Source organism: Pongo abelii, chromosome 2 (genome assembly GCF_028885655.2).
Source record: "Pongo abelii isolate AG06213 chromosome 2, NHGRI_mPonAbe1-v2.0_pri, whole genome shotgun sequence".
Lineage (NCBI taxonomy): Eukaryota > Metazoa > Chordata > Mammalia > Primates > Hominidae > Pongo > Pongo abelii.
In genome coordinates, this window is record NC_085928.1 from 63,193,123 (window position 1) to 63,265,211 (window position 72,089).

A 72,089-nucleotide genomic window follows, 5' to 3' on the forward strand; every position below is an offset into this window, starting at 1 on the left:
TACATAAATGAACAAATGAATAAATGAATGACAATATATAATTATTGAAAATGTTGATCTAGTTCTGCCTAGTTTGTCTTTTTACAATAAAAATTGAACAGCATTTCTCAAATATGCATTTTTAAGATGTATTTTTAAAGTTATTTGTATGGTTATTTCAACTAAATTATTGAGTGTCTTAGTTACAGCTATATTTTTTATTTTTTTTGAGACAGAGTCTATCACACAGGCTGGAGTGCAATGACATGGTCTCGGCTCAATGAAACCTCCACTTCCTGGGTTCAGGCAATTCTCCTGCTTCAGACTCCTGAGTAGGTGGGGGACTACAGGCGTGCTCCACTATGCGGGCATAATTTTTGTCTTTTTAGTAGAGACGGGGTTTCACCACGTTGGCCAGGCTGGTCTCCAACTCCTGACCTCACGTGATCTGCCTGCCTCGACCTCCCAAAGTGTTGGGATTACAGGCGTGAGCCACTGTGCTCAGCCCAAATGTATTTTAATCATAAACTTAACGTAGATTGAATTTTTTTTTTTACTTAATATAACAAATATGTGGCTGGGTGCAGTGGCTCACCCCTGTAATCCCAGCACTTTGGGAGGCCAAGGTGGGCAGATCACCTGAGTTCAGGAGATTGAGTCCATCCCGGCCAACGTGGTGAAACCCCATCTCTATTAAAAAAAAAAAAAAAAATTAGCCAGGTATGGTGGTGCGTGCCTGTAGTCTCAGCTACTAGGGAGGCTGAGGCAGGAGAATCACTTAATCACAGGAGGCAGAGGTTGTGGTTAGCCAAGATCGCACCACTGCACTCCAGCCTGGGCAACAGAGGAACACTCTGTCTCAAAAACAAAACAAAACAAAACAAAAAAAATGTATTGGATCCTTAGGTGCCAGACATGTGGAGGATAAAAGAAAAAGGCAGTCAGTTACTGAAACATTTAAAATGTGCTGATGGTTAATACCATGAATGCAGCTTTAGCCCCAAATTAAATGTCAATTAAGCAAAATTTTTAGGCTGGATGCGGTGGCTCATGCCTGTAATCTCAACATTTTGGAAGGCTGCAGTGAGGGGACTGCTTGAGGCCAGGAGTCTGAGAACAGCCTGGGCAACATAGTGAGACCCTGTCTCTTAAAAATCAAACAAACAAACAAACAAAAAATCAAAAAACAAATTTAGCTGAGCTTAGTGGTGTACACCTGTAGTACCAGCTACTTGGGAGACTGAGGAGGGAGGATTGCTTAAGCCTGGGAGTTGGAGGTTGCAGTGAATTATGATTGCTGCACACAAGAGGAGATACCATCTCTAACAACCCCAAAATGATAATATTAATAAATAAATAAAACTTCTATTAAATACTAAAGTGGCTTTATGTACCCATAAAGCAGGTCTTGGAATAAAGCATTAAACCAAGTCTGTTCCAACGAAAAATGTCATGTCAGGATTTGTACAATTCATCTTTCCTAGAAATCTTCTAGGGTTGATCTGAGAAAACATCAGGAGTCCTTCTGCCAAATGAAAGCCAATTAGGTCAATATTTTGAACATGTCTAACCATAATAGACAATGGTAGCACAGAACAGCATATTCGTGTTAATAATGTCAACAGTAACCTTCATAAACATATGGAAGATGTTAGGTACCATTGAGAAAGAAATCTGCAAATGGAATAGCCCAAAGAATATCACGTAGGGCCAATGAATATATACTTTATTTAAAAACTTAGTCTTATCTATGTTGGCAGAATGTTGTCCCTCAAATATGTCCACATTCTAATCCCTGGAACCTGTAAATATATCATGCTACATGGCAAGGGGGAATTAAGATTACTGATGGAGTCAAGGTTGCTAATCTGCTGACTTTAAAATAAGGAAAATATCAGATAATATTTAAGTGGGTCCAATGTAATCCAAGAGTCCTTAAATGTGGAAGAAGGAAGGGCAAGAGAGTCAGAGTCAGAGAGAGATCTGAAGATGATAGTCTGCTGATGTTGAAGATGAGAAAGGGGCAAGTAGCTAAAGAATGCCATCAGCTTCTGGTTGCTAGAAAAGGCAGGAAACAGATTCTCCCCAGAACTTCCAAAAGGAGTGCAGCCCTGATGAAACATTGACTTTATCTCAATGAGACCCATTTCATACTTCTGGCTTTCATAACCATAAAGTGATACATTTGTGATTTTTAAGCCACTAAATTTGTAAAAATCTGGTAGAGCAGCAATAGGAAACTAATACAGCATCCTTCTGTCCCCAACTGAGGGACAACATCCAAGAGAGTTGGGAGAAACAATGTATGAACAATCTCTCTTATAAATCAATATCCTGTCCCACCTAAAGTCAAAATTGTTCTTAAGACTCTCCACACCTCTAAATGAAGCAGATGTTGACATAATAACTGTTGTAATCCATGAAGTCTGTTTTGACATGATAATTCAACTTGTTATTCTGAAGCACAAAGTTAATCCTCTTAATACAAGGTACTTTGCCTGTGTGATTAGTTGTCACTGTATTAGTCTGTTTTCATGCTGCTGATGAAGATATACCTGAGACTGGGAAGAAAAAGAGGTTTAATGGACTTACAGTCCCACATGGCTGGGGAGGCCTCACAATCATGGTGGAAGGCAAGGAGGAGCAAGTCACATCTTACATGAATGGCTTCAGGCAAAGACAGAGAACTTGTGCAGGGAAACTCCCCTTTTTAAAACCATCAGATCTCATGAGACTTATTCACTATCAGGAGAACAGCACTGGAAAGACTCACCCCCATGATTCAATTAGCTCCCACCAGCTCCCTCCCACAACACATGGGAATTATGGGAGCTACAATTCAAGATGAGATTTGGGTGAGGACACAGCCAAACTATATCAGCCACCACCCAAAATAGATTCTCCTTATTTTGGTAAAGACCCTGTCTTAATACTTCTTTATAACTCTTTATGCAATGTATAGAATAGGTAATCACTAAATATGATTATTCATTGCATTATCACAAGGAACTCTTAAAAGTTAGTCTCAGGTAAAGAGCCATCCCACCACAGGTATAAATACATATTATTGACAAAATTCCAACACACTGAATGCGTAGGTCTTTGTTTATGAATAATTTCCTAAACATTTTATAATATAAAAGTAATATTCAAGTTCTAACTTTTTACTGCATTCTTTTAAAATTGTGGTTAGTAGCCAAAATTGTAATTCTCACAAATAAATTAGAAACTTCAAGTAAGGATAAACAATTTTCATATTAAACTTTTGAAAATATGATACAATATTCTTCCAGAGTCTGAACATTATATACATTCAGATATTACTCATCATTACTATTGTGTCTATCAATAAATTCATGGTTATACATTTTAGATAGTCTTATATTTCCAGATATAAAAATAAAAATTATTTTTAAAATTGTTTCAGTTTTTCATCTGATCTTAGGCATGTTTGAGCTTCTGAACTACTTCTTGTATATAGGAGAAACAAATTTAAGTGAAGATTTTTTTTAATGGGGATATATTTTAAAATATAATACATTAACTATAGCCCAATTATTGACAATATTTCTAAACAAAATTTGCACTCAGAAATTCAATCATTTATATAATTTTGTTAGTGACTCCAAGTTGTATAGCTATCTATGGTGTCTTGTAATTTAATTCTTGATGTAGACTTTTTAATTTCTTTGGACTTTTAACTTCTTTGGAACAGATTCATGTATAGCTCATTCATATATTCCTCAGAGTGAGGAATCTCTCTAGCACTACACATTTCATCTAGTAGGTGCTCTATAAGGATTTGTTAGATGACTAAATTAAAAAATGCATAGAAGACCACGTAAATGTAGCTTGAAATGGTGATTATAAAAAGGCCACCTTATTTGTATAGAAAACGCAATGCCATTGTTTTAGTAAATTATTCATACTTAGTAATAAACATCCAGCCAGCACCTCTCTTAATTTCTTTTCATTTAAAACATAAAGTGGGATAGCTATTACAGTTTTATTTTATTTTATTGACGAACCAAATCCATTACTCCCATACTTACGTTTATTTCTATTTTGTATGGGAGTAGCTCTGCACTCTAGAGTCCTTATTGAATTGAAGAGCAAATATATACATATGCTGTGTTGTGCCAGCGGGCACAAATTCTGTTTTGATTTAGTCATGTGCAACTCCTATTAACAGTGTGAGGAATTCAGGGCAAAGTTTAGTTTATTTTTCAAGAAGGATCATGTTGTTACATATTGCAAATAACACATGAAGTCTTTTAGACTATAAAACCAATGATGTGCAGCCATACACATTTAGGGTACTCATTTAGCTTTCCATTGACTAAGTCTCTGAATAGTCTCACCCATTCTTTATGGCACATAGTTTTAAAAGCAAGATTTGACAGAGGGAAATGTGCTGAGTTCCTAGAGCTATTAAAGTATAAACATAAAAATTATGAAAAAATTCCAAATTTTAAGGCTTACATACTGAAACATGAAAATAATGTTCCATGCGTTATTTGGTATGAAATATACAAAAATTATACATGTGTTTAATTTGTTGATTGTTGTCATTTAGTCAGCTAGAATAAGTGCTGCCTACTTGCTCTGAATTTGGATAAGTTGAGAGAAGGGAATGAAGACAGGAAGGGAAGATATAACAGAATTTCCTTCTAGTTAACCCTCTCCTGAAACCAGAACTTCCTCCGTGAGTAAGTGTGGAAAGTAACAGTCTTAGACAGGTCAACACTCTTCACTGTCCGAGCAAATACAACCTACCCGGATACCATCTCAAGAAAACTGACAAACAGCTTACGTTGCTGGTTATAGGATCTGAACACTCAAAGAGTCTGTCTTCACATATTCTGGCTGAACACCTTACTAACTATATAACTTGGGGAAGCCATTTTATTTCTGTATTGATTGCTTACCTCTTATTATGGGCTGAATGTTTGTGTCCCCCCCAAAATTTAAATGTTGAAACATAATTCATATTGTGCTAGTATTAAAAGGTGGAGCTTTTGGAGGTGTTTAGATAATGAAGGCTCCACTCTTATTAATAGAATTACTGCCCTTACAAAAGAGGTATGAGGAAGCTTATTGATACGGTTTGGCTGTGTCCCCACCCAAATCTCATCTTGAATTGTAGTTCCCATAATTCCCACATTGTGAGAGGGAGTTGGTAGGAGGTAATTGAATAATAGGGGTGGGTCTTTCCCCTGCTGTTCTCATGATAGTGAATAAGTCTCACAAGATCTGATGGTTTTATAAAGGGAATTTCCCCTGCACACGTGCTCTTGCCACCATGTAAGACGTGACTTTGCTCCTCCTTGCTTTTGGTCATGATTGTTAGGCCTCCCCAGCCACGTGGAACTGTGAGTTCTCTTTTCTTTATAAATTACCCAGTCTCAGTTATGTCTTTATTAGTAGCATGAAAATGAACTAATACCCTTATTCATCCTCTAGCCATGTGAGGACACACAGAAGGTGATATCTATGAAAAACAGTCCCTCACCAGACGTGGGACCAGCTGGAACCTTTATTTTGGACTTCCCAACCTCCAGAACTGTGAACAATAAATCTGTTCATAAATTACCCACTCTAAGGTATTTTGCTCTAACAACCTGAATAGATGAAGTCACTTATAAGAAATGAGATATTTTTAGACTTGAAAAATGATGATTCTCTCTGTCCTAAGCATCTACATATCTCTAAAAAAATTTTCAATGTTATATAGGTTAATGTTTTATTCTTAATTTTGTTTATGATAATCATGTAGCATCATGATAGTCACTGCAGCATTATTAAATATAAAGCAGAATACAGTGTAGTTAGTGAAATAGCAAAACAGCTTCAAGTATGCTCAAATTTGAATCTATGTGAAACATGAAACAAATGAGTTGATGTTTATGCTAAATCCTTACATACATACAGAATTATTTATTGACTTTGATTTAGGTTCTCTAGATCTCTACTGTTCATGGAGATAATGTTAGCTGCTTTTCATACACAAAGAGACTTGAAGTTAAATGTGTCAAATCAACAAAAATGTACCAAATGTATACATATGTCATTTGGCGTTAAAACATTGAAACATGGATAATATGAAAATATGATTGCATATTAAGTTTCTATTAAATATATTTATATTCTAGTAGGAAAATTATTGAAGGGCCTGACAAGACATTCTCTCTGAATCCAAGGAGTTTAAAATTGAAGCTGAGGAGAAAAGACAAACAGAAACAAATCTGCACTGAATCCTTCCAGTACCAATGTTAGACACATATTTCTATAACAAGTCAATTCCTATACAAATAATAGATTTAAGAACAAGAAAACTATTATCTTATTATTTATTTGTTTATTTTACTTTAAGTTCTGGGATACATGTACAGAACGTGCACGTTTGTTACATAGGTATACATGTGTCATGGTGGTTTGCTGCACCCATCAACCCGTCATCTAGGTTTTAAGCCCCACATGCATTAGGTATTTGTCCTAATGCTATCCCTCCCCTTTCCCCCCACCCCCTGACAGGCGCTGGCATGTGATGTTCCCCTCCCTGTGTCCATGTGTTCTCACTACTCAACTCCCACTTACGAGTGAGAATATGCAGTGTTTGGTTTTCTGTTCCTGTGTTAGTTTGCTGAGAATAAAACCACTTTTTTATTAAGGAGAAAGAAATGGGCTAATTTGGGGAGGTGGTGGCTGATATGGTGAAGTTAACCAAGATCAGCAGCAGAAAACCTAAATCTTCAATTTGTGTTTTCTCTACTACAGAGGAGAGAATTTCAACATGAAGAGATTACTTGAGAAAGCATACAAAGGTAAGAGAGCTGGGAACAACAATACAGACAATACAAAAATGATTATTATGTGCTATGGTGTGAATGTACCCCCCAAAAATTGATATGTTGAAACTTAATCACTAATGTGATAGTTTTTAGAGGTGAGAACTTTAGGATGTGATTAAGTCATGAGGGTGGAGCCCTCATGAATGAGATTAGCTCCTTTATAAAACAGGTGTGAGGGAGCTCCCTACCGCCCTTTTACCCTTCTGTCCTTCTTGCCATGTGAGGATACAGCATCTCTTTCTTCTTGAGGATGCAACAGCAAGGTACCATCATGGAAGCAGAAAGCAGCTCTCACCAGAAACAAAACCTCTGGGTTCCTTGATCTTGGACTCCCCAGCCTCCACAAATGTGAGACATAAATTTCTACTGTTTATAAATTACCCAGTCTGTGGTATTTTGTTGTAGCTGCACAGAGGGGCTAAGACATTACGTGTCAAGCACTACTTTGAATGTTTAATGTATTAACTCATTTAATCCTTGCAACAGCTATTAGGTTGGTGCAAAAGTAACTGTAGTTTTTGCCAATTACTTTCGTACCAACCTAATATATGAAAGGTGGGCTAATGTTATCTCTATCACATATGTGATGAAAGAAACACGGAGAGCTTCAGTGAATTGGCCTAGGTCTTAAAACTTAAAAGTCACAGAATTGGTTACAGACCTGGGCAGTCTGTGTCCAGAATCAGCACTCTCCAATGTGATGCTGTCTTTCTTCAAAAGCTGAACAAGGAGAAGAATGCACCCATTCAAATTATAACCCGAGGTACTCAAAGATGAAAAAATGGCAAATATTTCAGCTTCAGAGGAGGAAACTATGTTATGAAATACTCCAGAAAACAACATATATTTAAGTGTATCGTGCCCTTTAGATAAGGAGCGATATAATAATACAAAATGTGTACAGGTGAAATGTGGCCACCAACTAATCAGAATGGACTCCAGCTAGACTGGTGCAATCAGCTGAATATCAGCCTTCTTCAAACTATGGGAGAACAAGCTATTAGAGTACTGAGTTTAAATAGTAAATATTTCTATTTTGTCTTTATTGCAATGAACAAGCCCTGTCTTTAGCTCCTGCTGTGCACTTTTGGAGGGTCTTCCATATGGTTGCTGCTAAGTATTTTGGCATTTTCCCAACTGTTACAATTGGGTCAGTGGGGGGGACTGTATAGGAGTAATAAAACAAGGGTGACTGCAGCAGGGAGGAGTACGATTACTACACACATAACAGCCTATTGCCTCTCATGCGTTCAAGCACAGCTCTACGCCATTCATTACAACAGACAGCCAGGGCAAACTGCCATACAGCTCACTCCAGAAAAGGCCAGGTCTTGAGTGCAGAGACTAAATCTTCTCACTTACATGTCTTCCTAATGTTTCCTTACTTCATCTTCCCATATCGAGAATAACTTGAGGAGAAGCAAAACAATTATATCTTGCATATTACTACATCATTCTTAAGAAAGTTTTCTTGAACAGACTCTCAGCTAACTTTTAGCAGCAGCAGCAGGATTATCAGTGGCTATGAGGGCTTGGATATCTCAAGAGGGGAAAAAATGGGAAAGGCTGGCCTGATTATCATAAATACTCAATAATCCTTGAGACATGATTCATAAATCCAGAAGTGGCTAATGATATTGACATTATTGTTATAGTGTCAATATCAGTAGCCACTTCTGGATTTCTTCCATATCAGAGATCATATTTATGAAAAAAAAAGCTACCATTATTTTTATCCTGTGGAAGGCAGTGCTGCTTTAAAGAGTAGAGACTGTATACAGGTACGCACGCATAGATTGTATTTTCCATTTTATACATGCAAGGATTCTTTAAATAATTCATTACATTTTTTCTTTAACATGATATGCAGTTTTTCACATAAAGCCCAAATAAAGGGCTGTGAGGAATTCTAATAGGATCACCGTATAGCCATGACACTTTATGATTCATGATTTACAAGAAATCAAGAAATAGAGCTGGAGACATTTAGACCAGCCTACAAATTTGTGTGTGTGTGTGTGTGTGTGTGTGTGTGTGTTTTAATGTTTCCAGGCAAGAACCTTAAACAAAAAGTGTAGCATTAAGAAACTTCCCTTCGTCCCCGAGACCCCCCAACTCTAGACACTGGATCCCAAGAGACCCACGCTGGGGCGTCGGAGTCTGGGGCCGGGGGCGGCAGGTGAGCGGCTAGGGTCCTGCAGGGGTCTGCGCGGGTGGGGGGGAGGTCGCCGAGCCAGTCAGTGCCGAAAGGACCGTGAACTCCAGGGGCCAACAATCACCGGGTACGGAACTCAACGTTTCCGCCAGTTCCTGGATTACTCGAGTAAAAACAAACAAACAACAACAACAAAAATACTAACAGCAATGGGACGGTAATAAATCAACTCGGAGTGGGTACGGGAGGTTCCGGGACAACCCACACTTAGTCTAGGAGCCCGGAGATCCCTCATCCAGCCTTCCCCGGGGCAACGGGTGAAGCGCTAAGCAAGGCTGATCACTGTTCTCAATCATCACCGAACCCGCGCACAGAAGCCGTGGCCCCACGCTCTCCTATCCCCGCCAGCCCCAGACTCGCCCCGCGGCCAAGTCCGCGCGCAGGAGGAGCTGGCAGCCGCGGACGTGAGGAAGGCGGCCGCGGCTTCAAAGTCCGTAGTGCGCAGGCGCGACACACAACGCGCAAGCGCCGCCTAGAAGTGACTTCTCCAAAAAGTGTCTTAGTTCCCGGTCACCTGAGCTCCGGGTGACGCGACTGTGGGAGCTGCGGCTACACGCCTTCCGCGGGTCCTGCCTGGAGACCCCGACCTCCTCCTGCTCTCTCTCCGCTCCGCCACCCCGAACCCGCCAAGGTCCTGTCCTTTTCCTCCAGTCCTTTGCCAGCGTTGGGCCGGACCGGGCCGAGCCGGGCCGCCCGGGCGCGGTCTTTAACCATGGCGTCCCTCTTCAAGAAGAAAACCGTGGATGGTGAGTTCCAGGCCGGGCTGAAGGGGCCCAGCTCTGCGTTTTCCCGGCGTCTTTCGAGGCCTGCTGGCCGCGATTCTGCCTGCTGTCCCTGGAGGCGGGGCTGGATCAAGTGGTCCCACAGGTGACCGCCCTCGCTGCACCACTCCTCTGCCTCTCTCTTGCTTGTGACTCACCTCACCTTAGGCTCACCTAGGCAGTCTGGTTGCTTCCCTATCCTCACAATTCCCCCACCCTCGGGTTTTCCTCAGCAGGATCCTGAGCGTTTCGAGGAGGCTAGCGGGGTGCTGCTGGCCCTTGAGTGTCAATAGACTTGGAAATCTGATGGATTTCTTGTTGGTTTCCTCTGCTTCGACTGTTGCTCTTCAGTTGGGCGCTGTACTACTTGTAGGCATCCATACAGGAAACTGGCAGTCTCGGAATGGGGAGGGGAGGGGATAACAGGCTCCAGTTAGGAAATGAAGTTGGGTCTGGGTCAGTTGCTTAAGAACACCCCATCAGTAAAGAGATGTGAAACAAATGCTTTTTTGATTAACCCCAGTAGAAAAATAAACCCAAGGGAAGTGCCCAGATTTAGTTTTCATAATGGATTTTTCTCCCTTATGATTATTTTTTGCCAACTAAAGTAAGAAATGGGGTATATATTGTCTTCATAGAAGTTTAACATGTAAAGATACTTACGTTGTTTCCCGCATTTAGCTTAATATCATCTTAAGAGGGGAAAAAAGTGAATGTAAAGAATGTACAAGTTTTATGGTGCTCATATGCGATGCCTATAATGTATTTATATAACACTTGATGTTTTCATTGACTGCTACCAGGAATTAAATTCATTCAAGTTATTTAAAAATTGTGTTCCCCATTATATGTTTAGTCTAGGTTGTTGCTGGTTCAATCAAAGAATCACTTCTTTGTAAGGGTCTAATTCTGCCACAAAAGGAGCAGTGGTAGCTAGACAGTGATTGGTACAAATAGGATGCTCAGTCCAGACCTGGAAGTAACTCCTTCATTCCTTTGTGTTGACTATTCCAATGCCAGCAAAATTATTTTGGGGAGGATAACAAAGAAGTCATCTCTGCCCTGCTGCTGTACTCTTCATTTCAACACATAATCTACTTTACCTCTAATTTATCAGATGACATAATACATTTTTCCTTACTCTGGGTGACTGAACATTTTTTTGATTTATTGACTTTTTATTAAGTACCATTTGCAATACCTGGAATAACTACCAACTTGGTATATAAGGTGGTACAATGATGTGAAATGGATTTTATGTGTGCTTTTCATGAGAATGCTGCTTAATCTTTAATATGGCACTTTATTTTTTCAGTGTTTTAGCTGCCACTGTTGTGAGCTTCACTTATTTTACAGTACTCCAGGGAGTGGCGGTGGGGGAACGATTTATTTTCTTTTTGCTTGAGTTTTATATAGTTACAGGTTTTTGTGTTGTGTAGTTTTATGTAGTGAGAATTTACTAAATGGAGGAAAAATGGTTTCATCTCCCTTCCTGTGATGTTACAATTAGAGTTAAATTTTTTAACAATAAAAGCCAAACATACTAGTTTTAATCGCCTAATACCTGTCAAATATTTTCAAAGACGTAAATCGGAGTTCTGTGCTTCCTGGTGCTTTTGGAAATCTAGTGACTATTGTGCTTGAAGTGTAGAGGAGAGAAAAAAAAAGACAATGGGGATGTGCAGTGAGTGTTTAACTGTATACTCATTTGCAGTTAATTCTTCCAAGAAATAATGTTTTTGCTGAATAGATTTATTTGTAAAAGAAAGTCTTAGGGACTCTTGCTAGAAACTATGCCACTAAATTAAACATATGTGCAATTTCCAAGTGTAAATCTGGCCAGCAGGTACATTTACTATAAACTACCAAGATGCATACTTGATGTTTTCTTACATTATTGTGTCAGTTCCAATCATTTACTGACATCTTAATAAATAGATCTGTATTTTCGTTATTTTGATATAGAGCTTTACTTTTTTTATTCCCTGTTTTATTGAAAGGAAGGTTTTTTTTGTTTTGTCTAAAAGGTGACAGCATTCTTCTTGGTAATGAGGCTGTATATTATGAATATGAAATTTAATGTATTTTTATTTCTCTCAGATCGTTGGATTGATCATGAGCTCTTTTATTGTATGCTGACTTTTAAATCTGTTCCAGCAGTAAGGAAATTCTGATATATAAGGGAAATATGTACCTGCCTATAGATCTGGGGAATAATTGAATCTTTTTTTCTGTTTGGATTGGCTGGAAGAGTTATATACTGTATCATTAAAGACTACTGCACATGTAAATTTAAAAGGAAGACAACATTACAGCACTTATTACTATTCAGAGTTATGTTTAATTCATTTTTGACACAAAGATGAACAAGTCTCTGCAGTGTACACTTTGCTAAAGAAATTAATGAGAGGTATACCTCAAGAGAAGGGAAGGATTCTTTGGAATTTGAAATTACGATTAAGTACTACTTGGTTTTTCTTTTACCTGTGTAAGGATATGCATATATATAGTGTATTATGTTTACCTACAGTGTTTATTTTCCCCCTTTGTAGATTAATAGTGACCTATTTAGGGAAGCTAATTATGAACCTGTAAATCAGGATCCCACTAGGACTTGTCACAAATGCACAACTAAACATGCTTAAAAGTGAAGTTCTTTAAACACTATATAATTTTTGTCTGTTAACCTCAGTAAAGACAAATTTGACTAAGCCAACACTGTGCTAAGCATTGTGCATGCAGTATCTTATTTCTCATAAAACCTATAAGTACTCATATAACATCCTTATAAAATGAGAAAAGCAAAGGACTAAGTCATGTGTTCAAGATCATACAGCTATTAAGTGTCGGAACTAGGACCTCATCCCTTTGAGTGTTATTATTACTTTTTTCTTATTAGAGATTGATACATGACACAGTTTAATTTTGCTCTTATCAAGCACATGGAATTCTCAGCTTTTGGTAGATACCATGCAACGTTTACATTCTTTCTGGAACCAGACTTTTCTTTCGGAATTAGTGGTAGAACTTTACTTTCTAATGGTGGTGGAACTGGAAATAACCCACTCCTGACTCTCCCTGGACACAGCATTTCTTCGAAAGTATGGCCAGTTTCTTTTTGCTTTTCATCTAAACCTTTAGAAGGAGTAGTGATGTCTTATCTCCACTTCTTTACTTAACAGACTGCCTCCCCCACCTTACAGCAGTTTGCCTTGCGTGGCATGTAATGAGATGTTGCTTAGATCATCGGTAACTTCTAGATTGTCAAATCTAATGGCCATTATTAGTGATCATCTCTTGGGCCTGTGTTTTGCATTTGATCCTGATAATTAATTTATTCTCTGAAATTCCCTCTCTTAACTTCCAAGACATAGCACTCTCTTAATTTTCCTCAAATTCCTCTGACCACTCCTTTCTTTCTCCTTTCCATATTTATTTTATTTTTTTTTCTTTTTCTTAAACCTACCCATTCTCTCCCTGCATGATCTTATTTCCTCCTATTTTAATTATAACTTAAGTACTTATGGATCCCAAATTTGTGTCTCTAGATGTATTTTTGAGTTTCAGGCCAGATGTCCAACAATTTGCTGAATATCTGTACCTAGGTGTCTCACAGTACCTCAAACTCAAGATCCCAAACAGAACTCATCATCATATCCTTTGAGGTATCCTCTTCCAGTGTTGACAGTGCTTGATGTTGCCTTCTACCATCAACTAATTACCAAGTCGTGCTTCTTTCGCTTCTTAAATATTGGACACATAGGATCTTCCTCTCTGTGTCTGCAACTCTTTGCTCTATTCAGATCCTACTTACCTTGCACTTTATGATATCACCTTTTTGCTTTTCTTTCCTGTAGCTTCATAGCCCTTAAATCCTTCATCCACAAAGTTGGGTATGTGATTGAAACTTGAACCCAAATCTGACTATGTTACTCCTCAGTGTAAACCTCTTTATGAAATCTCTGGCACCAACAGGATCCACTGTGAGTGTTTTAATAATGCGCGTATGGCTCTCCTTGAACTGGCCCTTCCCTTTCTTTCTAGCCACGTCTCTGGACATTTTAGCGTCCAGCAGCACTGTTCTTCTATTCATTGTTATCTCCCATACTCTTTCTCACCCTGACATATTTTTGCTTTTGATGCCCTTATGCCTAGAATTCCCTTTTTCTCTTCCTCTAGCTAAGCTGAACTATCCTAGGTTTATTTCTTCTCAAAGTCTCTATGAAGTACCTCACTCCTTGTGTTCCCCTTTTGTGGCATTTCTTTCTGACTTGGATTCACTAGAACCATAGTAGACCCTCCTGCACTTTCAAAGTTGGATAATGCTTATTCTGAGTCTCTTCTACATTCCATATTTGTAAGGGGCTTCAGAGTCTTCAGCAGAAATGAAAATATATCTGCAAGAGTTTCTAATTTAGAGATTAAATATCTAAAATAATATCATTTACTAACCAAAGGGCTTAGAAGAGTCTGGATCCACACTTTGCCACCCACTGTGAACTTTAGTGCAAGTTAGAGGTAATTTGAAGAACACTACAGAGAGAAGAGGAACAAAGCTTCTTGGCTTTTGCCTCATTGGGATGATATTTGTATATGCTAGTTGTCTAGAGTTCAGAAACTGTGAGGTTTTGACTAAGTTGGGATAAATCCCCTGCCAATGTATTAGTTGTGAAGCCACATTTCTAATGTTAAAAGGAAATAAAACGGAATACCCTTCAGAAACATTTTTTCTGTATTCTAGAATAAAATACACCATTCTCATGGTGGTACCTGCAGAATTCAGATCTTTCCCAGGATGCTGTGTGTCCCTTTAGTGCTCCTTATTCTGGATATTTAAAAAACTCAAATTTTACTTTTCTACTTAACCCCTACATTCTTGACATACCAAAGAAAAATAATTGAACATGGGATTGAGGAACACAGTATACTCTTCTGAGCATTTTCTTAGAAAAACATTCTCCCTACTTTTAGAACAGATATTTCTGTAGGAAAAATGTGTTCCCTCTGTATTTCTGCATCCCCAGCATGACACCAAAGACAGACATTTCCTTTCTGGCTACCATTTCCTATCTTCAGGTCCATTGGCCTGTGAGGCTTTTCTTCCAGGACACATTGCCTCTCATTCTCTCATTTATCTAAGATGAAAAATGTGCTTTGACAGTTTTCTGAACTGCAGTTTTATTGATGATGTTACTAAAGCCTTTGCCGTTGAGGACCAAAGGAGACTCAAAAGTCTACTGACATGTGCTCATCTCAAAACCTTCTTTTAGCTCTTGAAAACCACTGGCATTTTTATGTTTATAAATTGGTTCACATGAATTCCTCAGGGCTTGAGTGACTTTTGAGAGTTACTAGTAGAAGAAAAAAATTATTTTTGCTACCGCATATGCTACTGTAGGGCTTGGCTTGACTCCCCAATTTCTCTTCAGTATTTTGCCTCTTCCAAGTCCTGCTGTTTTTCAGTTTAAACCTGGTTCTTAAGTTGGTTGGCTGTCTTAACGATGTGTAGGTAGAATAAAGCTGTTGGCATGATCCCCCTTTGTTCTTTTTGTTTTCTATAGTTGCCTTTTGTTTTCTTTTTACCATGTATGAGAACTGATTAGTTAAGCTGATAATATTTGTCCCTGAGTGTCAGATGTACCATTCCGAAAACCTGAGAAGCAAATTTGGTTTGCATATCAAATTCTAATTACTTTGTACCCACTCTCACTGTCATTTGCCTTCTGCATTTGAGTAAATCTTGTTCCTAGAACTAGAACTTTCTGGATAGTGACCTTTAATATTTCTTTTTAATGCCTTAGCTTTTGAGTTTGTCATATTTTTGCAGTTTTTTTCTCTTCATCAAGTCAAGATGAAACATCCTTACGTAGCCAGGACTTCTTTTCACTTTACTGTTCATTGGCAAGCTCCATCATGCCTAGTTAGCTGAATTGATGCTCACTCTGGGCTTTTCTTATATCCATAGCACAATCAGGGTTTGTCCAGTGCTGTTACCACTGTCACAGTGCTCACTATTCCCACTGACACTAGCTGTTACAGAGCTTGCAGGTAAAGTCTAAAGTAGAAGCTACCTCTTCCCTGGAGATCTTGATACCTTAAAACCAGTGAATGGAGATTATAAAGTAGGATGTGGGAACATTTTGTTTCTATCTCAATTGATATGATGATTAGGTTTAGAATAACTGATAGGCAATAAAATCAATAGATAAAAATGTATTTTCTCAAAAGAAATACATTTAATAGTAGGAAATTTGGCTTATTAGATTAAAAAGTCTGTTATGACCTTATAATGAAAAACACAGCATACAGTATAGTGGCTACTTGTCTAGTAGATCAGCTTGAATCCTGCTGACTGGTGGTGATTTGCATACTGTCCCAGCATTCTTGAGGCATTCATCCTGAACTGCCTTGCAAACTTGAGATAGCTCCCCACCTTCCCCCAAAAGAAAGGCACTTTAAATAGTATTACTCACAAATTAATGAATGTCCATATTTATACTTGATAATTACTTTTTGCTTTTATCCTCAAATGTACAAATTATATCTGAACTAATGGTAGGTAGGACAGGCATGATTCAAGTTGGGGCTTGGCCTCAAACCCCAAGTAGAGAATTCTGGTGAGCTAGACTGGACCACATGGGAGACCTTTTTTGTTTTGTTTTTATTTTTTATTTTTTGACCTTTTATTTTTTGTAAGCAGATAAACCATATTGACTCAGAACCAAAAAAGGCAGAAACACCTTGTGTCTCTTAAGTCCAAGATTTAAGTCTATGATCTTATCACTCTACTGTAGACCTGTGTATTTCCTTCAGTAAGAAGAACCTGCAAGACTTGAGATAGGCTTTTAATGCCCAGAGTGGAACCAGCCTGGGTGGCCTTTTCTAAGTGTTGTGCTGGGCATGGGCGAAGAGAGGGTGGTGGATGAATCAAGCTTCCAGACCCTTTTTATCTCACTGAATGGTAAGAGAGAGAATATACCATATCATATCCAGGTACCTTTGGCATTTTTACAGTGTGTAGTTTTCTATTACCACCTATTATGATGTTTTCGCAACAAACCACAAAGTAGATGAAGTCCTAGAGAATGAAAAATTCAGTGTACACCTTTATCTGCCTGAAGAAAGAAGCAGAGGATAGACAGGAGTCAAGCACTCCATCTCTCTTAGGTGGCAACAGTACCCTGTACATGTTTCTGTCATGATCTTGCCTCACATTGAAAAATGGGGAAAGTAGAAAGTTATAAGGAAAATAGGCAATTATTTCAATGTTCCACATTTCCATTGCAGAAAGCTACTTATCATATTTCAGATTTTACTGTTGTTAAATTATCTTTTTTGACAACTGATTTTGTTTTACATTTTAAAGACGTGTTAAATATGCCTGTAAGAGGAGTCCTTTCACATTTCAATGTATATGTTTGTACTCCCATAGATCGCTAGCAAGTGTGATATATTGGGATGCTGTTTGCATGAAGAAAGGTGGGACTACAAACAAGCAAATAAATAAATATATGTATTCCCGTCTCTTAAAGAGATTGTAATCTTGGGATGGAATCATACCTACTAAGAAATAAATCTAGTGGATAATAAATTTGGCTGTAAAAACATTAAAATTGCCTCAGACCGTTCTCATATTATTCCTTCTGAATTATCTAGAAGACCAAATTATTAAATGTGGATTTAATATAGAGATTGTTTTAAAAAGAGAAGAGTAATTTGTTAGTTTTATAGTATATTTCTATTGTCTCGTATGAAAATATGTTTTACTGTCTTTTCCTACTTACCATAATATGTTTTAAAGTGTTGTGATTATGTTTTAGTATGTAACATTAGCCACTCTGAGTTTATAGCTTAGAACTGTTTAAATATTAATAGGCCTATTAACAACTGTGAGGCTGTGGAATATGCAGTAGTTAATTTTCTTTATTTTTCCTTTTATGATATACAGTGACTGTTATGATACATATAGTTACGTTAAATTGAGAAGAGTGAAATCAAACTATTTTAATTAAATTACATGTTTTGTTGAATTCTCATGTAATAACAATTGTTTTTCAGTAAAGATGGCTATATCTAGCCTTGACTCTGATTCTCAGACACCTATTGGGTGTTCAGCAATTCAGTTCACTTCTGACAATAATTATCTAGAGTTAGGGCAGACCCTATAGGTGAAAGACAGTCCCACGAGACTGCCCTACTTCAGATGCCACTTGAAAGACCTAGGTTGCCACCAGTACTTCTGACTGACCAGGTTTTCCTACAACTTCATCTTCAACTTTGATAATTCACTAGGACAACTCTTAGAACTCATCAGAGTGCTTTATTTACTGTTACTGGTTTATTTTAAAGTGTACAATTAGTAATAGCCAAATGGAAGTGATCCATACATAGGTCAAGGGTCAAGGGTGGAGGACAGAGCTCCCATGCCCTCTCTGGGTATGCCATCTTCCTAGCATATCAGTGTGTTCACCAATTGAGAGGTTCTCTGAATCTCTTAGTTAAGGTTTTTTTATAACCTAATCTCAAGTACCCACCTTTCCTGACGTGTGGGGGTGGGGTTAAAAGTTCCCACGCTTTAGTCAAGTGTTTGGTCTTTCTGATGACCAATCTCATTCCGAGGCTATCAGCTGCCCTCCCACACCTACCCCATATACTCAGATATGGTACAAAGAAGCTTGTTGTGAATAATAAAATACATTCCTGTCATTCAGGAAATTCCAAGGGTTTTAGGCCCTCTGTGCCAGGCACCCAGGACGAAGACCACATTTATATTTTTAATTATATCACCCTCATAATGAAAAAAAATGCATGTAGGTAGAATTTTAGATCTTAACTTTCAGCAGTTGCTGTGCACCTGTGTCAATTCTCTGGCCACAATTTAACTTCTGAGTATAGTGGCTTGTCTTTCTGAGCAGTACTGTTGTAGCTTGTGTAAGACCATCATCACCACTGGGCGTGGTGGCTCACACCTGTAATCCCAGCACTTTGGGAGGCTGAGGCGGGTGGATCACCTGAGGTCAGAAGTTCGAGATCAGCCTGGCCAACATGGTGAAACCCCGTCTCTACTAAAAATACAAAAATTAGCCGGGCATGGTGGCGCATGCCTGTACTCTCAGCTACTTGGGAAGCTGAGGCAGGAGAATCGCTTGAACCTGGGAGGCGAACCAAGATCGCGCCGTTGTACTCCAGTCTGGGTGACAAGAGTGAAACTCCGTCTCAAAACAAAACAAAACATCACTATCTGATACTGAGAATTCATCTTATACTAGTTGAGTTTAGGGAGTCCTTAGTCCTTAGTACAGAAAGGGGTTGTACTCCAGAAGTTCATTTATTCTTTGAGTTTAAAATTTAGAGCACATTTTCTATGGAAACAGTGGGGTAAATGGTAAATGTTTTTTATATCAGTCCATTGGCTTTGACAAAATAGGGAATTAAGTCCAAAAGAAGATCGGGTGTGTTTGAGTGTTGCGGATGAAGAGGTTCATGATTCCTTTGAAAGACAGGGAAATGAGAGCATTTTTGTTATTTGGGGTCAGTCTATAGATGTCTGAGGAAAGATGTGTATTATGGGCTGAATTGTCCCCCCTGCCTCCCACAATTCATTTGACAAAGATCTGACCACTCATGTGACTCTATTTGGGGATAGGGCCCTTAAGTATGTAACCGAGGTTAAATAAAGCCAGATGGGGCCCTGATTCAATGATTGCTATCCTTAGAAGAAGAGCAAGATCCACAAGGAAAAGGCTATCTGAGAACACAGCAAGAAGTTGGCCATCTGCAAGCCAAGGAGACAGGCCTCAGGAAAAATTAAACCTGCTGGCACCTAGACTCCTTTCAGCCATCAGAACTGTGAGAAAATACGTTTCCATTGTTTAAGCCATTTACTTTGCGATATTTCGTTGTGGCAGCCCTGGCAAACTAATACAGCATGTTCCAATCCATGCTCTAGGGGACACTAGTATCTAGGAAATATTAATAGGTATTTCTTAAAAACAGTTCTTAATACATTTGGTCAATAATCTATGATATATTCTCCATTTAAGGATTGACAGTGCATACCCATGTATTAAACATTCCCAGAAGCATTGAAGCAAAGAAACGTGTTAAATTTTTTTTTCAGTTTCAACATTTCGCAAATATCTGTGGATCATCCATGCCCTCTCTTTTAAATGAAATGTATGTTTCCCATCAAGTCTCACTCATTTTAGAAGAAGAAAGTAGGTAACAGGAGAGAAAGCCCCCTCTTTCTTTATCTCTGTTAGAGATGTGCTATGGTTTCATATTCCTGTATTTAAACAACAGGTAGAATACTTCATTAGTAAATCCTAAGTATTAGATGCCCACCAGTATAAAACTGAGAAACAGAATAAGCAAAGGAGATACAATAGATGTCTCGTAGGTAGGATATAGGAGCTTTGACATCTTATTTTAGCTTTTATTCAGAAAGTAATTGTGGTTGATTAGTTTTATCAGTAATATGACTATATTAACTATTAACTGTAACTATTATAACTATAGAATAACTATAATTATCCTAAAAAAGATAATGATTTTTGGCTTTGTTGTTTTAATTGAAGTTAAATTCATATAACATTAACCATTTTAAAGTGAACAGTTCAGTGGCATTTAGTACATTCATTCACAATGGTATGTTACCACTACCTGTATCGAGTTCTAAAATATTTTCATCACCTCAAAATAAAATCCTGTACCCATTAAGCAGTTCACAATGGTGTGTTACCACCACCTGTATCTAGTTCTAAAACATTTTCATCACCTCAGAATAAAATCCTGTAACCATTAAGCAGTGACTTAGCCATTGTCTCTTCTCCCCAACCCCTGCCATATACCAATTTGTTCTGTCTGTATGGATTTACCTCTGATATTTCATATAAATTTAATTATAAATTGTGACCTTTTCTATCTGGCATCTTCTCTTACCATATGTTTTTGAGGTTCGCACATGTTGTAGTAGGTATCAGTACTTCATTTCTTTTGATAGCTACATAATACTCCATTGTATTTATATACCACAATTTGTTTATCTGTGCACCTCTTTGTGATCATTTGGATTATTTCCACCTTTTGGCTAATGTTAGTAATGCTGTGAACATTCATGTAGAAGTATTTGTTTGAATACTTATTTCACTTCTTTCGATCTAATAGTAGAATTACTAGGTCATACAGTAATTTGATGTTTCACTTTTTGAGGAATCACCAAACTGTTAAGCATAGTAACCAAACCATTTTACATTCCTACGAGCAATATGCAAGGGTTCCAATTTTCACATCTTCATTAATACTTGTTATTTTCCTTTCATAAAAAATTATCCTTTCTAATACATGTGAAGTAGTAGTATTTTCTTTGGGACTAATGATGTGGAGCACCCTTTTTATGTGTTCATCGGCCATTTGTATATCTTCTTTGGAGAAATGTCTGTTCAAGCCTTTAGCCCATTTAAAAGTTGGGTTGTTTGTATCTCGTTTCTTGAGTTATAAGAATTTTTTGTATATTCTGCATACCAAACTCTTATCAGATATATTGTTTGCATATATTTTCTCTTATTCTATAGGTTGTCTTTTCACCTGATAATGTTCTTTAATGCATACAATTTTTAATTTTCACCAAGTCCAATTTATCTTTTTTTCTTTTGTTCTTTATGCTTTTAATGTCATATTTAAGAATGTAATGCCAAATCCCAGGTCATAAAGATTTACTTCTATGTGTTTTAAGGTTTAGCTCTTAGATTTAGGTTATTGGTCTTTTTTGAGTTAATTTTTGTATACAGTGTGACGTAAAGGTCCAACTTTATTCTTTTTCATGTGGATGTCTAGATTTCCCAGTACTATTTGATGAAGAGACTGTTCTTTCTCTTGTTGTTGTTGTTTTTAAATCTCTTTATTAAAAAGTTAGCCTAGTGAAGTAGTTAAGATCACTGGTTCAAGAGACAGAATGGTTGGATCCAACCAAATCTAGTGTTACTACTTGCTATCTACGTGGCTTTGGGCAAGTCACTTAACCTTCCTAACATTCAGTTTTCTTATATATAAAATAATAGAAACTCCATAGCATTATATGAACATTAAATTGTATAATGTATGTAACTTAACAAAATTTCTGACAATAAGAGATCGGGGTTGCCAAGAATTAACATTGATATCTGATCTTTTGAAGAAACCACTGTTTAGTAACAACTAACCCAGATTACAGTGCATCAGGCCTAGAGTAATACTTTAATTCTTCAAAAGGTAGGTCTAAAGAATCCAAACGAATTCAGATAAGTTAGAAAGATACTATAATTGAGAGGATACTTGCAGTTATCAGAGCATTTGTATGTTATTTACTCCTTACTATCCTTTTTTATGAAAAAGAAAGCTGAGGTTTCAAGTATTAACTAACTCTTCCAAGGTATAATCATGATGATCAAGTGGCTGAGGTGAGATTCAAATCCAGATCTGCCTCACTGGAAAGTCTGGAGTTTCACTCTGTTAATATTTACTGCAGAAAACCAAACAGATTTAATAAACATATAACCTGTCTTCCTTCCTGAATTTCATATAGTATTAGAGTAAGGAAACATGAAAAGGGTGTGTGTGTGTGACATATATATGTGCTATATAAAACACTGTATACTAATCAGTTCTGTAAGGAAATATTTTATTGTGATGTAATACTTTTGGTTAAATCTCAGACTGTAGCATATTTGCATTCACCTGCTATCAATTCTTTATATTTTATTAATATTTATAATTCAGGTTTTAATATTTAACTAATTTTTTAGCATATTAAAGTTAAAAAAAAATTTTGACATCTAGTAAATCTAAGGGTTTGTTTTTTTTTTTTTTTTTTTTTTTTTTTTGGGAGATGGAGTTTCACTTTTGTTGCCCAGGCTGGAGTGCTGGAGTGCAATGGCGTGATCTCAGCTCAATGCAACCACCACCTCCCAAGTTCAAGCGATTCTTCTACCTCAGCCTCCCGAGTAGCTGGGATTACAGGCATGTGCCACCACACCTGGCTAATTTTGTATTTTTAGTACAGATGGGGTTTCTCCATGTTGGTGAGGCTGGTCTCGAACTCCTGACCTCAGGTGATCCACCCAAAGTGCTGGGATTACAGGTGTGAGCTACCGCGCCCAGCCAATATAAGATTTTTTTAAATCATGATCTGTGAATCCAGTATTTTAAATGGTATTGAAAATTTTACAACCCATAAATTTAGGTTTCTTTTGTGATTCTCCTAGATGTAATAAAGGAACAGAATCGAGAGTTACGAGGTACACAGAGGGCTATAATCAGAGATCGAGCAGCTTTAGAGAAACAAGAAAAACAGCTGGTAAGTAGAACATTAAATTTCAGTTTAACTTTTCAAACAAATTTGGAAATTACTGTAGGAATAATTAGCTAACTAGGAAGAAGGCACATGGCAGGTGGTAAGTGATTTACTTAACTAAGAAATGGCAGTTAATGATTTTTGTATCTTCTGCTTACCTTTGTTTATTGTGTCATTCTGCTGACTTTTATTGAGATTCTGTGTATTCTGTTGATTATAGAATCAAATTATTCTTCAGTGTGTGAGAGTCATGAGTATCTGGGAAGAAAGATTGCTAAAGACAGAACCACCTTCTTAGTTAAAAGGAAGACAAAATAGTTATGGAAAACAAAGGAAGGTTATTTTAAAAATTACATTAACTCATAGGAATCTTGCTTGATATTTTAAAGATCACTGTGTCTTTGACAATGAATGCACTTTTATAATAGACTGGTCTGGTTCGTTTTTAAATATTCTTTATGCTATGTTTTTATGTGTATGTTGCCTCAAATCTTTAAAAAATATCTTTATTGAGGGATAATTGACATGCAGTAAACTGTACATATTTCAGGTGTACAATTTGATAGGTTTTGACATATGTATAAACTCATGAAACCATTATTACAGTCAAGGTAATGAACATACCCATCTTCCCTAAAAGTTTCCTTATGCCCCTGGAAATCCCTCCTACCCATCCCTGCCTGTCTCCCTTTTTCCTGGTGAAGCAAATACTGATCTGTCACTGTGGAATAGTTTTCATTTCTAGAATTTTATATAAATGGAATAATATAATATCAACTCCTTTTTTATGGCATCTTTCATTCAGCATAATTATTTTGAGGTTAATTAGTGCTGTTTCATGCATTAGTGTTAATTACTTTTTATTGATGAGTATTATTCAATTGTTTGAATATTTCACAATTTGTGTATCTATTTACCAGCCAGTGGACGTTTGAGTTGTTTCCAGGTATTGGTTATTTGAATAAAGTTGCTTTAAACATTCAATCAAAGTTTTTGTGAACATGGTTTTCATTCTTCTTGGGTATATTCCTGAGAGCGAGATTGCTGGGTCATAGGGAAATGTATGTTTAACTGCTAAAAAATTAAAATTAAAGTGCTGAAAAATTTGCAGAGTGCCTGTGGTGTTTTCTCTTCCCATTAGCAATGTATGAAAGTTACAGTTGTTTCACATACTTGGAGTTGACAGTCTTTAATTTTAGCCATTTTAGTGGGTGTATAGTACGTTGTCATTTTAAATTGCATTTTCCTAAGTGTCTTTTGAGGAATGAAAGGGTTTTTTGGGTTATTTTGATCAAGTACAGTTTTTTATTCTTTTATTCTTTTTTTCAATGTTGGAGTTTCTTACAAATGTCAATTAGGTCAAATTGGTGATAGTGTTTTCTAAGTCTTCTGTATCATTACAGATCTTCAGTCTACTTGTCACAATTAAAGTGTATACATAAGAGTGGAGTTGTTAATATTTCTCATCCTTTTTTCTGTGATTAGTACTTTTAGTGTACTACTTACCTTTAGTGTACTAGCCACGAATGCCTAACCCAAAGTCAGTAATATTTTCTCCTATGTTTTCTTCTAGAAATATTACAGTTTTAGTTCTTACATTTAAAACTGTGAACTATATTGAATTAAGTTTCAGTATGGTGTCAGGTAAGGGTAGAGGTTCACTTTTTGCATATGGAAAGTCAGTTGTTTCAACAGTTATTGCTGACACTTTCCCTTGTCGTCTTTGTGGAAAATCAGTTGTCCAAACGTAGGCATCTTTCTGGGCTCTATTCCATTGATTTACATGATGACTGCTTTTAAGCTAATACCACATTATTTTTGTTAATAAAGGTTTAAAGTAAGTCTAAAAGTTAGACACTTTTTACTTCCACTTTGTACTTCTTTTTTCATAATTGTTTTGGCTATTTTAGGTGCTTTGCATTTCTATATGAATTGTAGAATACAAATCAATTTCTACAAAAAAGATCAGATTTTGATTGGGATTACATTGAATAGTTACATATTAACATTGTGTCATAAGACATATTAACATAATGTTAGTTGACATTAACAGAAGATATATTAACATTATGTCTTCTGACCTATGAAGGTCTTATATATCTCTCCATTATTTAGATCTCCATTTATTTAGATCTTCAATTTTCCTCAGCAGTGTTTTGTACTTGTTCAAATGGTTGTGTGGTTTTCTTTTTTAGTCTGTCAATACAGTGAATTACTTTGATTATGAAAAGTTGAATCAACCTTTTGTTCCAGGGACACACCCCACTTGGTAATGATGTATTTTTTTAAATGTATTTTCAGTTTGCTGAAATTTTAAGAATATCTGCATCTGTGTTCATAAAATATACTGATTTGTAGTTTTCTTTTTGTGTGGTGGTTTTTTTGTGTTTTTTGTTTGTTTGTTTGTTTGTTTGTTTTTAGATGGAGTTTCACTTTTATTGCCCAGGTAGCAGTGCAGTGTTTTTATTTGATTTTGATATCGGGGTAATAATGCTGGCCTAGTAATGCTGGCCCCATAGCATGAGTTGGCAAGGGTCCCACACTCTTTTCTTTACTGGAAGGGTTTGTGTAGTTCTTCCTTAAATGTGTGATAGGATTCATCAGTAAAGTCATCTGTGAGTGAAGATTTTCTTTGTGGGTAGATTATTAAACTACAAATTCTTTTTTAAAATTGATATAATAGATTAGGTTATCTGTCTTATTGAATGAGCTTTGGTGGCTTTAGTCTGTCAAGTAACTTGTCCATTTCTACTAAATTTTAAAATATACTGATATATTGTTTATAATATTCCCTTACTATCCTTTAACATCTTTAGGATAAGAAGTGATGCCCTTCTTTGCATTCTCAGTATTTGTAACTGTGTTCTCTCTCTCTCTGTCTCTTTCTCAGTTGTTTTCGTCATCAGCCTGGCTAGTGGTTTATCAATTTGATTGATCTCTTATTTAAAAAAAGAAAATAGCTTTTGATTTTTGGTTTCATTGATTTTCTGTATGGATTTTTTTTTGTTTTTGTTTTTGTTTTTGTTTTTTGGTTTTTGGTTTTTGGTTTTTTTTGAGATGGAGTCTTGCTCTGTCACCAGGCTGGAGTGCAGTGGTGTGATCTCAGCTCACTGCAACTTCTGCCTCCCCGGTTCAAGCAATTCTTCTGCCTCAGCCTCCCAAGTAGCTGGGACTACAGGTGTGTGCCACCACGCCCAGCTAATTTTTGTATTTTTAATAGAGAGGGGTTTCACCATGTTGGCCAGGATGGTCTTGATCTCTTGACCTCATTATCCACCCTCCTCGGCCTCCCAAAGTGTTGGGATTACAGGCATGAGCCACAGATTTTTCTTTCCTAGTTTATATATATATATTTTTTGTTCATCTTATTTCCTTACTTTGTGTTTCATTTCTACTTCTTTTTTCTATGTTATGTTGAAGCTTATGAAGTATTCATTTTTTTTCAAATACAAACTTCAATGCTGTAAACTCTTCTAAGAGCAGTTTTAACTGCAACTCACAAATTTTTGTGTTGCATTTTCACTTAAGTTCAAAATATTATTTTCTCTGTGCTTTTTTTCTTTAACCCGTGACTTATTTAGAACTCTTATTTTTAAATTTCTGCTTATTTCTGATTTTCTTTTCATATTTTTCTTATGAATTTTGAGTTTCATTGTAGTTAGAGAGCATACTTTGTGTGATTCCAGTCCTTTCAAATTTATTGAGCCCTGTTTTCTGATGTAGAATGTGGAATACTTTGGTGATTGTTTAGTGACACTTGTAAATAATGTATATTCTGCTTTCAATGTTGGAGTTTCCTACAAATGTCAGTTAGGTCAAATTGGTCATACTGTTTTTTAAGCCTTCTGTATCACTGCAGATTTTCTGTCTACTTGTAACAATTAGACTTTATGCTTAAGAGTGGAGTTGTTGATATTTCTCATGCTAATTATGCATTTGTCTATTTCTCCTTTCAGTTCTGTCCATTGTGTTTTATATATTTTGAAGCACTTTTATTAGGTACATACACATTTAAGATTGTCCTGGTATCTTTATGTATTGATTCCCTATATCATTATGAAATACCCCTTTTTATTTCTGGTAGTATTCCTTGTTCTCAAGTTTATTTCATCTCTATTAATATAGCCACTCTAGATTGGCAGGTTTTGATAAGTACGTATATAGCATATATTTTTCTGTCCTTTTACTTGACTTTGTTTTTGTATAAGTTGGTGTCTTGAGATAGCATATAGTTGGATTTGCTTTCTTATCTAATCCGACAGTCTGTCTTACAATTGAGGTATAAAATGGACTATTTTATTTAATGTAATTATCTATATTATTAGTTTTAGATCTATCACCTTGCCCTTTATTGCTCTGTCCCACCAACTCTTTGCTTGTATGTTTGTTCCTTTTCTCTTACCTTCTTTTGCATAGTCTTTTTTTTTTTTTTTTTTTTTTTTTTATTTTCTTCTGGGCTCTACATGTGCACTGTTTTGTAGACTTGCTTTGTATTCGTGGATGGAGATACTAGTTCTGTCCTTTCCATGTAAACATGTAGACTAAATTGACTTCTTAGATTATTCTTTTGCTCTATGACTTTATAATAGTTTCTTCCCCTCTTCATGATTGGGGACAAAGGGTCTGTTATGTGTATTAGATTTGTTCTTCTGAAATAAATTATTGAGGACTACCCCTTAATGATTTTATTTTCTTTTGTTTGTTTCTTCTCTTAGGAATTAGAAATTAAGAAAATGGCCAAGATTGGTAATAAGGAAGCTTGCAAAGTTTTAGCCAAACAACTTGTGCATCTACGTAAACAGAAGACGAGAACTTTTGCTGTAAGTTCAAAAGTTACTTCTATGTCTACACAAACAAAAGTGATGAATTCCCAAATGAAGATGGCTGGAGCAATGTCCACCACAGCAAAAGTAAGTGGGAGCTTTTATATTCATAGATTTATAATTTTATCAATGATATTTAAATATCAATATTGAAAGCAGATTTAAAAGCACCTCCTGGTGTATATGTGGTACAAAATGTGTGTAATTTTTAGTAAAATGAGTTATAATACTAGATAATCCAGGTAATTACTTCTAGATTCTTTATTGATATGTTTTAATAAAAAATTTCTTGTTTGAGGACAATCCATTTTCTTTTTTCTTTTTTTTTTTTTTTTTTTGAGATGGAGTCTTGCTCTGTCACACAGGCTGGAGTGCAGTGGCAAGATTTTGGCTCCCTGCAACCTCCGCCTCCTGGGTTCAAGTGATTCTCCTTCCTCAGCCTCCTGAGTAGCTGGGATTACAGGCATGCACCTCCACACCTAGCTAATTTTTGTATTTTTAGTAGAGACAAGGTTTCACATGCTGGCCAGGCTGGTCTCGAACTCCTGACCTCAGATGATTCGCCTGCCTCAGCCTCCCAAAGTGCTGGGATTACAGACATGAGCCACCGTGCCCAGCCAACAATCCCATTTTCTAAAGATCACATGTAGCTTCTAATTTTAAGAAATTGACATTTAAAAGTATTTGCTTTTTTCCCCTCGAGTTGTCAGAAGATTTTTGACCTTCTTATCTCATTATATGTTCTGACTACTTTTGAGTGATAATTTCATCTTGATTCATTTTTATGAATGTGTGAGAAGGTCACATGAATAATAAGAAAGATTTATCAGAATGTTTTTCTAGAACTTATGTTTAACTTACTGCATACACACACAAACACATTTTTCTATATCTGTAATCAGTGTTTTTACTGTAGTTTAAAGGACTCTGAGTCTTTCAGTCATTTAATAAATAAAGCACTCCTTGATACTGTTAGTCATCAAAAGAGGCTAAGACAGAAGCTGTGCTTTCACAAATTTTATAGTTCAACCAGGGACTTAAGATATGTCTCTAGGAACCTACCCACTATGTATCAGTCATGCTAATTTAAGCTTTATGAACTGCACAGACCTTTGAGTAGGGTGATCTAAAAGACATTGCATAAGACAGAGGTTTTAAGAATATCATTAGATGTTAGATGTACAGAAGAGGGATTATGAATATGAACTGAAAAAGAAAAAAAATAAGCCTCAGAGGAAAGTACAAGCTTTATGTTAGGGAAATGGTATACACAGGCAATTTATGTTATTCATAGTAGTTATGTCCCATGAAGTCGGGAACACTGAAATAGTGCATATTGAACCATTGCTCCCAGGGGAAATACTGAGTTATATTTCTGTGAGCCTTTGCCCGCAACGTTTTTTCATCACCTAATCTGTACCTAACCAACCTTGTGTTTCTGTTTAAAGATGCCATATTTAATGTATAGTTGATTTGCTCATATTGAGCTCATGGCTAATGGGACTATACCTCATTCTGGAACAAAGCTTATCTAACATATATTTTCTCCATAAAGCACATCATGTCCTTCTTTCACTTAGGAACACTGGGCAGCATGTTAATACAATGTTTGGGGATCATTTTTTATCAGTGAAATGACCAACAAAAAGCACAAAAGTGAGAAAAATGTGACACTAAATAAACTATGGAAAGGACACTTAATTTGCATTAAGAAGACAGAACATCCCCTTCTTTGACCTCAGCTGGAAATGCACATGTTGGGTGACTCAGATGTTTTGCTGCTTTGTAAATGTCCACAGATGAGCATTAAAACATTTGAGGTTACAAATAAATTTTAATGAGTAGGTAAATTCTCAAATATGGAATCCACAAATAAGGAGTATTAACTGTAATTGCGTTTTAGACAGCACGGCACAAGAAAGTCGAATGCTGTGCAAACATACAGTTAAAAGGAATAAATTCAAACTTTGATAGCAGAATAGGGTGATTATACTTAACAAAAATATATTGTACTTGGATGGTGGACACCCTAAACACTCTGACTTGATCACTATGCATTATATACATGTAAAAATTTTATATGTAACCAATACATTTGTGCAAATAAAGAGTAGCTAATGCATCCGTTTTGTGAAGTACAAAAAGTACAGTAACACATTATAATCTTTAAAAAGAGAAAGTTTCAAGCCTCAAGCTGGGCATGGTGGCTCATGCCTGTAATCTCAGCACTTTGGGAGGTCAAGGTGGGCAGATCACTTGAGGTCAGGAGTTCAAGACCAGTCTGGCCAACATGGCAAAACTCCACCTCTACTAAAAATACAAACATTAGCTGAGCGTGGTGGTGGGCACCTGTAATCCCAGCTACTTGGGAGGTTGAGGCAGGAGAATTGCAGAAACCTGAGAGGCAGAGGTTGCAATGAGCTGAGATCATGCCGCTGCACTCCAGCCTGGGTGACAGAGAGAGACTCTGTCTCAAAAAAAAAGAGAGAGAGAACGTTTCAGTATACATTTTGTTTCTCAGTTACCTTATTCTCTTTGAGTGTCTGATTTTTGAGACAGCCTCGCTTTTTTGCCCAGGCTGGAGTGCAATGGCGTGATCTTGGCTCACTGCAACCCCTGCCTCCCAGGTTCAAGTGATTCTCCTGCCACAGCCTCCCGAGTAGCTGGTTTTGCAGGCATGAGCTACTATGCCTGGCTATTTTTTGTGTATTTAGTAGAGATGGGTTTTCACCATGTTGGCTAGGCTAGTCTCAAACTCCTGGCCTCAAGTGGCAGGAGAAAACATAGCACACTTAAGGAATAAAAGATGTGTGTCTAGAGGGCAATAGCGCAAAGTTTAATCCATGTTAGTTCTCATAGGCAAGTTATGGAATTTCGCTTTTAGCACTTAAGAGCACTGGAAAGCCACTAGAGAGTTCGGTGTGTTGGGGGTGGGGAGGGATGGGGAATGCGGTGTCCTACTTGGAAAGAATGCTTTGGCTACAGCATTGCATGCCGTTGAGAAAGGACTGTTTGCTTCATATCTTTGAAATCAACATGTTTTCTATTATATGGTTTCTTTTAATATACTGAATTAGCTATATAATGCATACATATATGTTTATCATGTATGTATTATGCATCATATATATAAAAATGCAGTCATGTCTGGCTTAATAGGGATACATTCTGAAAAATTCATTGTAGGCAATTTCATCATTGTGCAAACGTTATGGAGTATACTCACATAAACCTAGGTGATAGAGCCTACTGTGCATCTAGGCTATATGGTATAGCCTGTTGGTCCTAGGCTACACTGTACTGAATTTCGTAGGCAGTTGTAACATGATGGTTTAAGTATCTGTGTATCTAAACATAGCTAAACATAAGAAAGGTATAGTAAAAATGCAGTATTATAATCTTATGGGGCCACTGTCTTATATGCTGTGGGTAATTAACCAAAATGTAAGCACATGAAACATGATTGTAAATAAATTTTGGTGGTACTAGAGAACATGAATATCTTAATGAAATGAGTTATGAATGTATAATGTAAGAGACTTGTTTTCACATAGTTTTTCAAAACTCACATTTTTATATTTTTTTTAAACCATGGTTTTAAATGTGTTAATAGATTAAGTATATATGCTAGTATATCTTCTAATCTTTTTTAATTTAGACATTAAAAATTTTAATGAAAGTTTTTATAAAAATTAAATTTAAAAAATTATTGACATTACCTGCTTGCCACATAAACAGGTAAATTTTATTTTCCTATTTGAATAGCAAAGGATTTTATGCTGATAATGTTTTTTATTACATAATTTCTTGCCTGCTGTTCAGATGAGGTTTTTCATACTGGTCTTTATTATATAGATGTTAAGCAGATGGTTTCCAAATGACTATTTCATTTTTTTCTAGAATATTTAACACTCTATGATTATGGCAGGATGGATATCTTTTTAAAGCCTATCTATATTTGATGTGTTCCCTTTTGACTTATTTCATAGTAAAATTTTCATAATTATGGAAGTAACATGAATCTTGTAAATACATTTAAAGACAATGCAGGCAGTTAACAAGAAGATGGATCCACAAAAGACATTACAAACAATGCAGAATTTCCAGAAGGAAAACATGAAAATGGAAATGACTGAAGAAATGAGTGAGTTTAATAAGTTATAATAAAATTTATAGTTTTCTCATCTTTGAATTAACCATTTATTTACTATAAGTCTCATATTCTCATTCATGAAGGCAGAAATGATGAAACCAAAAATGATAGACTCAAAATTCTATTTGTGTTTAACTAAGGGAAAGGTATAAAATATGTTACGCCACATCTCTATTACACATTGCCTTCAGCAGTTTTACTTTATTGATTAGTATACCAAAACCAACTTGTGAGGTAAATAATTCTTCATGATATAAGTCAGGCAGTTTCAGAGTTATGTCAACTCTTTGATACTATAGAAGATTTGCCTGTATTAGAGGTAGAGGTAATGGAGCTCTTTTTTTGTTTGTTTTTATTCTCATTTTTTTTCCCTCTCACAAGAGTCTTCTAGTATTTAGTTTTTGTCTTTTTGAATATAAACTAATTACATGTTATGGTGGAAATACAGAGAATACAGAGACAGAGCATATAAAAATTATCACAACACTCAGATGTAGTTACCGTTAATGTTGTACGTTTATTTTCTGTTTTTTCTCATAATCTTGATCTACAAAAGTGAGATCACCTTACATGTACAATTATGAATATCTTGCTTTTTAAAAACATAATAGTATAACATAAGCATATACTTGTGACCTTGACATTAAATCTTCTCTGAAGTCTTTTTAAAAAATAACTTTAATATCATTTAACATCAGTATACCCTAGTTTATCAAACCATTCTTGTGTTGGTCAATAAGATTGTTGTAAAATTTTTAATGTGTTTGATAATCCTTTGAAAAATATGTTTAAGTATTATCTTTGACTGAATTTCTTAAATCTCCTTAGAATATTAACTTTTATAAGGCTCTTGGTTTGTACTACCAATTCTTTCCAGAAAGACTACACCAATTTTTATTTCACCAATAATGAATGATTGACCCTTCATAGCACCCTGGTCAACATTAGATTATTGCTTATATTATGTCAAAACTGGCATCATTGTTTTGAAAGTATGTTTTCTGAATGTTTTACAACTATAAAAAATGAAAAATAGAAAAATAAATGTTTACAGCTATGTAGGGATATACCGGTTTAGCTTTGCTTATCTGCTGGTATTTTAGTTAACAGCATTTAATAATATTTAGTGTATAAAATAGTATCTAATTAAGTTACCAGGGTTAATAAACTCATTATTGTTCTAGTATTCTATTTCTGTATACTTATTTTTATTTTCAGTTGTAATAATACTGCATGTTTATCTTTGGCAGCTCCAAAAGTTCTGTAGTTTTTACTTCAGGCCTTTATTTTGAAAACTATGAGTTTTTTCAGGTTGTTGAAACATCATCAATAATTTTTTAATGACTGAGAGAATTGTTATTTATATAATGATCATAGTATTTAACATGTGGTTTCCAATGCCAGTGATGGCAGTTCTCACCAGACAAATTAACTTTTCCATTAAGCTATAATGAAAAGAATCAATAAACCTTACTTAATCAGATATCTCTAATACCTACTGCAGTTGTTCTCATTTGTATTTTAATACATTACAAGTTAGTCTGCAGTATAATTTAATACATAGCAAGTTAGTCTGTAGTATAATAGTAGTTATTGATGGTTACTCATTTTTTAATAACCTGGTAAAATACACTAACAATATTTTCATCCAAAAATAAATTCAAGGTGTAAATCAGCATATCTTTTTCAAGTTGGAATTTATATTCTGCCAAAGCTTGTTCACAGTTAAGACACAAGATCGTTGGGAAATCTTATACTATACCTCTGATGAGCGTTATTACACTTTTTCTGAAAGCATTCTTTGTTAGTCTGATTACACCTCTCTAATCTTTTTATTCTATCTTCTTCATTTTTTTTTTCTACAACTACTACTTTACTTATACTTACAAACTCCGCATGACCTGGACTTCGCATCTCCCGTATTACTTTGCTAAGTTACATCTGAGTAACATACTGCTAAATTATTTTTTTCCAGGGGCTTACCTTTGAGCATATTGATTAAATTCCTTCAGGGGTTTTCTGCTTACTACAAAATAAAATCCCCAAATTTTAAATAAAAAACAAGAAGGAAGTATTTAGGTTATGAAGCATCTTCAGTTAATAATACCCTAGATGACTGTCTACCTTATGTGACTATTTTCTTGGGAGTCATGGCTCATAACCCATAGATTATAGGTTTGTTACTATAGCAGTCCTAAACCAGGACACCCTGGTAAAAACATTCCATAGACAAGGACTCTCTTGCTAGTAAATATTAAGCGTGTTTGCCAGGAGCCCCAGTTACCAACATGATTACAAGGAAATCACACTAGGTTACCTGTCTTTCTTCTTCTGGGGACATTCCCCAGATACCAGGAGAGGAACAATTTTAGGCTAGCTGCTTTAATTTTTCTTTTTCTCCCAGACATTTTCCATTTATGTACCTTAAATAACAACCAAACAGAAGAACTTATTCTTTCTTGCTTGTGTCCCTGTTGCCTCACGGTGACTTTGCCCAGGCCATTCCATTTATGTATCTCTGTGTGGTTAAACCCTATGTATCCTTGCCGGATTACTTCACATGTTACTTCCTTCCAGTTGGATGTAATCTCCTTCTCTGAAACTTTATAATCATTTATCTTCTCTCTTACCACAATCTGTTTCTTAATTTTTTGCTTTTATACTCAAGTGTCAACTACCCGAGGTCTTTGTTTTTCTCCGTCTCTACACCCATCGTGTTTATATTGCATTTCAGGCACTAGGTGCCCAGTTTCAAAGATAAAAAAGACATAATCTCAATCCATCAAAAATTGCTTCCCCACAACTCAACGTGATGCATTCTATACAGAGTGCTTTCAATAAATATTTTGGGGAGGGAAGAGAGGTAGAAAAGGTTGTAGCAGTAATAATCCTGTTAAATCGGACATCATTCTTTGGGCAAATTTAATAAAATATTGAACCTTAGATTTCTGTAGAATATTCTGCCTATATCTTGAATGTAAATTTAAGAGGTATAAAATATGATTATAGATATAAAAAGAGTAAATTGTTCTCCAGATATTAACAGGATATTTATTCTTGCATATTCTTCCTCTACCAGCTTAATGAATACAATTTGTGAAATAATACTTAAAAATCTTAAACATGTAGCTGTGAATATCACATGATTTTTGTCTATTAGAATTAATTTTTTAAAAAACAGAGTAGACTTGTTCACTATAGGATAATTTGTGTTGAAATGAACATTATTCCAGATTTAATGGCTCAAATATGTATTTATCAGTGTACTTCACTGACATTTTGAAGGATTTTTTTAGTTTGTTCACTGAATTTGCCTTCTGTAATATACAAAATAGTTGGGCTAGACTGTAAATATGTAAGTGTAACCTGAAGTTTGTTTGAAAGTAACTGCTTTGCTCCTTCTCCCATATCCCCTAGTCAACGATACACTTGATGACATCTTTGAGGGTTCTGATGATGAAGAAGAAAGCCAGGATATTGTGAATCAAGTTCTTGATGAAATTGGAATTGAAATTTCTGGGAAGGTATGAACATCATCTTTTCTTAGTTGGAAATAGTTTCTACCTACCACCTTTGTCACTTGATTGTTTTGTTTTTACTAGGAGGTGCATGTTTTTTATTTCTGTTTCAAAAGTAAATTAAACAGACCTCTTTACAGCACATCCTGTATGTCCTAGTCCAAATGTTTCCTAATGCACGTTTGTCTTTTTCTTTGTTTAATATAGATGGCCAAAGCTCCATCAGCTGCTCGAAGCTTACCATCTGCCTCTACTTCAAAGGCTACAATCTCAGATGAAGAGATTGAACGGCAACTCAAGGCTTTAGGAGTAGATTAGTCAAAAAAAGTCATGATATTTTGCTTACTTATAATTATGTAGTATAAACCCCAAGCACAGTGCAGATTTCTTTTATAAAACACATGTATTTTGTAAAAAAAAAATGACCATGAGTGAACAGTTGTTTCCTAACCCATGGCTATTTTGAATCTTTTGCCAAAGAATGACAATGATGCAAAAATGGGAACAGTTTGGATTTTAATTAGAACTATTTAGGAGTGATGATGTGTAAAAAGTTGACTTCTCTTTTGCATGGCACAGAGAAATTATATTCCTTACTTCATGTCAGTTTATGTTCTAAATCTTTTTCACTGAATATAAAAATCTTGTTAAATGCCATTAGGCACCAACTTAAAGAGATTTGTAAAAATATTAAAAGTATACTGTTAATTCTGTATCTGTTGCTTGTCTTTTGTAAGTGATTATGTGTTATGACCATAGGCAGTTACAGCTACCAAATTATTTTTAAATGGTCAAAAAGAAGAGTGCTATTTAAACATCTGTCTTAAACAAAAACTGTCGTAGCTTTTCTTTTTTCTTTTTCCATTAGGAGAACATTCTAGTTGGCAAGTTTCAAAATGGGCTTGGCACCTGCCTTAAATAGCACAGACCTATTGTGCACATCTTTAAATTATTTCAGCTGGCAGAAAAGAATGACATTTAAAGCGGAAATCAAGGCCTCAATACAAAGATTGCCCTGGCTCTTCTGTCTCCGTGGCCTAACTGAAACATGTGCTCTTACTGTAGGCGCTCCTCCGTTAAAGAAAACAGGACTTTTAACATGTCAAAACAGACCAGGTTTTCCTGGTCTCCAGAGACCTGTGATGACTTGTCCCTTTGATGCCATTACTGTGAATTGAATATAATTAGTAAAAATAGACAATGAATAAATAACACTTTATAGTGAGAAAACAATATATTTTGGCCATCTAAAAATGAGGATTATAATTATATGAATTATAATGTAAACTGTTTAATTTTGTTTAATGTGTATATTGAATCTTCTAAATTGAAGCTATTATTCTCAATTAAGTACTACAACTATGACAATGCTTGACCTACATTTTTAAAATACAAATTCACATTTTTTTGATAAATAAACTACAGTTTTACCAGAAATTACTGTCTAAATGTGTATTAGCAGTATTTTTTAAGGTGAAATTGCCATGGTATCTAATGAATGTGTAGACAGAGAGATAAAAATGAAGGAGTGCCAGACTAGTTAGAATAGAATTTAGGATTAGGTTAGTTTTGAAAAATGATGTTGTAATATATGGGTTCTAACACATCCTACCATGAAAACTGGAGGATATATGTGTAACCTGGTTAATTTGGGATGGTGGACATTTTGGGCTAATACTGACAAAATACATCTTAGGACTAGTATACATGTGACACGGATTGCTAGGAGGAACGAGAAACTAAACTGTATAGTTTATACTCCGTAAACCATTTTATAATGTTCAAAGATTAGGTTTCGTTATTGATAGTATTAAATACATAGTTTCTCTTAACAGTGATGGGTCAAAACATTTTACTGGATTATGGAATGTTTACCAGAACATGTTTTGATTCTTGGATGTACATAATAATGCCATCTAACTTATTTACATTCTTGTTTACATGTGGGAGCTTTTGTTTTTAAAAATTATTTTGTTAAAAAATCTCAATAAAGATTTATTATTGTTGTCCTTTTCTTACCTTTTTTGGTCTTTTTGGTTTCTGCTAAAATTAAAAACTTTATGCATATTTGGTAATCTTTCAAAAGAATGATCTTTATTATTTTCCTAGAAGTACAATTAGATAAACTCTGCTACTTACATTAAAAAAAAAAAAAACTTATCTTTTTAAGAAATAATTGGTACAAGACTAATGTTTGTGAATGTAATAAGCCTAAGAATTGGTGGTTTCACATTAATTTTTTCCCAGTATTCCCAGGGATTAAACATTTTTATTTTTGAATGTATAAGTCCCAGTGACTTATTTCATTTCAGTCAAACACGGATACCACAAAAGAATTTGGACATAAAAGACAGAGAGATCATTCTGATTTGGCTACATTTATAAAGTGTTCTGGTGGTAGTTTTCACAATCACTGTCATTGTAAATTTGTAATGTTACTCTATCCTTTGCTAAAAAGAAAACAGTTAGTTTTGAGCCCTTAAAGAATAAGAAATAAGGGTTCTTATAGATTGAGCTTAATGAAAACACTGGGTTTTTTTAACCTGCTTTTTCTGACTTCTTTAGGCACAAAAATAAATATTTAACAATTGTAATCAAACGAGGTTGCCGTAATCAAACAAGAGGTTGCCATAGAAAGAATAGAAGAGTATCTCTATTACTGAAAAGGATGTAGCCCAAAGCCACATTTTGTTACCAAATGAAAAAGTTATTTATGGGGGAAATTTCAGAGTACCAGAGAAGTAGAATGTGATACGAGAATGTCAATACTAATGATAGCACCTGTTCTTATAAAATGACCATCTGTCAGATGATTATGTTGCACAGACTGTACTGTGTGCTCTGAGGGGAGTATCTGGTTATTGCAAGAGCTAATGGAAAGGGGCTCAAGATTGTGACCCTATGGACCAGAGAGAGGAAGCTGTCAGCCTATGGGCTTTATGTTGTTTGACTTGCACAGTGATGTATGTTTTACTTTTTGCATTTGAATGCCTTTAGAGAAAACCTGGTACTCTCTTTTCGGCCAAAATGTGCATTTCCTACCATCCTAGTTGCCATACTTCTCACCTGATCTCTGTGGGCCTAATTGAAATATGTACTCTTATTTTAGGCACTTCTATGTTAAAACAGACCAGGTTTTCCTGGTCTCAAAAGAGACCTGTGATGACCTGTCCCTTTGATGCCATTACTGTGCATGAAAAGGTTTTGGCAACTTCAGAAACACAGATCAACCTTCCAATTTCCTCTCTGTAGAAACTGAGGATTCAAAACCATTCTGAGCTTAGTTGTTTTAGTAGTCAGTTGGATTGATGTTGCCTTAGAGGAAGCCTGAAGATTGTGAAGCCTGATTTCAGGTGTCCTACTGTTGGAACACCACATTCCCCCAACAACTTGAAAATACACACACCCCCCAGCCATCCCCAAACACTGAAAATATTTTTCTGACTAGACAAATCCTTTACACCTTTAGAGATGGAAAGGTAAATTGTACGGATGAGTTTATCAGCCACCTTTAATAGGTAAAGTTGAATGTACCAAACTAGTAGAAATGACAAACATCTTTCTTCCATTTTAATGGACAACTCTACTGAATTCCTGAAGACTTAAAGAGCTCACAAATATGTAAGAGGGAAAGACTATGGCTACAGTCAGCCTTTGTCATTTATTCCCCAAAGTATGAACATATCAGTCTACACAGTGAATTATATGTCATTTGTTTAATTGAGGTTTAGGATTCTAAATGGCATTAACCATTTTACTTTGAAGATTAATCAAAATATATTAAAGTATCATTTTAATGTAGTTAGAAAGTAGTCTCGATATAAATGAGTTTTGTATAATACAAAACATTAATACAAACGAGTTACTGGTATTTACTGGCCGGGTAGTCCTCAGGAAACTTACAATCATGGTGGAAGGTGCCTCTTTGCAGGGCGGCAGGAGAGAGCATGAGAGCCCAGCTAAGGGGAAAGCCCCTTATAAGACCATCAGATCTCATGAGAACTAACTATTGTAAGAACAGCATGCGGGAAACAGCCCCCTTAATCTTCATCTAGTCCCTCCCACCACACGTGGGGATTATGGGAACTACAGTTCAAGATGAGGTTTGGGTGGGGACACAGCCAAACCATATCAGTTGGCAAATAACTGCTATTTCACTGGGCAGCACTTTGGGAGGCTGAGGAGGGAGGATCGCTTAGGTCTAGGAGTTCAAGTTCAGTCTGGGCAACATAGGGAGACCCTGTCTCTACAAAAATTTTGAACATAGCCAGGCATGGTGGCGTGGCACCTGTAGTCCCAGCTACTCAGGAGACTGAAGTGGAGTGGAGAGCCCAGGAGACTGAGGCTGCAGTGAACAATAATCATGCAACTGTACTCCAGCCTGGGTGACAGAGCAAGATTCTGTCTCAATAATAATAATAATAATAATAATAATTTGCTATTTCAATGGTAAGTATTAAAATAATTTCTTTTAGGGAAAAAACATGGTTCCCAATACTGGTAGTGTCTAAACTTGAAAAGAATGACCTTATGGATGGATGTTTGATAATACTGCTTATGATCTAAACATATATTGATGATGTAAGCATATATACATGCTTATTTTTGTTACATAAAGTAAGAGTAAACATTACCGGAGGAATCATATTTAAAATGCAAAACATCACTAATCTAGATTTATATTGCATGACATTTTGTTTCTATTTGCAAGTTTCAAAGTGCCTATATACATTTTTGCATATATATGTATACATTTATGTATACATGATCTGGCTTTTAGCAAACTAAAGAATCCCTTCCCCAGTTAATATGTTTAAAGTAGGCCAAGAAATACTGAGTTATCCAGAGAAGGAACTTGAATGCCTGTGTGGCTGAATAATTTGGAATTTACTCTTAAAATAAGAATGTTGTATTTAATATCTTTTGGATGCTAAATGTGTGCTTAAGCATGCATGATTAGGCCACTGAAAGCTGTTTTGTTAGTTAAATGTCTATCTTTGTTAGTAATATATCAAATTTTACCCATCCAATCGATGGTGATTATGTATGAACATACATATATGATCTATGTAGATTATGACCTGTAAAAATGCTAGGTCTTTAATAATATCATAAAAAGAGACTGGACAGTATAATTTATTTAGTAAGCATTCTAATTCAACAATGAAATTTGGTCTAATTGTTACCACTTTTATTATATAAAATAAGTTAGATAAACATAGCCAGCAGATTTACATTCCAAATGCAAAAAAGTCACTATTCTAAGTTAATATCACATTACAGTTTGCTTGTACTAGCATGTTTCAAGGAAATGCATTCTTATAACTTAAATAAATATGTTATTTTTGATACAATTCTCAGAATTAAAATTAAAATCTCAATATGTCAAACTTTTTACAAATAGTAAATAAGATTCTAATCAATTATACCAAAGTGATCATGTCTTGTTATAGAAACCTGGATGATTTTCTAGATTGTGAGATTTCAAAAACATTATAATTTAAAATTAGGTGATACCGTTCACATTTGTAGCCATTGTTAACCTTACACTCCTTCATTTAACAAAGATTGCGTGCCTAATATGAGCAAGAACTTTCCCAAGCCCTGGAGAGAGAACACCAAACAAGCCAGATCTCTTCCTGTGCTGTTGCAGCTTACAGACTAATGGTTTGAGGCTCAAGAATCCATGAAGCATTATTTTCTACAGCTACACATCAAAAAGCTAATATTTAGGAAGAATAAAAAGATCAAAAATTAATGTTTCTACAAATCTCTTTTGAAACAGTTCTATCAGCTATGCCCTAACTTTTAGCTTCAAAGTATCAATTCTGATTGAGGTTTATTCCTAAAGGGAGTAATAAAACTATGAGACAGCTCCAGCTCTAAGTTCAAAACTTTTAGTTCAGACAAACTAGTAGAGCTGGTAGAAAGCAGAACATTGGTTAATTAATTTTTGAATTGGATATTTCTGGTGATGTGCTTTACATATGTGTCATTACTGACTTAAATGTTACAAAAGCTAATAAACATGTTTGGAAAAGGAACTTATAAACCCATACTCATGTCTGTATGTGTGTGAGAAAGAGAGAGGGAGAGACAGAGAGATCATTTTATCACTGTTAATATATTTGGCTTAAAATGGATAATGTGGCTTCTGAGAATAATTATTTTAAGTAAATAACATCAATATAATTTAAATTGTTGGTTTCTTTTTTTAAAAAAAAAAAGTGGAAAAGTAAAGCTTCTGTAAAAGCTATTGATATAAAATGATTTTAAGTCAACCAAGTAATTTCTGTTTTTGTTGAGGAAGAGAAAGGAATGAAACGGAAAAAAAAAGGCTATTATACAATAGAAAAATCTTATCTGCACTCAAGATGTTCCTTAGAAATAGAAAATAAACTCTGATTCAGACTTGTTTTCACCCGTTTTTCTCTCTGCCTCCGGTTGCAAAACCAAACTCTTACTACTTCTTTCTCTAGATTCAGTTCTTCAGCCATCCGCATGATCTCTTGAGAAGAAGGTTTATTCTGTTCTCCAAAGTGTCTCTCCAGAGCATCTTTAGCAGCAATGCTGGGGTTGGGTGGACATAGGGGGTGAAATTATGTTGTTTTTAGTGAAGTTTTTTTTGGCAGATCAAAATTAAGGTAGGTTGAATTTCCTAAATATTAACATGAAAAGGAAACTTAAAAACTCTGAACACACTTGCAAGACACTTTAACAAGGACAAATGTATAATGTGTTAAATATGTAGATGTTTTGTCTTATGTAAGGTAGAGTTACACGAGTCACAGAAAGAATTAGGTAGGGGACCCAGGCTTTCTATGCTTATCCCACTTTGTGCCACCAGAGGGCACTGAGTTCTTGAAAAGAAAATGAACATTTTCCTAGACATTTCTAAATATCTCCCCAAAATCATTTAGGGCTGTTTACGATAAAGGAAATCTCTAGTAAACAACTGACCAACCAAAACAAAACCTGTCTTTTAGTATTTCCTAAGCATGTCTCACAGAAACTACAAAAAGATCAATGAACAATCTTTCTGGGTTAAAATGCAAGAGGTCATGTTGAACTTTAAGAGACCAGAACACTGATTACTAGTGTCACATTTTTAAATACTATAGACACCATGGAAACTACATTGCCAGAGCAATAAGCTATAGCTAAAAGGTGAGAAGATATGGCCACTCTCTTAGAAGTGATTGTTTTCTTTCTGTTTGTATTCAAAATTTTGGGACAAAAGTGTTCTTGAATCAAACAACACATAATTTTCCATCAAATGTTAAAAATTATTAGCTCTCCATTTCTCACAATTAAGTTATTACATTATTATTTATTATTATTATTATTATTATTATTATTATTATTATTATTATTGAGACGGAGTCTCGCTCTGTCGCGCAGGCTGGAGTGCAGGGGCGCAATCTCGGATCACTGCAACCCCCACCTCCCGGGTTCAAGCCATTCTCCTGCCTCAGCCTCCAGAGTAGCTAGGATTATAGGCACCCACCACCATGCCCGGCTAAATTTTATATTTTCAGTAAAGACAGAGTTTCACCATGTTGGCCAGACTGGTCTTGAACTCCTGACCTCAGGCCCGCCTTGGCCTCCCAATTCACTTACATTTATATGTTATGTTACACCTGCATTACACTCAAATGCTCATTCCATTTATAAAACACAAGTTTTGTCCCCTAGTAACTTTTAATATAAAGAATACCTTATAGTTGTTCTTCGTTTTCTTTTCCTTTCATTTGCTCCCACTTTTTCATTGTACAAAGCTATAATGTGGAAAAGAGAGATAATTACAAACACAAAGCAGACTTTTTATAAAAAACTATCTGATTTGGATTTCAAATTTTCTTCATAAAACAATGCAAAATAAAAATGCCAGACATTTTTGTCTGAAATTTTTGCAGTCTAAGTCATTTTCTATTACAGACCATAGGGAAAAATCTCAACACAGAAATAAATGTTAACTTTGCAAAGACACTTTCTAAAAATAATATCTTCACTTTACTTTTGTTGGAGTGCCTGCTGTAAATACTCTCAAACCTCACTCTTTATCAAGCCCTGACATTTGTATGAGTAGATAATTTTATCTCATTAAGTTGCATATCTAGCAATTGCTTATATTATTTACTTGGAAGACTGGTGTGTGCAAATGTTTGTGTACACTAATATTAGGATACAAATGTGATTCATATATAATTTCTCTACTATAAAAGAAAGGAAAAAAATGGATGTGTAGAAAAATATTTTACCCCTTCATGCTGATACCAACCTACCTTGTAAGCTTTCCTTACGTAGGTTATTCTCTCCTCAATAAATTTATTTCCACATTTACATTGCCCTTCCTTTTTTGTTGTTGGTTTTAGTGTGACATAATAAAATGTTTATTTTTCATCTCAAAGAGAAAAGGAGGGAAAAAAACCCTCAAACCTCCTGCTTTAGCATTAATCCTACCTATTGAAGCCATTATTTTTAGGTTAAAACACAGCACAGCCTTCAGAGACACAGTTTAGTACCTCCTACTTGCTCAGCTTCCTCCAGCCATTTGGATAATATTGCTTTCAGTTTGCATGCATTTTTAAAGCTGAGCTGCAGATTTTCAAATCGGCAGATTGTTGTTTGACTGAATTCAGAGCCATGCACAGCTGCCAGGGCCTCCCCAACATTTGTCTGGGTGTATCCTGTGAAGGGACAATAAAGATCATCAGCTCCAACTTTCCAGGAAATGTTAATTTTGGTTCATTGACACACAAATCTGTGTTATCTTTGTCAACTATTACATACTGTTTTTTAACTACATATTCTTGGCAAATCAGAATTTTTTAGTAAGATTCATTATACTTTGAAGTACTTGTCCGATACCTCAAAACATATTTCTTCTAGTTAATAAATTACTTTTATCTAGTCACCGAAAGAATTCAGATAGAAACATCTGCCATTCATAATATTTAGCCAGTGTTTAGGTGTATCCTAAATACTTTATAAGGCACTTGAAAATTGTGGCTTTTTTTAATCATTATTGTTAAGTATCAAATAATATATGCTCAAAAAATTTTAATATATTAACCATAATGCATAAAATATATGGTTATATATCATAAAATTTTTATTTCAACTCTAAAAGATTCAATGATATTGTTGAAGGGTACTAAATAAAACTAAGAATTATGCTACTTTCCCTAAAACCATATTTATTAAGAGGCTATGATTACACATTTCACGTATACCTCTGAGCCCATTTTATAGTTTTTGGTAATGCCTGTGTCTTCAGACTAATGATCCTTATTGTTTGTTGCAAACATTTTTAGAGTACAGCTGAAATAACATATAATTTGAAACATTCACAGTAATATAAATAGAAAACTGAAAATGAATTTCACAAAGATTCCTACTACTGTGCTTATTACATGTAATAGCTGCGTATTATTTCAGGACCTAAGGCTATATACCTATATGTATAAAACGGTTGCATATGATGCCCATCAATAAATATTCTTATTACATTATCTATGGTTCATTCTGCAAGTGCAGAGGCTTGAACTATTATTTCAATCCATTAAAAAATACACAATTTTATGCAATTTAACCAAAGTCAATTGTTATAGTAGTTTTATTTTAAAAACACTTCAGTAGAAAGTGAGCAAAGCCTCTGAACAGATAGTTCACACAAAAGGAAATATAAATGATTGTCAAGCATATTAAATAATACACTTTACACTCATAATAAAAGAAATTTTAAATGAAATAACAGTGAGATGTCACTTTGACCTGTCTGATTTGCAAAGATCTAAAAGATTAACAGCATATTTTTCCTTCAACCACCATTTATTTATTTTTTGTTCTAGTTAGACTCTTCTAGATCCTGGGGATATCATTAAGGAGAAAATAAAAAGAAATAGATTTTGAAAACTTATGCCATTTTGGAGTTTATATAGCCTGAGGATGGTGAAAAAGATTCTCACGGTGGTAGTAAAATTTGGTACAACGTCTCTAGAGACCAGTTTGATAACATCTATCAAAATTACCAGTACACATACTTTTGATCAAGCAATTGTGCTTCTAACATTTTTCCTGCACATGTATTTATATGAGTGCAAAATAACATTTATAGGGTTAATCATCATGGTATTTTTTTTTATCAGCCAAAGATCAGAAACCACCTGAATTTCATCAGTAGAGGACTGGTCAAATAAATTGCGGTATATTCATAAAGTGGAACTTGACAGCCCCACAAAGGAAAAGGAGCTCAAGAAAAATTACTACTGAAAACTTCAAATAATACATATGTTTGGCACAATATATATATTTCCATATATATTTACTTATATATCCATGAGATATCATTGGAGAGATACACAAGGAACTAACAACAATGATATACAGAAAGAGCAAGCAGAAGGGATACATGTCACTTATACTCTTTTGCACTTGGGAATCATATGAATGTGTGGCCTATTCAAAAGTTCAAATAAAATATAGATAAAAACGGGCACTTCAAAACTAATGTTGAGGTAAGGTTTGAAAGAGTATTATTTACTCTTTATTTAAATTTACAAATTTAAAAATTATGTATTTAGGCTCTTAAGAAATTATAAGAAAACAAATGTTTTTGGAGGATTTCGATAACAACTAACTACGTCCACAGAAGAGATGAAGAATGAGAATCATCTTGTACTTTTTAGCAACATATAAGAGATTTAACAGCAATAAAGATTTGCAGACCAAGTTCTTTTTCCTGTTGCCTTTAACAAGCACATACCTAACTTAATTCTTCTCACTTTAAATTCATTGGCAAACTTTTCAAGTTCTCTGATTTCTGGAGAATCCATGTCTATTGGCTCTTCCACCAGTTTACTTTTCCGCCTGAGTTCCTGCTTGAAATCAGCAGCTGTGGGGTCCTCTGCCAGGAGGGGCTGGTGTATAGGAGGAAATCCATGACTCAAGGTGTGGTCAGGAAATTTATAAAGACAAGGGGTTAAACTACCTGTGAGTAAACACAGAAATAAAATGAAAAAGACCATTTGTCATTCTCCTTATTTCTATATAAGAAAGGGTTTTGCCTGATTTAGCCCCTTATTCTGCTCTAGCCTGTCTCAGTACTTAAAAGGTTACCTCACGTTCAGTCTTCCGAAGAAGGAGTCAAAATAGCCTAGTAGAATTGAGATTATTTGTCTTCTACCTTCTCCAGAGCAGCAAAACCAAAGATAGGGTTAAAGGGAAGAAGCAGGGGACTGCGAATAACTAAAATAGAAACAAACAACTTCTCTCAGAAGTATACATTTTCTATCATGTTTTTCTCTTAAATGACACCTATTCCTGGGAATCTGAGGTTGAACTCTAACCAGAATCTATGCATTGAACTCTGTTTTCTTAATTCATTGAATAAATAATGGGTGATGTTTGTTGTAATCACGGCACTAAACGCTTCGGCTAAGTGCTATGCTGAGAAGTTTTCTTGTGACTGGGAAATTGATTTCACAATATAAAAATGCCCCACTAGTTAATCAGTAAAAACTTGATTTTATTAAGAAATAATCACATCTTTTTTAATTAAATGAAGGCAGGCAGAAAGAGAATGATGAGAAGATAAAATACATTAATATGGCTAAATAGGCTTGAGGAGTGATTAAATAATAACAAAAGGTAACCTTAAAAGTTCTATTAAAATGTCACTAACAAGATTTCTTGAAAAGTATACAATACAGTAGAACAATTTCTTGATTATTATTTAAGGAAAAGCAAAGATAAGAAGCAAGAAAGGTTGCAACTTTATATATGATAAGTAATTACCGATAAATGATAAAGCATTGACTCTATTGAGTGGATATGTTAAATCACAAAAAATGTAAAAAGGTCTGAAATTATTACACAATTGCTTCCAGATTTCCTTTTTCATTGGAAGGGTCTATCTCAGTTGGGAAGTATAGGTGAGAGGACAGTATATAAGCCAAATTCCACCACATTTTGTTTCTTGTTTTCTTTATCAATACATTACAATTTTTATCGACAAAGATTCTACTTCAATTTATATTAAATGACATGTCTAGTGTGCCTTCCATATCCATGGGTTCTGCATTCATGGATTGATGCAACGGTGAATTAAATACACTTAAAAAATAAAGTAAAAAATAACAACACAAGAATAAAAATGATACAAATAAAAAACCCAATACAGTATAAAAATTATTTACATAGCATTTACATTGATTTAGAAATTATAAGTAATCTGGAGATGATTTAAGGTAGAGGATGTGCCTAGGTTATATGCAAATACTACACCATTTTATACCAGGGACTTGAGCATCCGAAGATTTTGGTATCCTTGGGGGTCCTGGAACCAATGTGCCACATAGAAGCATGATTGTATAAGCAAGACATTTTTATATAAAAATATTGAGTAATTAATCATTTTCTTATAAATATAAATATTTTAAAATACATTACTATGGAATACATGAAATAATTATTCCTAGAAACTTACTGGAAAAAAATGCATCAAGAGTTCATGCTACCTATAATTTCTCCACACATACATTTTCAAATCAAAGACATGAGTAATAATATATTTTCCAGAATACATAAATCTTACATTAATATATCAATATATAACGAGCAAACAATACCGTAACTCAGCAAATTGTTGGTTTATATTTTTTATATAAAAATATGTAATTATAAAGTGCACCCCATCTAATAGGGTATATATTTTTTTAAAACAAAGTAAACATACAAATGAGAGATTAAACAAATTAGCATAAAATAAATTTGTCTGCTCTAAAGCTGGGAAAAAGATGTGAAAGAAACTATTTTTGTCTTTAAAAAATTCCTACTACTTTTACAAACCAAAACTATCCAGGTTTACTTTAGTAAAAGTCAGTTAACTATCCATTATATGCTTTATTGTGTGGCATCTTGATCAGACCAGAGAACATTTTTTAAAGTAATTTTACCAACTTTTCTTTTATTATATAGCTTTTCTTCAAAATGTTTATTGCCGTGGGGTTCATTTTTAGCTTTTTATTAATTTTAATTTTCTGCTAAATTAAAAGAAGGACTAATAGATGTAAAAGAAAACTGATGACATTTATGTTAGCATTTATTTAATCTGATATTTATCTGAAGACTTGTTTTGTGCTTATGCTTTCAGAATTGATTCTCACATATATTTATAAAACCTTCCCTTCTTTTATTATTTAGGTCCATCAGGTATCACTTACTACATTTAACCATAAAATACCCTGAGAAAGAGTACAAAGAAAAGCCAGGCTACTGTTGGATTTTGTACATTTAACATATTTTAAGACACTTTAGATAACTCATTTAACCTATGTCAAATTATGTTTATTTTATATAAACAATTTGTGTGTTTTTTACATACACATATTATAAGGTCTAAATTTGTTATCAGATTTTATTATTATTTTCAATTTCTCTTGCTGATCATAATCATGTACTGCTACAAATCTTCTATGCAACACTTTGTGTTGTGTTAATTTCACATGTGTCATCATCTTTATCCTTATACAAAAAATGAGTCAGGAAAGGTATATATTTGCCCCATAATTTACAATGTAGGAAATTTAAGTAGAAAGAAATTAAATAACTTTCCTCCAGTGCCCAACGAATTATCTTTGCTGTTTAAATTAGAACTGAAGTCTAATAAGCATCGCAGTAAGCCACATCAAAATAATTGCCCGGTTCATTTTCCAGGCAGTCTATAATCAGGTAAATTAAATAACTTCTCTTTAAAAGGTTTTCTCTGCATTTAAACGCCTTTGGCTATATTAAACAAACACTTTTCCACAAAAATATTACAATAAAATATATATAAAGTGTGTCATCCCTGTTTCCATAAAATTGTTTATTTGTTTGTTTGCTTATTTATTCTTTATTTTTGGAGATGGGGTCTCACTCTGTCTCCTAGACTGGAGTGCAGTGGTAAAGTCACTCAAATTCCTGCCCCAAGCCATCCTCCCACTTCAGCATCCTAAGTAGAATCTACAGGCATGCCCCGCCATCCTCATCTAATTTTTTAAATTTTTTGCACAGACGGGATCTCACTATGTTGCCCAGGCTGGTCTCAAAATTCCTGGCTTCAAGCAATCCTCCTGCCACAGCTTCCTAAAGTGCTAGGATTATAGGTATAAGCCACAGAATCCAGCCACAAAAATTGAAAGGTAGTTTATACATTGTAAGTACTCTGGGAAAGTGGACACATAGAAAACAAATTTGAATGGAATCCATGAAAAGTACACAGAAAATACCATGCTCCAAGGTTTGGCATCCAGAACAAGAAGGAAAATGTGATGTGATACATTTTTTATTTTTTTCCCTTTCCCTTTTTTTTTTTGAGACAGCGTCTTGCTCTTGTTCCCTAGGCCAGAGTGCAGTGGCACCATCTCGGCTCACTGAAACCTATGCCTCCTAGCTTCAAGCGATTCTCCTGCCTCAGCCTCCCGAGTAGCTGGGACTATAGGCGCCTGCCACCACACCCGGCTAATTTTTGTATTTTTTAATTTATTTTTTATTTATAATTTTTTATTTAGAGACAAGGTTTCACCATATTGGTCAGGCTAGTCTCAAACTCTTGACCTCAGGTGAGCTGCCTGCCTCAGTCTCCCAAAGTGCTGGGATTACAGTTGTGAGCCACTGCACCAGGCTTACTTTTATTTTCCATTATACGAAAGTATCTACAATCATCTGCAAGGTCACAGATTTCCTGGAACTAACCTCACACAGAATTTCATCACAACAATTTAAAAGAACAGCCAAACGAACTTCTGTTTCTAGCATCTGAGCCTGCATTTGGGGGAGTGTTGAGAGTGATTGGGATGATATGTATAGCAATATGTTTTTCAAATCTTTTTAAAACCTAGATTACTGCAAAAAGTAGGAATAAGATAAAAGATGTTGTGACTCATGTGCAACAGAGGTCTCATCAACATTTTCTGAAACATGGATAAAGAAAAATTTTCTTGAGGCCTGGACAGCACACACACACATAGCTCAGAAGTGTTTGCACACTGTAGTTCCAAATACATTTTCACATTGAAGATTAATTCACCAGAGCCTTTCTAAATTGCTATGTATGCATTTCTGTGTGACAGAGGAGGGAGAAAAACAGAGGTAAATCTTTTAAAGCAGGCAATGGGGGTCAGAGATAGGGCCGCCTTACTAGGCGCTGACTCAATGTACCATAGCATGGGGCAAACTGATCTTTGCAGCATGTGGTTAGCTGACAACATCATCTCAGGTTACTGGCTTGTTGCCTTAAAAAAACAAACAGAGGAAGCAGAGGGACATAGTAAAATACGCCACCCTGCTGTGCTTGTAACGTGCACAGGAACATGTATCTGAATATTTCCGTATATTCCCCTGTGTTGCTTAGGCATAAAAATCCAAAGGAAATTATAAACTTCCACTGTGATCTTTTCACTTTTGTGCATTGGTAAATCCTATCCGTGTACAACAGGGGCCCATTGCCTGTGTTTGTAAATTAAGTTTAATTTGAAATGCCTATTTCTTTACACACGGCCTGTGACTGCTTTCCTGCTACAATGACAGATTTGAATAGTTGCAACAAAAACTAGAAAGGTGGAGATATTTACTGTCTCGTTCTTTACAGAAAAGGGTTGCCAACCCCTCGTCTGGAAGTGAAAATACATCATGTTACTGCTACCAAAAGACCTTTCATGATGCGGAAGCAAAAGATTTTCAGAATTACTTGTTTCCTTAGAGTTGTTACAACCAGAACAACTTAGGGCCGAATAAAACAAAGAACTAAACAAAAGAAGTAAATTAAGAAAAAAAAATTTCAAATTTCAAAAAATGAAAAGCTGGGCTCCAAAATAGACTATTTCCCCCTGTAAATTGCCAGGCTGATTTCCGTTTTCTTCTGTGTTAGCCCAGGCAGCGAGAATATTTTCAGCCATAACAATCTTTTCTTTTAATATCCACTTCTCATCAAAAAGAATTGGATGCTCATCATCTTGTTTAAGTCCCAAACTCTTGGGACTTAAACAAGTTTGTTTTGTTTTGTTTTCCCCTTGAATTGAACTTTTAAAGCAAGGACATTCACACTACTTTTTGGTTTGGCCACTACATCATGTAAGGATGGTGGGTTTAACATTCGTTACGGTGAGGTTGATTTGCTGTTTCCACAGAACAGCAGAAAGGGTGAACCCCCATTGAGCTTGTTTCCTGAATTCTACTCTGCTTCAGATACTGGAGAACAGAAACAATCTCAGAAACCCAAGAGTCAGAGTTTTGAGAACTTTTTTTTTGATATTTTGTTTTGTTTTGTGTTTATCTAGGAGAGACTTTGAACAGCATCTGTAATTCTCGGTTTTCTATTATTTGTACTGTAAGGTGTTGATTTGAATTCTCTAAGTTCTCAGGAGTGAAAGGACAGAAGGAATTTAGCTGCAAGAATACATGAAGAGAAGGTCAAAAGAGAAATCATTTTGAGCTGACACAAATTTGCTACTACTCAACCCCAACAGAGTTGTAGTACCCACCGCAACTTAGATATGAAGACATTGGAACTCAGAGGTGTTAATCACTTGAACAATGTTAGTAATTAGTTAATGGCATGGATAATTCATTACTCCCAATTAGTCATTCTCTTTCTTTTGCCCGCATCTGGACTATTAGGTACAGTGGATTCATCTGATCATTAAAATTCTACCTACCAACCTGACAAAATATTAGTTATAGCTCTTCTTTTCCTGTGAGTTATTAATTTAATGAAATGCTCAAACTAAATGTAAGCATCAGAGTATGGGTAATGAAATAACCATATGAAAATAAAGTAATTTCACGTATTTTAGAAATATAGTTCTTTCTGTAGCTTAACTTTTATATAGAGTATGTGACACCATGTCATTGTTGTTGTTAAGACACTTCTGTGGATTGTGTGCAAGTGGCTGATTTGATTAATGCCTTAAGACTTCTCAGAAAATTCAAATGACATAATCAGGTTTCTATTGTGTACTTTATACATTTGTCTCTTATTTACCTTTTCTCTCTTATTTCTGAAATGCTGTATTTTGTAACTCAATTTATGCAGCTTTACTGGGGATAAAGTCAGGAGAACTCAGATTCTCTAAGATCTAATCTCTCATGAAGCAAATGCTAATACTGAATTATGTCCCAATATAGACATTCTGACATTTAAAGCATATCACATTTTAACAAAATTTTTGAAAGGGATTTAATAATCCCTCTAAAAAATATTCAAATATCTTTGTGCTTGTGATGGTGAGTTTTTCTTTCAGTCACAGAATATATTTAATTTTAAGACCACAGTGATAGCGCCAAACCTTGGTGTAAGTCTTCTGCTCTTGATGTCACTAAGCCAGGGTTTTGAATCATTTTGAAAGGCTCTTCCAGGGGTCTTTTCATTTTAATTGAAATGAGGAAGAGGTTCATGGAAGAGGGTTTGTTGAGTTCGTGCTGGAGGAAACTTGTATCAGAAATACATGAGGTGCCAACGCTCTCAATGTGAACATTGGCATATTGGCTCCACTCCTGGAAGCAGTAAGGGTATTAGAATTCTGAGGCCAGCTGCAAACTCCCGAGGCCAGTGGTGGCCCTCTTTGATTTGGCGGGGTGGGAGTTGGTAGCAAAAATTATCTGAAGGTATTTGGGCAAGAGATTATTGGCCGCTGCTCTGTGACTGGTTTTAATCTTGGTGCCAACCTCAATCAACTGGAAGGGACTGCCTCTGTGCTGGGTTAAGAGAGAAACTAACAATGTACCTTGGTTCCTGGGAGTTCCTGTAAATGAACTGTAAGGTCTTCCCTCCAGGAAACAGCAGCATGTGTTTGTCATTTCCTGTCCTGTAATCAAAATGTTGTAAAGGCCACAGTAGCTAAACGCATTTATTTTACTATTTTATTTTATGATGACAGTAGTTCATCATTGAGTAGGGCTATTCTTATTAACCATGAATACTAATTAAGCATATTGATCACAAATAATCAATTTTCAGAGAGGAAGAAAACATATGACTTTATTTCTTAATTTTTTAAAAAAAGACGTCAGGATTTACAGGTCATTGTTAAGAACACCAGTCTTCATTTAACCATGAATGTTAGGATACTGGTTCATTCAGAATGTTGCTTGTTAGAATGTAGGAGAAGCTAATATTTTTCTGGATTATTATTTTAAAGTTTTAATGCTCTATTTAGTCTTACATGGACAAATTTTGAGACATCAAAGGTTAAAAAATTTAATTAAAATTAAACTATTTGCTCCATTTTACTTGAAAATTATAGGAATAAATCAATATTTGTTTGGGTTTTTTTTTTTTTTTTTTTTTTACTGCTTATCTGGATCATAACAAAACACAAGCCAATTAGAAAAGATTTCCCTAATAAGCGATTCCTTTATCCACAGTTTCTCCCTCAGTATCACACACATACACACACACCATGCACACGCACACACACATTTACTCACACAGTTTTAGTTTGTCATCAATAAGAGTTCTTTTCCTGCTGTAGTAATAAATATAAAAATATCAAAGAATTTCTTTAAAAATAAACCAACAAATGAAAAGTGCACAACAAAACTGTGCACTTTTTAAAAATAATTAAAATCTTATGTGGCCATGCCATGAAATTAAGCAAGAATTTTTGATGAATAGATCTCATGAGCCAGATTTGCCCATTCCTCAAAAACTGTGCTTCAGTGCCTTTACAGAAGGATCAATAAACAGGTAGCCATAACTGATACAGTCATACTTCACTTACCTATAGGAGAAAAGTATGTAACTTCAATGATTTCAATCTCAGTTACGACTCACTCAGAAGCAATTCAGAAAGAACTGCTAAAGCCTGAAACAGCTATCACTAAAGCCCCTGCCAATCACTCTCAGCTTCAATCAATGTCTTATTTATGTTTATGGGCCGAATGTCCAGAAGAAATATAATGATGAGGGGGGTGTTCTGTAAACCTGTGCTGTCCGATATGGGAGTCGCTAGCCACATGTGGTTACTGAGCACTTGAAATGTAGCAAGTGCAACTGAGAAACTGAATTTGAAATCTTATTTTATTTTACTTAGTTTACATTTAAATTGAAATAGCCACATGAGTCTAGTAGCTACTATATTTTTAGTGAAGGTAAGCCTACCAATAGCATCATGTTACAACTAACAGTTTGACAATAGTGAATTTGAATAAAAACCATACAAAGCAAACTCAAGAAGCACAGCAGTTCAGGGATATGTAAGTAGGGAAATAGGTATAACCCCTGTGGTCTCTGTGGGTGTCACAGAGCAGGAAACAAGAAGTGGTGATTTTTAACAGTAATTTTCAAAGTTAAGAAATCAAATGTCACACTCTGATCACAATTCTTTCAGGCCCAGAAAATCCGTCTAAGTGTCCCCAAATTCAATAACATGTAAAAGACAACTTTTCTTACCTGTCATCACTCCATAGGTTGATGGCTGGTTTCCATAATGACAGGAAGGAACAGAATAGTGAAGTCCCGTTGCTGTGTTTCCCAACGTTGTCACCGAGAAATGTGTGCACAAACATTTAGGAGTTTGGATCAAAGACAAAATAGATGGGACTGGTAAGAAAATGTATGAGGATTCAAGACACATTCATTTTATTTCAAAAATACACATTTATGTGGTTCTTAAAGTTATATGCCAATTTTTTTTCTCATTTTGGGTGAGTTCTCTGCTCAGTAGGTTAAAACTAGGGGGGATCAAAGTTTGTCTCATATAACGAGATAATAAATCACCAAAACGGACTTCATTAATTATCCTGTGCTCTGTGCTATGGCTACGAGTGCCCCATGAAGGGGTGACTGACCAATTTAGACCTTGGCTCTTTGGGAGTTGCAGAATTCCTGTTGGTTCTGTTCAATGCAGACATTGCAACTCGCCGACTAGAAGAATAGTCCTTTAAAATTCTTGCGTTGCGTGGTATTATAAAGCAGTCTGTATGAATGGATACAGAAAATCACTCTTGAACAGTGTATTTTTGCTTATTTGTCTAACAAATTTGTTTCATCAAAGTGGAAATGGCAGAGCAACTAGCCTTTTATTAGATACAATCATAAAAATCTCACTGCATTCAGAGTACTGTTAAAAACCTGTAACAATATGTGATCTATTTATTTTGATGTTGAAACCATGAGGTTGTTAGTTGTCTGCATATACACAATTGATACAACCATTCTAATGATAAAGCTGGTCAAAAAATGATTTCATTCATTGAGTGACTTAATATCCATAAAGCCATAAAGCCGTACATAAACATAACCATTCATAAATGGCTATATGCTTCAGGAGATCAATGTGTATTTTGGAAGTAAATTGGAATTATTAGACTTTTATCAAGTTTTAAACACAAATCATCAAGTTGACAGGGAACACAAAATATTGACAATAAAACCAATATTTCCTTGTATATTTTATTTTCTCAATTTTTTCCTTCATATTCTGAATATATTGATTAATTTTCATAAATTAATCTTCTTGAATAAATGAGATATTATACAGTATAGTTAGAATCCTTTGAGAATACCAATATACAAACTAGTGGTTAAAGACATGCCTTCTCTTCATAAAGTAAAATATATTATTTTAAAATAGAGAAAAATCTTTAATTTTTAAAAATCTGTATACATTTTTATTTTATAAATGGTAAGTCAAAAGAACTAAAGTCATTTTGCAATATAATGATTACATATAATGCATTACTGTGCATTCCAAAATTAAACAAATTATCATTAAACACATTTAATACTCAAGTGTTCCCATTAAAGTCAGTGTTTCTATAATAGTTCCTTAGACAATTAGATGTATATGATTAAAATTTCATTAAAAAATTATAAATCAATACTATTATCATTTAAAACATTTGTAGGTCACTTTTATTGGTTATAATTCTTTTTTAATTTTAAGGCTTAAATAATTTTTGCTTTTCAGATTTTAGGAAGTTAAATACAGGACAGACTAATTTACTAAATAAATTGTTACTTATTTTACAGTAAATAAATGGCATTTTGAGCATAAAATTAGATTTTTCTAGATTATTACCTGGATTCTGAATTTTATTTTCATGCTGGCCAAATTATGTTCAAACACAGAAATATGTATTATTCTCATTTTTCTCAATCTATAGGATGACTACTATTTAAAATATATGTTTAGCTATGTGGTAATTGCTTAGATATATTTATAGCATGTATTTTTGATAACAACTGTTTATTATCTTTTCCAAAAATTATGTTGGAGGATACTTCCTGTATTATCCTTTAAATTAAATTACAGAAATCTTTGGCAGATTCCCAAAAATTAATTTAAAAGTTAATATTGAAAAATCTCTACATTAAATGATTTTACCAAAGTCTAAATATCTGACCTCTAGATTCTTTAAAATCCAGCAGATTGGTGCCAAACTTACACATATATTTAGAAAGTGCTTAATAAAAATAAAAGATAGAGCTTAAATCCTTCAAATCAGAATAATGTATCAACTGAAATTTTGATTTCTAAATGTGTATAATTTCATTCCTAAATATGAGAAAAATTGCATTTAAAACAAATGGAAAGTGAATATTATATTGCTATTCAATGGAAGAAATTTACTCAATCCAAGTCTTTGTTCATTTGTAAATCAACTCTAAAACACTTTCTTACTGCATAAAGAATGAACACATTGGCAAAACATAAGTATTTGGCTGATTGTGTTGAGCCTTTGAATTCTTAAGTTTAATTTTTGTTTCAAAAAGTTATGTAAGATAAATGTTAAAACTTAGTTAGAAGTGAAGTAAGTGTCTTCAGAACACACTCTTAAGAAAATTTACCTTAGTTAATGGGCTTTAAATGTCATGTTATTTCTTGCTGTATTTTCTGTATCTTATGCTAAAAATATGTTGATTAAAACTCAATTATTTTATTCTATGAAATCCATTGTTGTTGATATTCAGAGTGTTCTGTTGTGTTTAATATAAGGTTTATAGCTGTTTTTAGGTAGTAGTAAATGTAATTTAACAACTGAATAAACCTTTAAGATAAAGAAGTAGCACCTTTTAAATATTATGTTATTTTATAATCATTTCATTTGCTCCTTATTCTATAATATTTCCATTAAAATGGTTTTTAGATTTAAAATGTCCAAGTTCATTCTTTTCTTATGCAGAAAACAGATTTTCTTCCTTACAACAAAGCCAACAGTGATTTAAATTACTACACTTACTAATATTTCTTTAAAAAATTGTTTGGCACGTTGGCTTTTTAGATATGCTTAATGTTTACTTCACTTAAGGCAAATTAAATTGGAGGGGTAAAATGAAAGATGCAAAGAGATTATTAACTATCAAGATTCAAAGCATTCATTCTGAAATCTTTAGGCCCGGTCATATGTAAACTGTCATAGGAGTCAGTACCTGTAGACATCACATTGGTGGCTTGGTTGGAGACTGGTAGACACTCGGCAGCACTGTGATGCATTATCAGAGGCAGAGTTGCAGAGGCGTCAGAATTCAGAGGTATAAAGGTATCAGCCGAAGTAAAAGCTTGGCAACTCATTCCCACAAGAGAGTAGAAAAATAAGGAGAACCGCTACTCCCCAAATCAGAGTTTTATTATATTACTGTCTCAAAGGGCCGATTCAACTCTCACTACCTGCATATATACATCAGGAAGGCTCTGAGGCACCAGGAGGGTGCGCGCTAGTATTTATATTGCAAGGAAATCCCTTTATACATGTTAATAGTCTTTTCCCAGGAGTATTGCTTTATCAATCTGAACTGTCTTCCTTTTTTACCCCAAACATAATCCATGGCAGAGAAGGAAGCTGATTCTGGGGTATAGATGGAGGGGAAGGGAGAAATCTGAAACCCTATTTGACAACTTCAGTAGTTCAGACCTTTGAGAGAGGAATCAACAATTTTGAAAACACGTCCCTCAAAAAAATAATGCCACAATCAATTGAAAAATAGTAGGTATCTTTTTGCTACTAACAGAATTGCAAATGTATAAATATGAGTTTTTTTAAACAACTTCTCATTAAATCTGCGATAAAACATGAAACAAGAGAAATGCATACTATTATACATAAATTTAAGAAACAATATTTAAGATTATATTGAGAGAAGCATACAATACTAAATATGAGAAAATATGTTGTCAATTAATGATTCATACTCAACAATACACAGCTTTTAAAAACGATGACAACCAATATAAGTTTTACTATATTATAAGTGGAAAATGGAAAAAAAATTGGATAAAATGTAGTAATGATAGGTTGGTGCAAAAGTGAATGCATTAATGGCAAGAACCGCAATCACTATTGCACCAAAGTTAAATACAAATAAGATATGGGTAATTGTATCTTTACCTCGATTTCAATTCACTCATCAAGAACCCAATATTTAGTAAGCTGTTACTAGATGCTGACAGTATTCTAGGTACTTATACAGTTATGTCACGCAAATCTCACAACATCTATGTGAGTTATGTACCTTGCCATTCTCACTAAGCTAGACTCTGCCGGAGGCTGAGATCTTGGTGGTTCTGCCACAAAGCCAGAGATAACCATGGTAGTTGCTAACTAGATGCAAACTTCTCACACAAAATATATTGACTTTATATGACAATGAAAAAAATAATATGCTACAGCCAACTATTTCAAAGATAAATATCAGCAACAAAATTTTGCCATGATCATGATTTATGAGTATATAATGAGTAAATAAAATACTATTTATGTATTGTATATTAAGGTAATATAGCAAATAGAAGTAACCGAACAGGAATAGATATTACTGATGTGAGTAGACACTAATTTTGTACTATGGAATGTTTTAAGGTAATTTGGAATTGTTGCCTTGTATCAAATTTAATGTTAATATTGATAAGATATTTTCAAAAACTTGAACACTTTGTCAGTAAGCAGCTGATATTTTGAAGGAAAATATGTAAAAGCTTGCCTAAATCATTAGATATGGAATGAAAATATTTATTCTAAAAATGACATATTTTTTCATTCTGAATTCTATATCTTTGAAGCTCTATTAGTCTTTTCTAATGAGAGAAAGTTTCGAGTAATCAAAGGCATTATTATACCCTTGCAGAATTCTGATAATTTTCAGACTTCACATATACAAAAAGGTGATTTTCAGTATGTCTATTTGGAGTTTCTCTTAAGAAAATTAAAGAAAAGTATGTTTATTGGGTATCATGTATGTTAAAAATTAAGCTAAATGATATTTATAGAAAATATAATTTGAAAATGTCCCTTAATAATTTTACTATTGTTATATAGAGTCATTGGAATATGTTGGTAAAGTATGTGAAAAATATACTTTATGAAGTATACTGAAGATACTTTATGAAGTACCATAAAACCTGCCTAGCAAACAATACAAAATTTTCCCAGTTATTTACCACGATATCTAAAAAGTTTTAAATTGCAATCGTAGAATTTCTTCCATAATCATTTTTAAAAATTAAACACTTGTTCTGTTAAAATGTGGTAAAGCCAGGAAATAAGACTGTTTCCATTACAGTCTTCTACTGTATAATATATCCATAGGATTATCTGGAATGTACCCTTTTAAGATAGATTCGTAGAAGTAGAATTACTAAGCTTAAGTCTTACAAACTTTTTTTTTTCTTTTATTAATATTATTATTATTATACTTTAGGCTCTATGGTACATGTGCACAACGTGCAGGTTAGTTACATATGTATACATGTGCCATGCTGGTGCGCTGCACCCACCAACTCGTCATCTAGCATTAGGTATATCTCCCAATGCTATCCCACCCCCCTCCCCCCACCCCACAACAGTCCCCAGAGTGTGATGTTCCCCTTCCTGTGTCCATGTGTTCTCATTGTTCAATTCCCACCTATGAGTGAGAATATGCGGTGTTTGGTTTTTTGTCCTTGCCATAGTTTGCTGAGAATGATGATTTCCAATTTCATCCATGTCCCTACAAAGGACATGAACTCATCATTTTTTATGGCTGCATAGTATTCCATGGTGTATATGTGCCACATTTTCTTAATCCAGTCTATCATTGTTGGACATTTGGGTTGGTTCCAAGTCAACCCCATCAAAAAGTGGGCGAAGGACATGAACAGACACTTCTCAAAAGAAGACATTTATGCAGCCAAAAGACACATGAAAAAATGCTCACCATCACTGGCCATCAGAGAAATGCAAATCAAAACCACAATGAGATACCATCTCACACCAGTTAGAATGGCAATCATTAAAAAGTCAGGAAACAACAGGTGCAGGAGAGGATGTGGAGAAATAGGAACACTTTTACACTGTTGGTGGGACTGTAAACTAGTTCAACCCTTGTGGAAGTCAGTGTGGCGATTCCTCAGGGACCTAGAACTAGAAATTCCATTCGACCCAGCCATCCCATTACTGGGTATATACCCAAAGGACTATAAATCATGCTGCTATAAAGACACATGCACACGTATGTTTATTGCGGCATTATTCACAATAGCAAAGTCTTACAAACTTTTAACATCTTGAAAACATTACTAACTGGCATTTTCAAATAATTAATTATATTATGATTTTGATGTAAAATATCAAGAGTAAGTCAAGCAAAAAAGAATTGTTTATTAGCAGGAGACACGGGAGTTTCTTGGCACTCACAGAAAAGAAGGAAGTCAGGCCATAGAGAGAGACTGAATAGAAAATGAGGGCACACCTCTCTCGGACTCTCCTACCTGCTTTTTTTTTTTTTTTTTTTTTTTTTTGTCTCACACTTTTTTCCTTCTCTATAGAACAGCCTAGGCTGATTCTCCATCAATGGTCACCTCAAAAATCTCCAGATCATGCCTTAAACTTTCAAGGAGGCAAAGAGACTATCTTGTAGCTTCTCAGTCGACATTTATGATAATTTTTTTTTTTTTTAGAGTCTCACTCTGTCACCCAGGCTGGAGTGCAATGGCGTAATCTTGGCTCACTGCAACCTCTGCCTCCCATGTTCAAGAGATTCTTCTGCCTCAGCCTCCCAAGTAGCTGGGATTACAGGTGCTTGCCACCATACCTGGCTAATTTTTGTATTTTTCGTAGAGATGGGGTTTCACCATGTTGGCCAGGCTGGTCTCGAATTCCTGACCTCAAATGATCCACCCGCCTCGGCCTCCCAAAGTGCTGGGATTACAGATGTGAGCCATGCGCTGGGCTGAGAGAAATATTCTTATTGGCTATAACTTTTTGGTAAGTTCCAGAAGTATAAAGATGGTTCCCAGTGGTCCACACTTATGAATGGGTAGGATTGTCCTGGATACATTCAGATGTTTGTAGACAAGGAGGGATAGAACATTGTCTTGAAAGACACCCTTAAGATATGACTGATGCTCTTATACCATCTTACACTAGCATTAGTGGTGTAAAATTCACAATTGTCTGTCATTCTCATTGTTAGTAATAACGTGTAAATACATATGCCTTATTAATCTGATAGGATAATATTTTAATATTTTAATCTGCATTTTTGATTGCTAATATGCTCTGTTTTCATATTTATATTTGCTATCTGTATTTATCATTTTGTTAATTAACAGATTCTATATTTTATCCTTTTATTTAAAGGCCATTCAGTTTTATTATCCATTTGTGTCTTTTACAAATACACTGAAAATTTTAATTTTCATTGCTCTGATGATTGTATGATTAAAATTTTCTTAATGTCTCATCTTTTAAATTTATGTTGGACCTTGGTATACATAGTATTTTATGTAAGACCTAAACATGTGGTTCATTTTTTGAGTGCATTTTTAATGATTTCAGACTTGAAAACTTGACCTTATCCAAAGGCTTATTTATTTATTTTTACTTTTGTTTTGTTATTTTGGCACCTTAAGAAATTTTCTATTGACATTTAAGCTGCCATATTCTGTATGTTTCTAGAGCTCATTTACAATCACTTAGATAATGATGAAAATTGTAGCTCAATTTGAAAACTACCAGATAAATAAGAAGAAAATTCTACTTCAATCTAAGATGATAAAAAAAAATATGCAGAAAAGAAGTCTTCGCCAGGTGTTTTTGGCCTGATTTATTCACTGTATTTCCTCTTAAATTAAGGAAAGGATTGATTTTTTTAAATACTGTGAGTTTCAAAAAAAAATCACATTTTGAGAAAAATATATATAACCTCGGAAAAAATCCTATGTCATTCTAATATAAAGACACATGCACATGTATGTTTATTGCAGTACTTTTCACAATAGCAAAGACTTGGAACCAACCCAAATGCCCATCCATGATAGACTGGATTAAGAACATGTGGCACATATACACCATGGAATACTATCCAGCCATAAAAAAGAATGAGTTGATGTCCTTTGCAGGGATATGGATGAAGCTGGAAACCCATCGTTCTCAGCAAACTAACACAGGAACAGAAAACCAAAGACCGCATGCTCTCACTCCTAAGTGGGAGGTGAACAATGAGAACACATGGACACAGGGAGGGAAACCTCATATACCAGGGCCTGTCTGGGGGTGGGGGCTAGTGGAGGGATAGCATTAGGAGAAATATCTAATGTAGATGACGGGTTGATGGGTGCGGCAAACCACCAGAGCACGTGTATACCTATTTAACAAACCTGCACCTTCTGCACATGTATCCCAGAACTTAAAGTATAATTTAAAAAAAGTAGCTGGGTGCGGTGGCTCATGCCTGTAATCCCAGCACTTTGGCAGACCGAGGAGGGCAGATCACCTGAGGTAAGGAGTTCGAGACCAGCCTGGCCGACATGGCAAAACCCCATCTCTACTAAAAATTCAAAAATTAGTCAGGCGTGGTGGCAGGCTGTAATTCCAGCTACTCGGGAGGCTGAGGCAGGCAGAATCACTTGAACTCGGGAGGCGGAGGTTGCAGTGAGCCAAGGTGGCGCCATTGCACTCCAGTCTGGGCGACAGAGCAAGACTCTGTCTCAAAAAAGAAAAGAAAAGAAAAGAAAACAGAAAAATATGTAACCCCAGAAAAAATTCTATTAAGAATTAATATTCAAATCTAATTATCTCTGGGTTATATATAAAATTAAAACCTTTTTTCCTCTTTTTTTCATATTTATGTTTTCTAATTTTTCTACTTTTTTTTGTGAGTTCAGAAGCAGTATATATATTCAGCATGGAGATAGATTCTGTAATTAAACTGTCTGTCTATAAACCCAAGCTTTATACCTTAGTAGCTATACATTGATGGACAAGTAACTTTACCCTTTAGTGTTTTGGGTTATTTTATCTGTAATATGGAGATAATAGTAATATTAAACCCACTTACAACCATGCCTGGCATGTAATAAGCTTTCAATAAATGTTAGCAATTACTAATTGCAAAACTTTTTAACTATTATGCATAGTTAGTCTATGTGCTTTATATGTATTATCTCATTTTATTTTCACATTAACCTAGTGATATAGGCACTAGTTTACGGACTGGGAAACTGAGACACAGGATAAATTCTTACCAAAGGTCATTCAGTAAGTGGTGAAGCTGGTGTAGTAATATAAGCCACTTAAAGCCTGAGCAAGCTACCTAATACTGTCCTCTATTATATAAGGAAAATCTATATAGATATTGAGATTTGTCTAAGTCTAGTTCTGTATCTCATCTATATATCTTCATATGTAGACTTTTTGTTTGTCACATAGATTCAGAGAGAAAACATGGAAAGAAAACTGATTCTCAAAGATGTGATGATCTTTTCAACTGTATCTTAGTACCATCCTGTATTAGTATTGCGCTATAGTACATGAATGATATGGGCATTATTCCTTGCAGAGCAATGGACTGGAAATGCTGAATAACTTAACCCCATTCAATAATGTGTTCAATTGATGCTAATAATTGTTATCTCCACCAACTTGCAATTCAAATTACTTTGAACTGATTACAAGTTGTGGATAATTCATACACACACACATATGCACACGCACACATGTGATATAAAGACAAAGGAATCAAGATGGGGGCTTCCGTTATGATAAGAAAGTGAAAATGAATCTAAATTAATTTATTCAGTTAGCTTGAGTGGCAATAAAATGTCGTATTTCCACAACTCATAGACTTTGAAAAGATGATAAGTTTTACTCAAAGTAGTTTATTAAGGAAAAGATTACTCAGCCATGGTTTAAAAAGGGACTCTGTCACACTGGAAGCAGACATTATTTAAGGCACATATCAGTCATGCATGCCGTGTTGGGCTCTTTATTTGATAGTGAAAACAACAATGAATGTACACATTATGTAGATTGCCCTTGCTTAAATTATTTTATATACAGAAATCAAGGTTCTTTATTGCCCAAGGAAGAGATAATGTTGACGGTTTGCAACCTTGCTGAAGATGAATGCTCTCTTAATGCTGTCTAAAGGGTAAACTTGTAACTTATGGCAAATAAACGTCAAGGTGAGATGCTGACTTAGAAATGATGCTGGCCCATAAGGGCTATCTCCCTGTTGTACTATAGCTCAGGGGTAGATTTATCATTTGTCTCACTTAAATAGATCCAGCCTTGTCCAAACAATATACCACTGTGTCCGACTTAATTTAGTTGGAAAATCTCTTTGCTCTGAGTTTTCTTAGACCACATTAATAGATAATGCATAGAGGTACATTTTAGAGTGTGTAAATCTGTCACAAGAGATATGTTTGCTATTGCACTTGAATAAGAAGTCAGATTTTCATTCCTTATGCCCATGATGTAAATAAAAGAAAAAATGATTAGCTCTTTAGTAGTCTTACTGGGTGACACAAGGATATCATATGGTGTAATAAGAAATGAATACAGAACATTGCAAATTAAATGACATTGTGCTGAGTGAGTCTGCCACCTTTTTTCATTTAGGCATCTCTAAAGATGAAAGAAGCAGAATGCTTTCTTAGTTACTGCAATAAGATTATTTAATTATAATCATCTGGCTATGGCTTAGTTCATGACACAAGATAATCTAATGTAGGGATTGCAGAAGGGAGACGAGGTAAACAGGGGTACAAAGCGGGAAGAAGAAAGGTGTTTCATTTCCTCTGATGGAGATCAAAAGATATATTTGATTATTTGGGATTTCCCAGTGTTTTGTTTTGTTTTTGAGGGGGCCTGGACTATGTTAACTAAAAAATTCAGCCTGTCAGGATTGTTTAAGGAACACTTAGTCATGTCTCTATAATCCACAAATTTTGGTAAAACAATTTCATAAAAGTGAAGGTAGGCAAAACTTAGCCTAGATCACAATGAAGAATTAGAAGGCTTTCAGAAGACAGATTCATCCCATGTTCTGCTTTAAGATTATCTATTCTACCATAAATTGTTTATACTATTTCTGCCTATCCTTGTTTATTTTTTAACTACTATGTTTCAAAGTATAATTTATGCAGTCTTCTTTTTCCCTACCTAATATGCAGAAATGTAATGGGCAAATGAAGTGTTTATAAATTTTTGTTTCTTCCGTCGAGAAACTGGGTATCCAATAAATTAAATTTTCATAAATCATTGTTATTCTGAATCACAAAGGAAAGTAGATGTGGCTGAATCTTGATTTATGATTCAAGCAGGAAAAAAGTGAGTGGTTTGATGGATGTGCGAGAAATAAATGGCAGCATAACTAAATGAATTGAAAAATCCCAGTGACTGGGGGACATTACGTAGTGCTTAAGGCTGTTCCTGGCATGTAGGCATAGGAATGTAGTACTCTTTTTGATTATTTAGTGATTAATTATTTAGTAATTAAGAATGCAGTACTCTTTAGTGAAAAGAAAATTGTTTCTTTTACAATAAGATTGTTCTTTCTGAATTCGAAATCAAAACCAGATTCAGTTAATGTTTATTGAACATCTACTTTGTGACATATTTGTACAATGCACTTTAAAATACATTGTTATTCTATCATATGCTATTTAAATTGTTATAATTTTAGTGCTTTCCGAGTCATCTGCTCATCTCTGTCCTATGGTTTCACAACACTGTTGGAGAGATTATTGTTTGTAAATTTGTCATTTACCTTTTTATTGGTTTAAAAACAACACATTCCTATATGTTTCTTATAGTGTTACTATCACAGAAATATTCAATATTGTGGTTTATATTCAATATTCTAGTTTATATTTAATTCAAAAATCATAATCTTCCCGCATACTTTTTTATCAAGTACTAGGATTCTTTCAGTGCAGGAACTGAACAATTATTGTGCAACTAAATGTAGTGATAAACTCAAGTTTAATTCTTAAGTGTCATGCTGAGCAAGTGAAATATGCTGTCCTCTATGCAGGGGAAAATGGAGAGAACAGATTAAAGAAAATTTATATGAGAATACTTTCTTATGTCCCAAATGGCAATAAAATATGCATGTATATGTGTAGGTATGAATATATATGTGTATATATATGTGCATGCATGTGTGTGTATATATGTGTGTGTATATGATTAATTGCTGTCTAGATAATAAAGCTCTGAATAAAACAAATATAATTACATTACTTTTGACAGGAGCCTGGAAGTTTAATTAAGAAAAATTGAAAGATTCAATAACGGGTAAATAAAATTATAATTTCTCTCATTGAGACACCTGCCTTATACTACATTGATTCTGCAAATGAAAATTGCTATGTTGTGCCCTGCAGGAACTGTCTCTGCAGCTAAAGCTGTTCTTCTCACAGTTCTCAGAGAACACGTAGGATGTAAACAAAGTGCTTTGACAGAATTTTTAAAAAACTAGGTTAGTTAAATTCTGAATTTTAAAGGATGATAAATAATCAATCTGAGTAAAACAGCTGACCTGAAAATGTTTGTAGACAATATATTTAAATGCATAAAATAAATTAAATCAATGACATTGATATTATTAAGATACTACAGATAAGCGAACATTAAAAAGTGAGTTTTCATGAAGTCAGGTAAGGAACTGTAAAGTCAGAACTGACTAGAATCTTCTAATTACTTCATCCTATGAAGTAAGATTATTTTTAAGTACATTACATGCTATAATAAATAGTTATTATTTTTCTAATGAAAAATTGAAAAACTGATTCAGAAGTTACAAATGATTAATAGTTAAAATGTTGATAATATTTACAAAATATAAAAACACATGACAGTGTTTTCTAAAATACATTCTCTCTTAATAAGCCTATGTATTGACTAGTTAATACACAGTGAAATAAACATGTACCTTAACTTGTCTTACTTTAACTCTATATACTTTCAAGGAATTAAATAGACTAGAGAGGGTGAGGGGAAAGAAAAGGATAAGGAAGAGAAGAGGGGGTCCAGGGGAGAAAGGTGCAGAGACTGAGAAAGATTGACCATATACCATAAATATAAAAGACCCATGTGTGTGTCATGGTAGGTAGGAACATGCACATGTTACATATACAGGAGAAAATAGTGTTCATGTTGCATATGTGCCATAAGCAAAAGAAAAATATACCATATAGAAAATTCAGTTTATTGTAACAGAGATGGTACAAAGGAAAATATCATAAAGGATTTTGGTTTTGTATTCTGAAATTATTACTTGTAGTATCTGGTTTATTTGCGCTTGATATTCGTAATTTGGAGAGAAAAATTAGGGAGATGGGAAGGATGAAAATAAAATGCATAGAACAAGTTCTTAGGATTAGTCAATTACGCAAGTTTGTAAAGCTAACTACAAAATTCTAGTTTAAAAATGACTAGTAATGAGAACAAAAGTTCTTTAGAGTTCATGGGGGTTTTGTAATGTTTTAATTGCTTCTTTTGTGTTGAAGAACAAAGTACAAATCATAATGATGTTGAGAAACGATGACCAAATGGAGATTAACGTGAAAGCACTCAGAAAATCCTTTTCATTTTTATTCATACCTGAACTTTGGGCACATACTTCTGTTTAATGAATATTGATGCGATAGACAGAAAAACATCATCTGTTCAAACATAGTCAGTAGTTTAAGGTTTCATTTTTCTATCAAACATCTTGCAGACCAAGTGATTTCATCAACATATTCAAATCAAAGCCTAGCACTTATTAAAGGTCACTTGTAATACTTTGAAACACAAGACAGAGAAGACAAGATTTTAACCTAAAAACATTATAATGGAGTTTTTTCTAATAAAGTGGTAATTAATATTTCATGTTTATAATAATTCACTAAATTCTACTAATAATTTCAAAATCATTTATACAAATCTCATTGTAAACATTTAGTTTCTGATGTAAATGTTTTTAAAATGAGTAGGAAAAAATGTTATTTAATAAATGGTACTGTGACACCTGGCTTACATTGAAAAACATTTTGAGCTTCAGTTCTGACAATATATTATATAAGCACACATAGACTAAAATGTATTTTATAAAAATGAAGTTACACAAGTAGAATTTATAGGAGATTATTTCATCTCATCTTGAAAATTGACCTGTAAAGAAAAAAATAAGGATTCGTTTTGGAAAAGTCATATAGATTTGTATATATATATAATATATATATATATATTATATATATATAAATGTCTATACACTAAAATCACCATAAACATAATAATTTTAACACTTTCAGCTCTGAAAAAATAACAGTCTTATTAATGGAGAAAATGTTCTGCCACAAGTAGGAATGATGTATAAAATAAAGTTTTTAAATGTATAACTGAGCTCACATACACACACAAAAGAAACCACAAAGAAAAGGGGAAAAAAAAGAAAAAAGAGAATGAGAAATCTTCAGATATCAGGGAAAAGGGGGGTAAATATGTTGGTGAATCTATGCCACACCTGGCTTACTGGTGTGGTAGAACAAATGCCTCGCTTAGCAATAGTTAGCGACCTGGGTTTTAGTCGCACATTTAATGAACAGGAAACAAAGGCATGGATCCATAAAAGGCAAACAATTGGATTCTGGACAGCTCAATTACTACATCATCTTCTAAAGCCTGCACTGTCACTGGAAAAAAGAATTAGAGAAAAAGTATCTGCTAACAGAGAAAAAGAAAGATGACAAAAAAAAAAAAAAACCAAACAAAACCACCAAGAAAAAGCTTATCTCTGCCTGGGCTGCTGGTGAAAACAAACAAACAAAAAAAAAACACAAAAGCTTCCCTTGATACTTTTTCTAGAAAAGAGGTATTTTTCACTCTAAGAAATAATCATAAAAACTATTCCTGTGAGAGTCATAGTCATGTTCTTTTGACAACTGCAAGGACTCACTCATAATGCTAAGTACCGGGGATTCACACAGCTGCACAATCACCATCACTACTGAAAATAAAGCTCATGACTAAAAAGGAAAAATGACATGAGTAAGAAATCCACCATGAGCAAGAGTATAAAACCAACAAAGACTGAGCAGCCCAAGAACTTGAGCTAATGTAAATATTATTCAAAATAAACTATAAAATAAATAAGGACTAAAAGAAAAACTGGAAGCTGTAAGAAAAGAATAGGCACTAAAGTAAAGAACACTACATTTAAAAACAAAGCAACTTGAAAATATAGAAATGAAAATAAAATAAGTGAAATGAAAAACTCTGTAGACAGCATAAACAGATATAACTGAAGAAATAATGTAAAAAATTCTATTTATATCTGTGGGAATAATTTACAACAAAGTACAAAGAAATAAAGAAATTTGAAATAAGCTAGAAAATTTAAGAGCTGGTATAACATGAGGTCTATTATATTATGAATAGGAATTCTAGAAAAAGAACATAAAATCTGGGAGGAGCAATATTCAAATAAGTGATGGCAAAGAAATTTCTAGATTTCCTGACAGATAATGTTCAGATTCAAGAACAGTAGGCCCCAAGCAAATCACAAAATACCCCAAAGAGCCAAAGCAATCTCAAGTAAAAAGAATAAAGCTGAAGGCATCAAACTATCTGACTTTAAAATATATCGCTAGGTCATAGTAACCAAAGCAGCATGGTATTAGCACAAAAACAGACATATAGACCAATAGAACATAATAGAGAATCTAGAAATAAATGCATGTATTTGCAGCTAATAGATACTTGACAAAGGTGCCAAGAACATCCAATGGGCAAAAGACAGTCTCTTCAATAAATAGTGCTGGAAAAATTGGATATCTATATGCAGATGAATAAAACAAGACCCCTATCTCTCACCATATGCAAAAATCAACTCAAGATGGATTAAATATTTAAACATAAGACCTGAAACTATAAAACTACTAGAAGAAAACAGGGAAAATACTTCAGAACAATGGTCTAGGCAAAGGTTTTACAGCTATGACCTCAAAAGCACAAGCAACAAGAACAAAAATAGACAAATAGGACTATATGAAACATAAAAAGCTTCTGCACGCAAAAGAAACATTCAGTAGAGTGAACAGGTATCCTGCTGAATTTAAGAAAATGTTTGCAAATTATTTATCCAACAAGGGACTAATATCCAGAATATACAAGGAATTTGAACAACTCAACAGTCAAAAAAGTGGACAAAGGGCATGAATAATTTCTCAAAAGAAAACATACAAATGGCCAACAAGTATGATATGTTTTGTCTGTGTCCCCACTGAAATCTCAATTCGATTTGTATCTCCCAGAATTCCCAAGTGTCGTGGGAGGGAACAAGGGGAGGTATTTGAATCATGGCGGCCGGTCTTTCCCATGCTATTCTGGTGATAGTGAATAAGTCTCACTAGATCTGATGTTTTACCAGGGGTTTCCGCTTTTGCTTCTTCCTCATTTTCTCTTGCCACTGCCATGTAAGATGAGCCTTTCACCTCCCCTCATCATTCTGAGGCCTCTGCAGCCATGTGGAACTGTAAGTCCAATTAAATCTTTTTTTGTGTTCCCAGTTTTGGGTATGTCTTTATCAGTAATGTGAAAATGAACTAATACAAGGTATATAAAAAAAGGCTCAACATCACCAATCATCAGGGAAATGCAAATCAAAACCACAATGAGATATAATATTACCACAGTTACAATGGTTATTATTTAAAAGACAAAACAACAGATGCTGGCAAGGATGGAAAGAGAACTGTTTCATCATTGGTGGGAATGTAAATTTGTACAACCACTATGGAAAACAATATGAAGATTCCTCAAAAATCTAAAAATAGAACCACCATATGACCCAGCAATCCCATTACTGAGTATTTATTCAAAGGAAAAAAAAAAGTATATCAAAGGGATATCAGCACTTACATGTTTCTCGTAGCACTATTCACAATAACAACAATACGAAATCAATCCAAGTATCCATCAATGGGTGAATAAATAAAGAAAATGGGGTATATGTTCACAATGGATGACCATTTGACCACAAGAAGGACATCTTGTCATTTGCAGCAACATGAATGGAACTGAGGGTCATTATATTAAGTGAAAAAATTCAGGCACAGAAAGACAAATAATGCATGTTCTCATTCATATGTCGGAGCTAAAATAATTCATCTCATGGAGGTAGGGAATAGAATGATAGATACTAGAGGCTGTGAAGAGTGTGTGGGT

At 34.6% G+C, this 72,089-nt stretch overlaps 2 protein-coding genes across 3 annotated transcripts; one reads left to right on the forward strand and one right to left on the reverse strand.

Moving 5' to 3' along the window:
* Positions 1–9,625: 9,625 nt before the first annotated feature.
* On the forward strand, positions 9,626–36,041 carry CHMP2B (charged multivesicular body protein 2B). Its single transcript, NM_001132175.1, is given in 6 exon segments — positions 9,626–9,791; positions 23,048–23,139; positions 27,852–28,046; positions 32,001–32,103; positions 35,530–35,636; positions 35,838–36,041. Coding segments are annotated over 6 exon segments (642 nt in total). The 5' UTR covers positions 9,626–9,757; the 3' UTR covers positions 35,949–36,041.
* A 5,453-nt stretch (positions 36,042–41,494) lies between these two features.
* POU1F1 (POU class 1 homeobox 1) lies at positions 41,495–58,311 on the reverse strand. Of its 2 annotated transcripts, none has more exons than XM_002813409.5 (6): positions 58,048–58,311; positions 55,066–55,137; positions 46,399–46,623; positions 44,156–44,320; positions 43,348–43,408; positions 41,495–42,200 (listed from the first exon to the last, which is right to left on the reverse strand). In XM_002813409.5, the coding sequence occupies exons 1-6, from the start codon at positions 58,187–58,189 to the stop codon at positions 41,990–41,992; spliced, it is 876 nt and encodes a 291-aa protein (XP_002813455.1). In that variant the 5' UTR covers positions 58,190–58,311; the 3' UTR covers positions 41,495–41,989. The 2 variants fall into 2 exon arrangements, with proteins under 2 accessions (XP_002813455.1, XP_002813456.1); XM_002813410.5 differs by having other exon boundaries at positions 55,066–55,215.
* Between the last annotated feature and the right edge of the window lie 13,778 nt (positions 58,312–72,089).

Coding starts and splice junctions, on each gene's coding strand:
- POU1F1 (XM_002813410.5), bottom strand. CDS start 58,189: ATGAGTTGCCAAGCTTTTACTTCGGCTGATACCTTTATACCTCTGAAT. Junction 46,624..55,065: donor AACCTATGGAGTGATGACAG/GTAAGAAAAGTT, acceptor GTTTACTCACAG/GTAGTTTAACCCCTTGTCTT. Junction 42,201..43,347: donor AAACGAAGAACAACTATAAG/GTATTCTTTATA, acceptor ACCCAACCCCAG/CATTGCTGCTAAAGATGCTC.